We start from the raw sequence: 72089 nt of genomic DNA on the forward strand, positions 1-72089 counted from the left end.
TGAAAATAGCACATGACTTTAGGCCTAATTTTCAAAAGAGACTAATGATTTTGGGGGCCTCAGTTTCTCAGGGCCCAGTCTAAGATGCCTTAAACTGGGCCTGATTTTCAGGGTGCCTAGCACTTTCTGAAAATCAGGCCCCATCACATTATCTTGAGGAACCCCCAATATGGAGGTACCGCAGATCACTGGCCACTTCTGAAAGTCTTGGCCTTAATTTCAAAACAGTAGTACAATGATTTGTTTGGTTTTTGATAATTAGTTTTAAAAAGTTCACTCCTGACCTGACGTAGCATGTGGCAACCTTCAGCAAGACTCAGAGACACTAACCCCCGATATAGATTGTTTATAAAGGATGCAGCGGCAGAGTATTAACCGTAGCAGAACTAGATGGAACTGTTGTGAGACAAGTCTTTGAGACCTGTTAGCAGGTTCCATTTTTTGGCTTTACTTTGTTTTCTGTAAAGTAGATGGAATTTTTTTAAAAAAATCTTTGGTGGAACTTAAACAAAACATTCTAAAGCAATTAGAGTTAGAGCAGATCAGACATTTTTCCAGCAAATCTTTTTGTTGTTGTTTTTGCTGAAAAATGCAATTCCTTAAATCCAAAAGTGTTCATGAAACAGGGTGGATTTTGAAGAATCTCCTGACTTGAAAATGTTTTGGCTAAAAAGGTTAAAAATCATCAAGTCCAGAAGGTGGCGCTCTCTACCATGTTCTGTCAAACAGTCTGGTGATGAGGCTTTTGTTACTAACCTGAAAAAAACCCAACCTGCCGGTGCTGATCTCAAAGCCCTGAATCAGCATTCAGTAACAGATTTAAAAATAGCCATCCTTCAACAAAAAAACTTCAAAAATAGACTTCAAAGAGAAACTGCAGAACTACAATTCCTTTGCAAATTTAACATCATTAATTTTGGCTTCAATAGGGACTGGGAGTGGCTGACTCACTACAAAAGCAATTTTTCCTCTATTGGTATTGACCACCTCATCAGTTACTGGGAGTGGACCACATCCACCCTGACTGAATTGGCCTTAACACTGGTTCTCCACTTGTAAGGTAACTCCCTTCTCTTCACTTGCCAGTATATTTATGCCTGTATCTGTAATTTTCACTCCATGTGTCGGAAGAGGTGGATTTTTACTCACAAAAGCTTATGCCCAAATAAATCTGTTAGTCTTTAAGGCATTACCAGACTCCTTGTTGTTTTTGTGGATACAGACTAACACAGCTACTCCTCTGATACTTGAATCAAGTCAGTCACTCCACACATGGGATGTTTGACAACCAAGCCAAGTGGTAAGGAACAAACAACCATTGAACAAACCAACACAAAGCAGTAAAAATTAAGCTGAGCACATGCAATATAAAAAAACACCACACACACACACAGAAACTCACCAGTTTTAATGGGAATACAAGTATCAAAACAACATTATATAACTGCAAAAACAGAGCTCCTCACATAAAATCCTGCCCCCCTGTAGCCTCAGGTCGATCCATCAGACATGCTGCTACAAAAATTATCTGTTGTCCTCTGATCACATCCAGTCCCTCTTCATATCCCCTCACTGGTTCCCTCAGCCAAGGCCCTGCTCAGTCTCATGCCAGGTCTCGGATACCAACCCTCATTCAAGATGGGCTATGTTACTATGACTGGGTATTACGGTACAACATACAGGCGCCAACTCCTACTAACAGGCAGTTCCTGCCCTGAGGAGCTTACACTCTAAGCAGATAAGACAGACAAATAGTGGCAGGGAAAAGAGAGGAGAAGCAACCCACCCAGCGTGAATCCAGCAGGCCAGTGGCAGAGCTAAGACCACAACCCAGCTCTCCTAACTCCCAGGCCACTGCCCTAGGCATTAGACCACATTGCCACTCAACTAAATAAACGCCCCCTTAATTTCTTCTTCCCAGCTCTGTCCATGCCTTTTTCCCATGCAGCTGTTTCCTTCCTACTCTCCTCCCCGGGCCCTGGATCTCTCTCCTACATTGGGCCCTCCATGCTTCTTCATGCTCGACGCAAGAAAATAAAGATTCCAGAGGAGCCTAGCAAGACAGGTGCTAACCCTTCTCTCTCAGTCACCAGCTTTTTGTTGCATACCCCTGTGCCTACCCCTGTCTGTGCCTTTTAAGAGCTGAGCGTCCCGGGCGGACAGAGTCTGGGTGGGTTGCTGTGAAGCTCTTGTAATGCACAACTAGTTGGGACGGGACACAGAATAAAGCAGGGCGCTGAGTGATCACTGAACACCACATGGTACCAGGAGTCAAAAGGAACCAGGAAATAGCCTGAGTGGAAGAACGGAGTAGTTAAAAGCCCCATCAGAGCTGAAACTCTCTGGAAATATGGAAAACATGTAAACAGTGTGATCACTGGTTTCAGAGTAACAGTCGTGTTAGTCTGTATTCGCAAAAAGAAAAGGAGTACTTGTGGCACCTTAGAGACTAACCAATTTATTTGAGCATAAGCTTTCGTGAGCTACAGCTCACTTCATCGGATGCATACTGTGGAAACTGCAGAAGACATTATATACACAGAGACCATGAAACAATACCTCCTCCCACCCCACTCTCCTGCTGGTAATAGCTTACCTAAAGTGATCACTCATTACCAGCAGGAGAGTGGGGTGGGAGGAGGTATTGTTTCATGGTCTCTGTGTATATAATGTCTTCTGCAGTTTCCACAGTATGCATCCGATGAAGTGAGCTGTAGCTCACGAAAGCTTATGCTCAAATAAATTGGTTAGTCTCTAAGGTGCCACAAGTACTCCTTTTCTTTTAGTGTGATCACTGAACACCACTATTCCCCCTCCCCCAACTTATATCTGATCTCAAAGCACATTACAAAGGAGGAGGTATCATTAACCCCATTTTACAGATGGGGAAACTGAGGCACAGAGGGATGATGTGACTTGCCCAAGGCCACCCAGCAGGCCAGTGGCAGAGACAGGGAGGGACTGCACCTCTGTTGAATCTGAGTCCAGTGAGCTATCCACAAGGCCATACTGGCCCTTCTCTCCATGTGAAGCTGATAGTGGTATTAGGGCCTAGCACTGTAAAATTTTCAGAAACAGAAAGTTGTCTTCAGACCACTTCTCCATCAAGTACCCACCTGACTTAGCGGAGCTATGTCAAATAATCTGTAAAATAGGACACATTATTTATATTACAATAGTGCCCGGAGGCCTGAGTCAGAGATTAAGGCCCCATTATGCTAGGCACTGTACATACATGTAATGACAAGACAGTCCCTGTCCAGAGTGTTTACAATCTAACTGTAAGACAAGAGACGATAGACAGATGGGGGAGTACAAGGTAACAGTGAGACAGTTATAAATAATGTAATAGGAACTAATGGGCTAGAAGCTAATGGGCTAGATCTAATAATAACATCTAGCTCTTATATAGTGCTTTTCATCCATATATTGCAAAGGACATCAGTATGATTATCTCATTTTACAGATGGGAAAACTGAGGCACAGAGTTATTAGGCTTCATTACCTATAATAGAGAAGTTAGATTAAAACATAGAATACTCTTGCTGGCAGGTTGAAATGTAACACTACTTATTTCTTAGAATTCAGAATGATAACCCATGTAAGAACTCAAAAAGAGAGAGAGAGACAAAGCAGGCTGCTCCCTAAAAACTGAGCAGCACAACTCATCCCAGCTTACTCTAGATTGGCTGTCTACTAACTGACCACTTTGAGGCCCAAGCAGGGGCTTGCTTTCCTAAAGAGCCCCCTAGCCTGAGAGCAGGACTAGGAACCCCCCTGAAATTTAAAATGACAACCTCCAATTTTAAAATAGGGAAGCAGATTTTACCCTGGACTTTCTCTGCCCTGTGCTGATTGACTGCTTATGCCAATCCTCGTCCAGAGTCTCTTCTCCTCAGCTTCACTCCGCACCTGCCCCCCTGACCCTTTGCTCCCCAGCCCTGTCCCCTCTACCTCTAAAATAACCCGACCAGAAATATATCTTTAAAGTCATGGCACAACACGCCATTTACTGCCACCACATTGATCACTTCTGCAGGTGTGTTCTACCCCTCTCTCTCCCGTGTGTATGGCTGGTCTATTTAGATTGTAAGCGCTTCAGGGCAAGGATTGTCTATTATTCTGTGTTTGCACAACAGGGCCTCATCCTTGGCTGGCCCTTAGGCATTACAGTAATAAACATGATTAGTAATAACAACATACAATGGGTCTCATTATATTTACCTACCTCATGGGAGCTGAGGAGCTAAGTTTATTAATGTTTATAAAGTGTTTTTTTAGATCCTTGGATAGAAGATACATAGGGATCATTTCTATTGACTTCAGTGGGCTTTGGATCAGGCTCTATAGAAATGTACAAAATGTTATTCTATAGAGTAATAACACACAGAGGAAAGAACTGCTCAGCCTCTCAGTTTGGGTCATCTGTCAGTTTATGTACCCAGTTCTCTGATTTGCACTCACTCACTGGCTCAAGCCTGGTGTCAAAGGTTTCTTTTTCAGCGTACACATTTCTGGGTAATGATTTTCCAGCTCAAAGAATCTTTTGATGATAAATGTGGCAATTCTTGGCCATTATAAACTGCCCTTTGCAAATTCAGTATTCACTGTCCTTATTTAAGCACTGACTTTGTTGTTTGTTGATCTCTCCAGACTGAGAAGAATAAACCCACAGAAAGAACTTCACAGAATGTCATTTATATTTTGGGACCAAGGCCCACAGTGTTCATGATCATATGAGATCCCATCTTGCTTCTTGGAAGAGCAGAGATATTACAATTTACAAATTCTGACTTCAGTTGTTATATTTTGTCTACAGTTCCCCATGTGAGAGCCAACTGGAGAGACCACTGCCCTTCCTAAAAGCCCTCACAATTAGTGGATCATTTCAATTAATTCTTTTTGGGCCCAGCCTACCCATAAGGCCTGGTCATCATTTTGTTTTAGACCTGCAAGAGCAATCTATTCACAAGAGTATTTTGCATCATCAAGAGTGGCTCTTCACTGCTGTGCAAAATCTTTCCAGAGAAGCAACAGACCTTGACGTCTGTTGGGACGACGTTGGGAAAACTGGCTGGTTTGGGGCAGGACCGTTCTTGTCGGGTCTTTACTCTTGCAGTACCACAGGGCAGCTGGAGCGGTGGCAGGCTTTGAAGGCCTTGCAAGACATGCCCACTTTTGAACTCCTGCTTGGCGCACTCTGCTCAAAACTGGGCACGGAACTAACCTGGTGTCTATTCCTGCGACATATAGCAATAAATCCAAGAGAGGGAGATTGCTCCTTTGGGCAGCTCAGCAAGCTAGCTATCAAAGAATCAAAGTGAATTTTAAATGCTGCTTGCTGCAATTTCTAGTTAGTTGCAATTCGGTGAGCTATTAAGAGTTACACAACCAGTGAACCCAGCAGATGGAACTCTGCCCTTGATAAGCTTGAGCAGCTCTGAACAGCCCATCTTCTCTGCTCTCACCCTGGCCTCCCACCCCGACCCTTCCATTTCTCACTCACCCAGCTTCTCTCCTCTAAGCTTCTCACCCTCAAATCTCAACTTCCCCCGACGCTTAGACTATAAGGCCAGAAGGGACCATCGTGATCATCTAGTCTGTCCTCCTGCACATTGCAGACCACAGACCTCACCCACCCACTCCTGCTACAGCCCCTAACCTCTGGCTGAGTTACCGGAGCCCTCAAATCCTGATTTAAAGACTTCAGGTAACAGAGAATCTGCCATTTACTCTGGTTCAAACCAGCAAGTGACCCGTGCCCCACGCTGCAGAGAAAAAACAACACTTGTGTTATTTCTGGAGGCTAGACAAAGAGCAGTTTTCCCAAGTGCCATAGCTTGTCCTTAGCAGATCACTCCCCGCACAAGTACACAGCCGGGCAAGTCTTGTACGCAGACCTGAGAAGAAGGATGGTCGTGTGTGTCATGTATTTCTGTACCACATAAGGACAGTCTACAGAGCTTGCGTACACACACATGATGTGTTCATCATAAGATCTTTTAATGCTCTGCTAGGTACGGCTGAGGTTCAGTTAAATAAGGTATTTTACACACAGTGCCAGTTAGTGGCTGAATGGTACAATACAGTTTAACACTCCCTTACAATGGGTTTAAGACACTAGACTGGGACTCAGGAGATGTGGGTTTAAGTCCTGAGTTAGCCACAAATTTCTTGTGCAGCCGTGGGCGGGTCACTCCATCTCTTTGTGCCTCATGTCCCAATCTGTAAAATGGAGATAATGATATTGATCGCCTTTGTAAAGGAGTTTGAGATATACTGATGAAAAGGGCTATATAAGAGCTGGGTATTATCTGTAAAATGGGGATAATATTTCTTCCTTTTCTCCCACAATCCATCTGTCTTGCCTAGACTGCAAGCTCTTCTGGGCAAGAACTATCTCGTAGAGGATGTGTACACTAGATACGCTACAGCAGTACGGCTACAGTGCGGCAGTTGGGCGCTGCTGTGGAGAGTGCGATTACTCCATGATGGAAGGAAGGGGTTCTTCCGTCACTGAAGTAAATCCACCTCTCTGAGGAATTCTTCCGTCAACCAAGCAGTGTCTATCCTGGGGCATAGGTCGGCTTAATTACATCGCACAGGGCGTGAACCCCAACTTTGTCCTCTATACCAGTCCTTACTATATCTATATATAACACAGAGCACTATAGAGGCTCTGATCCCGAGTGGATCCTTAAGTTGCTACTGTAAACAATGGCCAGCGGTTTATTCCCTCCTCATAATCTTTTTAAGACTCTTTCTTTGCTTTGTATGGCAGAGCAAACATCTGTCACCCTCTGGATCAGCCTGTTCTCGGTGCTCTTGTTCCTCCAATAGTAAGCCACCTCTCCTCCGTATGCAATTCGGTACATAACATGTACCCTAGCCACCAGCCTCTAGAGTGGCTGCGTGTATGACTCTGATGCTCAGACTGATACATGGCTGCAAAATGCTTTAACAAGACAGCATGTTTTGGTGAAAATGTTCCAACCAGCTCTGCTGAAATCTGGATTAGCCCCAGTGTTTTTCTAAGTAAAAGACTTTCTGAGGGGGAAACAGCCTCACAAGGACTGGTGGGAGCCATGCTCCTCTGCTCTTTGATGCCAGCTCTCTGAGTCGTGGTGACCCTGTTCTCACCACTTACTTTTAATATTTAATTGGAGTCCTGCTGGGGGACTTTGCCCACCTAAGTTCCTAGCACCAAAGCGAGTGGACGGGAATAAGGAATCAGCTGCATGGTAGCAAGGAACATCAAGGAACAAATTATATGGCAGAGTCATATCCCGGGCTCAGACCAGCATTCTAGCAAGTAAGTGACTTAATTCTGAATTCTCCCGAGAACTATTATTCTGTGCTGTGATGGACTGCAGAAAGCTGAATGCACTCAGCCTAGAAATTACTGTGTACTCTTGTCAGCTGGGGGGCTGCATTGCTCATATGGGAAATGTTTAGGGTGTTCTAGAAAGGTAAGTAATGGGTTGAAATTAAGAAAAGGGAAATATCAGCTGAATCTCAGGAAACCTTTCCCTAATGGTGGGATCCGGCTGTAGAACGATCTTCTAAAGGACCAGCACTGTGAGTCATTTAAAACTAGACATAATGCACTGCAACAGTATACAGTATGGCCTAACCCCAGACTGGCCCACAGCAGATGGGACTAATGATCTGTTAAGTCTTTTCCTTCTCTAACGGTCTATGATTTTCAATTGAAACATCCTTGCCGGTGAAACGGAAAATGTCGTGGCCAAAGGTTTCAAAAGTGACTAGTGCTTTGGGTGCCCCAGTCCTTGGGGACCCAGTTTGAGGGGCCTTGAAGGGGACAGATTTTCAGAAAGTGCTGCGCCACCAAAATCAGGTCCTTTAACGTGTCTTCAGTTGGGCACCCAAAATCACTAGTTTCTTTCGAAAATCTTGGCCAGGCTATTCTTTTGTAGAATGCAAATGGCTACTGAAATACATTTTGCAAACAAAGTGGGGAGTTTTAACGTGAAAATCTAATGTAGGAATGGTTTCAGTTTCTCCACAGTCTCGTATTGTGAATTTTCATTGTAAATAAATAACTTACACACAAACTGCAGCCAGTTATTGTTTCTGTGAGAGCAATGTCCAGAGGACCCATTCAAAAACCAGGGCCCAGTACATATTGAAATATCAGTTTAATGATCTATAGACCAGTGCCTGATACTTTTGCTATTCTTGGGGCTTGAATACAGCCATATCTAGTTAACAGACATTAAACTAGACAGACATATTTATGGCAGCAGAGGCATACAAATGCTAAATATCACCTCCTCCATTTACCACCTCAGTTAAGGAGAGGAAGTTGGAAGTTCACATAACACTGGGACTAAAGGATCCATTGGTACTAGACCAAATTGTGCCCTCTGATACAGACACAAAACTTCCATTAAAGTAGTTTATTTTTGTAATGATAAAGAACTCTCTGTCTTTGGTATGTCTTCATTAGGGGCTCTCTACCCTACTCTGGCAGAGGGATGGACATGAAGATCCAATAGGGTTCCAGTAGCAAGAGACTGAAATGACCTAGCTCCTGCATCAGACTTAAATTTGACGTAAAGAGCACCTTTGAGCTGGATTTTACTTTTTAAAAATTAATGTCGCAAAGAATGAAAAAAGCGAGCACTGTCCTAGTTTAATCAATGTTGCCTCTAACCCTTGCCGTGCCTAGCACACTAGTAGGTACCGTACAAATACTATATTTTTTATTAGTAGCATTTCCCAAAATTTGAAAAACCTTTCCCACATGGATTCAAGAGAGACAGACATAAAGGGGAAAATCCTGGCTCCACTGAAGTCAATGGAGTTTTGCCACCGACTTCAATCGGGCCAGGGCCAGAATTTCAACCCAAATGTCTCCTGGTGGAGAAAACTCCAAGGGTGAGTTATTTTTACTTTCTCCCTGTAATTTACTTTGTAATTTACAAGCAGGCAGCCTGGATAGAGTATGCACAATATCCCAGCCTTTGCCAGGTCTCTCCCTTCTCTGTCAATTCCCTCTTTCCCTGCTCCCTTTAATCTAATTTAAAGTGTAGCTGTTTCTAGTGTAGCTGTTTCTCTAAACACCAGGGGTTGGATGAGGATTCACACTTTGGGGTGCATAGCCAAGTTAGGCAAAGGAACTTTTGTATTTTCCTCCTCATTTCCATGCATCTATAGCCACCCTCAGGCTGTGCACTGAGGCCCCAGTTCAGAAAATCATCCTTCACCAAGGCAGAATTTAAGCAGGCGGAATTAACTTGAAGCACGTGCTTAAGTCATGCTGACCTGCTTTCCTGAATCAGAACTGTAAGCCTGTGATGGGGTGTACAAACCCCACTCTGGGGAACAGGAGGTTAAGGAGCAGATCTGGTCACAGGAAGCTCCACCCAGCCGCGCCTGGTGGGAATGCTCTCACTGGAGGTGTGTTTAAAAGGCGCAGCACACTCAGTCAGAGTGATCATGCAAGCAAGGAGCTCTGCACCACCCTCCACTCAAAGCCGCTAGCCACTGCAGAAGAGACAGTGGAGTAGCTGCTCGTGAGTGGGGAAGGGAATCTCTTAACCCTCTCCTGGGGGGATGCTGTAAGCCAGGCCTGCAGCGGGCCTCAGGAGAGGCCAAGAGATGGTAGTAGGCTGGGTGATACCTTAGCCCAGGTCACATACCTGAACTGCCTGCCCCCAGACCCTGGGTTGGAACCTGCAGGAGTGAGAGGGCCCAGGTTCCCCTACCATCAACTCCCTGGACTTGAACCACTGAGCACTACTGCCAACTATGGCTAGCCAGTGCTCTGACCACTAGCGGACTGGGTCTAACAAGATGGTCCCCATCACAAGCTGCACATACCGTGGTAGTATCAGAGAGCGCTTCATCTTTCCTATGATGTTTCTGCCCTGTGACTGGGGTCCCGGGGGGAGCCAGCTGAGGTCGCTCAATTAGGGTGAACTGCAAAGAATGGGGCAGACAATCCTCCAAAACTGGTGGATAGTCCAATACTTAGATTTACCAAGCCAGCATTAAACAGATTCTTTATTACCCCACTGGTTACTCAGAAGTTAACAACACAGTTCCTTTAAAGTAACTGAGCCTTATGCCTCCACCTAGTTACCCAAGTCAGATATGATGAGGATTAATGAAAATCTTATTCATCACAGAAAAATGTTCTACCAATCCCAAAGGATCGGACACATTAAACCAGATTAATGAATATTCCAGATCTTACCCAAATACACACTTACAGCCAATTCTTATTAACTAAACTAAAATTTATTAAAAAAGAAAAGAGAGAGAGCATGGTTAAAAGATCAATATACATACAGACATGAGTTCAGTTCTTGAGGTTCAGATTCATAGCAGAGATGGTCAGCTTTGTAGTTGCAAAGAGTTCTTTTAGAATTTAGTCCATAGGTTATAGTCCAATGTCCAATATCATATTAAGGGTGTTCGATCTTAAGACTGGGATCTCAATCCTTATAGTTTAGGCTTCCCCTGCATGAAACCTTAAGCAGATCTGAGATGACAGGATCAGGACCCAAGGATCTCTTTTACAGTTTTGCTTGACCACACAGTCCTAGCTAAACAACAGGCTTTTGATGTAATCTTCTGTTTTCTAAACCTCACCGGTAATTAACTACAAGGATTCACATAAGATAATTTATCCATTAAGCAGTCTATCACAAACTTCAAAGAGACATATAGACAATGACATTATTTCACCCAAGATTCATCTGAATGTTAATATTCCCTTTTGATCTCTGAATCAATAGCTATAGAGACAGACAGGAACTGTCGGTTTACATGGCTAACATTTAACAAGATTAATAAGTAAACACATAATTAGTATCACCTTTAATTTCTAACAATATAGGTTTGCATTTCAAGGTTCTAGCCTATCTAACATTGAATGGCCTAATTACCATTCACATACTTTCTAACATGTCTTTAAAGGTCGGCTTTGGGTTAGTTAGCCCGCAAGCTGTTTAATCCTTTCTGACCGTGTGTTATACTTTGTATACGTTGCAATTATATAACAGTGGTAGCAACAATGGTTTGCATAATTATATTTTAATTAGATAACATTACAGGCTCCATCAAATGCCAGAGTATCTATAGAGCCCCATGTTCGACCTTCCGCTGCCCCCATTCAATCCCTCTGATGTAAGGAGTTTGCAGAGGTGTCATGGAAGATAGAGCTTGGCCAACACAATATACACTGCTGCACGGTATAAATGGACTGGAGAGACTTTCAAAGGCTTTCCACAGACTCACAGTGCATTGATTTTGCTTCTTTTCTCTGCTGCCAGCAGATAGAGAGTTGGAGCAGGTACGGAGAGCATGGAAAGGGATGATAAGCCGAGGCAGCCTCAGTCCTTTCACGCTGCCTTTGGCTCTCCAGAGAGCAGGTCAGCTCACAGAGCAGTGGCTCTAAGAAGAAACTCTGTCTCAGCATTAGTGGCCAGGTGAGCAGCTGACTTCCAAATGCCACTAACCATTCTGTATTATTGATGTATTGAGATCCGGACTAACTGCGGCAAAAAACCTCCAGTCCACCCTCAGAGAGTTCTTGACAAACTCTTAAACACACAGTTCATATGCAGCAGACTCTAACCAACAGGGCCAGTTACAACCTATCAAGCCCTAACTGGACACGAGGGCCTCCTACCTCTCTCCCCTGTCATAGCTAAGGTCAGCGGGGCATGCGAGCTGGGTATCCCTCATGAGGCAGCAGCTAACAGGGCATGTTCTGTGAGGACTCTGGGATTCTGGAACTTGCTCCGCACCGTGATCTAAAATAGCCCAGTTTGGTGACCTTCCAGGCACACTGCAAAAGCCCCTTGGTGGAGAGGGTTTTTGGGGAGGGTTAACCATGCGCTTCCCACAAAGAGGAAGGGTTTCTAGGTGACTGGCGGGCCAAGGTCTGTTAAAGTGATCACCATGATGCTGCTGGGATTGTATTAACAATATGCCAGGCAGCTAGAGCCTTGGAGAGGCATCTGTTTATTATTTCAAAATAACACTTGCCCACTCGGAGCACAACCTCAGCAGCAACACTGCTCAGCAACACAACTCAGCTGTCTGGCCTCTGTTGTATATGAGGTTAGACTAGATGATCACAGTGGCTCCTCCTGCCTGTAAAACCTATGAAATCCCATTTCTCCGTACCTCAAATATCAAAATCTCCATGTCATCCCTGTGATGCTTCCCGGGGTACTCAGGGTAGTGAGGTACCTTGCTACCACCTGCCCTTAGCGTGAGGAAGCCTTGTCTGTGCCTGCCAGGGGTCAGCTCCCTGTCACCACCAGCCTAGAGGTAACACAAGCACTGCCTTCTGAGCCTAAGCAGGTTCCACTGTCCCTCTGCAGGTAAGGCAGACTCCAACCTCCAAGCCCTTCGAGCATCCCCCCCACACCCCTGAGTGTCCAGCCTCTGTTCCGCTGGGCACTCACAGAATTCACAGATCCGCTGTTCCCAAAGAAACAGTGTCTCCCAGCTTACCACGCCACCCAACTCACAGCACTTAGATTTGCTTACAGGGAAAACAAGTCAAAGTTTGTTTAACAAAGTCTAGAGATTCTAGAAGTAGCATGCAAAAGATTTGGAAACAGAGGCTTACATGTAAAGTAAAATTATACCCTGCTTTCTAGAGCCTAAACTTAAGACATCCTCCTGTCTCACAAAAGTTAGCTCACCCGAAGTTTCTCTCACGGGGTTAAACAGCCAGACCAGCTGTGATCATCCATTCATAAGATAAGCCAGCTGGCAGCTTGTCCCCTACCTGAAGAATACCTGGGTGTACCTCTGCACCCTCAGATATAGTTCCAGCAATCCACTGTGTTCACTTGTAAACAGGGTACCCCTTGCTGCTTGTTTTTACTGGAAAGACTCTTCCCTGGAGACTTCACAATCTCATGGTTAGCATCTGCTCAGCCTTTAAATAGGTGTTCCTTGTGAAGTATATAGTACTCAGTTTACATATAGCCAGGCAGGTATATAAGCATCTCCCAACTGAAAGAAACTGGTTTATCACCTTTTGGTACCCAGCCCCAACTTTGACCTTAAGAACATATAGATACATGACTCCTTACGAATTATCTGCACATACATTTCACAGCGATTGTGATGACCAGGGTGACACAAGCTTTCAGTAGAGACTTTACATGATACCCTTTGAGGAATTATGATGTCAATACCAGACCCAGGGGATCCCTGTAACCCTATGCACCGCTCTGACTTTTGGCACCAGGAGGTCGCAATCCCAAATTCAGACCCATCCCTTTATCCAAAATTCATATCAAAGCCAGAATTAGTTTTTCATGAAACCTGAGTTTCAAAGGTTTCAGAGCCCCTCTGCCCCACCAAGCCCTTTGAAAAACAGGGAATTTCCTGTACAAGAAAAAAATGTATGTATTCAATGCAGTGTATAGAAAGGAAGTAATGTGCCACATTCTGTCTTGTGTAGGTATCAGAACATACTGGATTGTGAAAGTGCCTCGTCAAAGCAAGACAACTGCAAGGTGAGCTACAGGCAAACGGGTTAGTATATGAGGGATAGAAGAGAATACAGGCTGACACAGTGTATTGTCCTAATGAATGAAAATCAAGCAGTTCATAGGAGCTGGCTAGTGCCCTTCTCACGAGGGTTCAGTTCAGTCACATCCTTGGTATGCCCACAGAGAACCAGACACAGGAAAGGACACAGTCGGTACATCTACACCTGAAATGCTCCAGCGGCACAATGGCAACACTGTCGTGTTTCTAGTGTAGATGCTTCCTGCAGCGTCACTGTAGTAAATCCTGCTCTCCAAAAAGCAATAGGTAGGTCGATGGAAGAAGTCTTCTGTTGATCTGGTGGTGTCTACCCCCGGGCTTAGATTGGCTTAATTATATCACACCAGTAGTGAAATTTTTCAGTCTTAAGAGATATAGTTAAGTCAACCTAATTTTCTAGTGTAGACCAGCCCCTAGTATTCTCTATCTATAACATTTTTAAAGGTTCCTTTAATAAAATTCAGTTGATTTTTATTTAATATATAACAGGCTTTAGGACCTTGCTGAATCCTAAAACTATTAGCAGAATTTCCCACTGGCTAGACTGCTGCTTATCATGCTGTGATGAGTACGGTCTCATTGTTGACTTGTACTCCTCCATCTGCCTGTATCTACCTACTGTGTCTCATCTTATACTTAGATTGCAAGCTCCTTTGACCTGTGTTTGTACAGCACCTAGCACAGGGGGGCCCTGATCCATGACTGGGGCCTCTAGGAGCCAGGAATACAAATAATAAACCCACACCAGGGAAAACATTCAACTCCCATTGAAGAGAGAGATATTTAACTAACCTATTTTCACATGACTAAATTCAATGTCTGAAGAAGTTAGTTGCTGATCTTGCAAGCTGATCCATGCAGGAAGACCCCATTGAAATCTGTGGGGCTCTGTGCAGGTGCAATGGTTAGCCTACGCAGACCAGCTTGCAGAAATGGATGCCTAGCATCTTAACCCAATACACCAACTTGGCCTATACCTGTGTGTATCTTTATTTGTTTAGTAACATAAAAAGGAACAAGAACTAAGAGCTTCCCTTCCCTGCTCCCATCAGTCAGCACAATGCACTGGTATTTCTGCATTAGGACGCAAGCAAAGTGTATTTGAACTCAATATTAAACAAACATTTCTGAAATTAATTATACTAATTGTTATTATCAAGCATTTAAACAGTACTGTAGATATAGAGTCTGATTCTCTTCTCACATCAGCCTTATAGCTTTGTAATTTGATTGACTTCAGTGCGACATTCTTGATTGACACCAGTGGAAGAAGGAATAGAATGTGGTCCAAACACAGCACTTTACAGAACGCAGAATAAGACAGTCCTTCCCACAAAAAATTACATTCTAGCATAGACAAGACAAAGCATGGAACCACAGTTCAGGAAAGGGTGAGCCATGCGCAGATCAGTGTCGCTAGAGTTTATGGAAGGAGTGGTTTCTAGGGAGGAGTAGTCAGAAGGGCAGGAGGAGAATGATTGATGGAAGACTGTTCCAAGCCTAGTAACATGACAGAAGACATGAAGTTGAGAGTGGGTGATGGGGATCAGGACTGGGAGTAGAGTATTACAACCACAGTGCACTCCCTATGGAGAGAGCTATGTGGGAGGTAGAGTGAGTCTATTTTGATGCAATTTATAGATCATGGTGAGAAATGTTCTACAGCAGGCTTCGGGGGGGGGGAAACTTGCCTCACCTCAAGGCCACGTCAATGATGGGTTGAGGAGCAAATCCATGGAGAACCTCACCTTCCATCAAACCAATAGCACGGCAATGAACTCCAGGAGACTTCAGACCAGCTTCAACACCGGTAAAGCTGCTCCCACTTCACAGCTTACGGCTTTCCCTTTTGCTACACAGCAGACAGCATCTTTCAGTGGCAGTTTTAGGGAGAGTGAAATGGAGTCCAGCATAGTGACAACCACCCAGCCTCTGACCCAGGGAGCTAAACCCTGGACTGAATTGTCCTTCTCGTCATCCCAGAGCAATAGCAGGAGGCAACAATGGAGTGCTGCAACCTCCACAGGGAAGGATTCAGCCAGAAAGGTTGGTGAACTTTCTTCTTCCAAACCTCCCAAGAAATGTATTTCCCTTTGGGATTCAGGACGGAACCCAGCTGCCTTTGAACTAGGTGATGAAATGCCAGTGGTTGTCAATGTGATAGGGAAGCACTACTGTAGAATGGTGAGTGGAACTGAGGAAAGGAGATCAGGTTTCAGGAGGGACAGATATTGGTGTGAGACTAGATGCTCAGAAAAATAGGTCTAGGGCTTGCTCCCGGGTGTGGCTAGGAGACAAAGAGCAGAGCCTAATGCGCGCAACACTGGCTTCTCCGCATGTTCACTTACACCATCTTTCTTATTACTCACAGTGCTTGCTGTGCGAAACAAGCACACTAGCAGCTTCCCAAGCACACACCATGTTTCCTGTGGACCAGTTTTTGCCACCTGTACTTATGTGCTCCATGAGCCGCCCCACTGGGTTCAATGGAACGACTTCTGGAGTAGGGTACTACTTCATGGGAGTAATAGTGGCAGAATCTGGCCCTTCATTAGTAATTGGTGGTGTGTGTAAAGGGAAATGTATTAGATTTTAGCACCAATTCATGTGACCAGTGAATAACACTGAGGAGAGCCAGGAAACAGCCACTGGTGAGAACAAACTCATTTCCACTTGTAGTTTAAACTAAATTTGAACCCTATTCTGCAGAGTGTACAAATTCACTGTGGGACAAAGTCCCCTCCTCCACAGCCTCCTAATCTAAACATGCATCCTTCTGACCCTGAAACACAGCTCAGCCTAGGCCATCCAGGCCTCAGTGATTTCAAACTGGCTGTTACCAGGAACAAGGGGCATGTGGCCCAACGTCTACTAAGTACACTGAAAATCCTTGGGCGATCCAGAAAACACAGTCACACAAACGCACTCAGAGTACCCCCACGACAGTCACAGAATTGAGGCCGTACTGGATCTCGTTGTGCATACTCTTTCTGAGACCAACCAACAAAGACAGGAGAGCTGCTTGCCCTGTTTTCTACAGCTCTTGGCAGCAGAGACAGTGACGGAATCAACTGTAAATCAAAAAGTCTTGGAAGAAGGGAGTTAATGCGCCTTGACACTTTGGAGGAGGGGGTGGAGATGAAGCACAAACCCGTAAGCCCGATGAAGGGAGTCAAACAAGATACTACTGCTAGTCATTAGCATCAAGGTAGATGACTTGCCATAGTACTGCTGGATGAGGCCCTTTTGAGACCCCATCTGGAACAGCATGTAGCACCGCTGTAGTGATCGCGATTCCACAGGGAGGAGAGGATTCAACATGAGGAGGCAACAAAGGACAACAAAGATAATTCCAGGCATGAGAAATCTACATGCTGTAGGGACAGGTTAAAGAAAGGGATGGGCTTACCTCGGTCAGAAAGATAAGACAATGAGGTGATCTTCAAAAAGCTGGCAAAACATTGCCCAGGACTTCGGGTTGATAGGCAAAGAAACCTTTCTGGAAATGGCTAAAAAATAAGGGATATAATTGCCAAGGGCCAGATTTTGATCTCTTTACTTGCATGGAGTAGTACCTTACTCACTATATATGCTATTGAAACCAGTGGGACTACTCCTGGAGTGATTTATTACTTCATGTGAATACGGGGGGCATAACTGAGGCCAAAATTAAGAATAAACCGGGGATTTATTTGGTGACCTGAGTTACCCTGGGGGTTAAGTGGCTCTGGCACATACCTAGATGAAGCTATAACAGTGGAGTGGAATCCTTAGTGCTGGTTAGAAGTGCCTGGAATCAAGACACTGTCAGCTCTCTGGGGCTGGTGCACTCTCCTAATTATAAAACAATTTGGGCTTGACGATGGCACGCCAAAGTGTAATATGCAGTGGGTCTATCAGAACCACAATGGGACAATATACCCTATGGTCTAATGGTCTGATTGCCTTCCATACATGCCAGTGCCTAGCAAGGTTCTTAAAATCTGTTTATGGACGTGTAACTGTTCAGCTAGCACCTCAGACTGTTCTCATTCTCGTACAGGAAGTGAAGCTCTCCGGGAAAAGTAAGACGCCCATCTCTAAAGTGCCAGATACAGCCTATGACTCAGCTGTGGGCAAGCACTGTGAGTCTCTGATTTATTTTGGTTCCTGGGTGATCTCAGCTGTTCTGCTGCCATGTCTCTGATTGCGCCGATCACAAAAGAGGGGTCATCCCCAGCTCTTGTGCAAACCCACTGATATAAGTTAAATCAACCCAGTTTGACCAAGGTCATTCTTGCCAGCATCAGTGGCAGCTTGGATGGCAAGGAGAGGTAGCTTGAGGGTCTGTCTTCCCTAGAGAGATATGAACCCAGTAAAGAGTCACTCTCCAGGAGCCAAAAGAAGAGGGCAAATTATCTAGCAAGTAAGACATACTGCAAGTGACTCAAAGCAAATCAAATGTAAATCTATCATTTCATTGACAGTGAAGTTTTTTTAGCCTGAAAGTGTTAGACATTATTATAGTCCGAGTTTAGAAACTGGGAAACTGAGGCACATTACTGTTAAGTGATTTGCTCATGACCGCACTGAGTCCATGAGAGCAGGGGTTGGAATGCAGGCCAGTGCTCAGTCCACTGGATCATGTTGACTCTCTCTATGCTGGTTAGTCTCGAGGCTAATGGTTAAAAATAGGTGATATCAAATGAGTCCATGTTTAGCCTGGCTGGGTTTGCACTGCATTCAAGATGAAATAATTTTTCCATGCTACTCAGTGAGCTATGCGGTTTATTTTGTACATACCTTATGATTGAACTACAGCACTCTTGGCTTGATTCCATTTCAGACATTGCATAGGTAATTAATCAGACCCAGTCATCATTGGCTTAAGATAGTATATAGAAAGTGATTCCAGTGCTGTGATCTCATTAGAGCCTAGCCATTGCTTTTGTACCATCTTCAGGAATGTACTCAATAGTACAGTTATTTGGGGAAAAAAGCAGCTCAGGAGAACATGGAGGTATCTGGTTCCCACCAGCTTTTTAAACAGAAAGGTGATGGGAATCGTCACCGGACCTTGCTAAATAGGTATTGAGATCTTTGGGATACCATTAAAGTTAGCTACATCATTCATTTTACAATGCCAAGTATAGGAACAAAGCTCATCATCTGGCTGATGAATGATGATACACTATCTATCTTAGGCCCAGTCCAATACTTCTCCTATCAGGAAGCAAATAATGAGTCCTACTTTTGCTCGGTTGATGGTGGGGTAGGACCAGGGGCAGAGCAGAACCAGCAGATGGTATTGGTTAATAAACCCTTGAATTTTTGGCAGTCCCTATTAAAATGTTCTGGGAGGGGTCTGGGTACACAGCTGCAGTGCGTGCCCAGAGAGCAGCATTCTCGTTCTGCAGCCAGGCCACCGCTCTCATAGTATCTGGTTATCTGCAGCGTGCTCCACCAGTGGGGCCTGCAGTGCCATGTTTTCATCATGGAACTGGATGGATTGCCTGCACAGAGCTTGGTTCTCCATTGGGAGCTGTGACACTTGGTCTTGCAGCATGAGGAGCTCCTCCTGGGGGTGGCCAACCATTGAGGCATCTCCAGTATCTTCTGGGGCATGCTGGGCAGGGAACGGCCAGCTGCCTCCATGCTCTCCCAGGGCAGGCCTTAATCACGGGTTAGGGTGGTATGGGCAAACTGTTAAGAACCTGACAAGGGCAGTCAGGACCAAGAGTTAGAGTAGGGCCAAATCTGAGGCTGAGAGTAGCAGAGAAGTTTGTAGTCAAGTTCCAGGCTGTGGTAGATATCAAGAATCAGAGTCCGAGTCAGGTTTCAGGTCCAATTCAAGCCAGGAGTTCAAGAGCAGAGTGCAGGAATGGTCATGGCAGCTGCAGGAGATCCACACAGTTGCCTGGACGCTTCCTGGAATGCCCCTTAGATTTATATAGGATGGGGATCCAATCAGGAGCCATGAGGCTGCTCTCTGTCAGACCCCTTGAGGCGGGACTTCCCATGCTCTGTGTCTATTGTAGGTCATGGGTAGTGGAGCACAAGCTGGTTACTGCTGGGCATTCCACTCCGTGACTGAACAATCCATGTCTGCCTTCTATACCTCAGCTGGGGGTGTTTTCAACATTACCAGTAGGTTGTAATGTGGGCCTCATGCCAAGACTAAGGAGCAGACACATTGGTGAAATACAGCAGTCTAGCTAGGGGAAGACAAAGTCTATTGGATAGTTTGGAGCTGCATGGAGTTAAATTAGCCACTGAATCTGGTACATAATCATCTGGGAGATTTAAATGTTCATGGCATTGTTTGAGATGTTTCCGCTGATCAGCATTTCACTGTCAAATAGATTCACACCCATGCAAACAAACACATACCAAAGGCGAAAAAGGCATCATGCAGGGGGCGGGGGGGGGGGGGGGGGGATAGGATCAGGGGCAGAGCAGATTACAAAGCAAATGCACCAGTTGTTGCATTACTCTGCAGCCCATCTCTTAGTTTTGTCCTAGACCCCAGCAGCGCATTTAGCCCTTGGCGAGATCGTGTAGTAAACCTCAGCATCATGAGATGACCCTGCCATCACTAGCCAGAAACCAGGCGCTCCAAGGGCTGTTGTGAATGCTCTAGGAGCATGAGTATAGCGAAAGGAGTAAGTGCCAAGGAGGAAGAATGATTCAAAAGGGCATAATTAGGAGTAATGGGATTAAACAGAGCAATGGAAAATTTAGACTTACTGTAAAGAAATATTTCCTAACAGTGAAGTCTGCGGGATCATGGAATAGCCTCCTAAAGGAAATGATGGAAAGCCAGTTGCTTGTGTCATTTAAAATTAAAGTGGGCTACGCCCTGGAGACTACGCTGCAGCTGTGGAGATGGAACAATCTAGGTTAAAGAAGGTTTAAGAATTCAGATCTTCTCCCGGTGGAACCTTGACCACTGGAAAGAAGAGACAGAGCAGTCAGCAGAGGCACACGATACATTGGCTTTTGCGTGTCTGTGCGTTTCACTCCTCTAAAGGACAGAATACACGTATATGTATTTTTTACATTATTCAGGTATTTTTTGGGGGGTGGGAGTTAAATGAAAGGCAAAGTAGGATGTGACATCAGTTCAGTGGAACAAAGCTTAAATTGGTGTCTGATGTGACTACAAATTACAGCATGTTCAGAGCAACTGCGATATAGATATAGATATATAATTTCTTCTCTTTTCCACTCCATTTTGTATTCATTTAAGAATGTATCTACAGGGACTTTTCAAAACGCAAAGTGGGGAAAGAGAGAGAGAAAGTGAGAGAGTGTATAGCTAGATTATATATTTCTTTCCCTGGCGTAAGGTTCACACATCCTCAGTATAGTAGGAACGGACCATAAAATATCCAACAATCACTTTATTTTTATATTTGTTAGCTTATGAAAGCATTTCTGTTAAGGTACCTGTCCTTCTGATCAAGTATCAGGGGACAGCCGTGTTAGTCTGTATCCACAGAAACATCTGGTGGCACCTTAAAGACTAACAGATTTATTTGGGCATAAGCTTTCGTGGGTAAAAAACCCACTTCTTCAGATGCATGGAGTGAAAATTACAGATGCAGGCATTATTATACTGACACATGGCCTTCTGATAGTCTCTCTGATGTGAGTGCTTACACTGCCATCTAGTGGTAGTGTGGTTTCTTCCCTGTACTCCAAATCCTTGGACTGGACCTTCACAATTGCACAAATCACCTGGCAGAGATTTCTGTTGTTCAGTAGTGGAGTGCGGGGGGCGGGGGGAGCTGAGGGAAGTAGTTGCTGTTTAGGAGGGAATATCTCATCTCTTACTCCCTTGGCTGTCTGGCAGAACAGAGGAAACTGTTCTCCAACTTGAGGGAGGTGAGCACCGTGTCACTCTGCAGCAAATTAAGGAGCAATATTGCTGCGCTCTGAAGATGTTGCCAAGTCGTCTTTAGCAAGGAGGATAGTGACTGTGATATGAGGCACTGAAGTGTGGGGAGTGAAAAGGAGAGAAAAATAAGAGATTTCTCTGGGCTGTAACAGGTCAGCACCTAGCACATTGGGGTCCTGGTCTAGACTAGGACTCCTAGACTCCAAGGTGGTGTGCCTCAGCAGCACTCCACTGAAATCAGTTGAGCTACATTAATTTACACCTGCTGAGGATAAAAGCAAAGAATCCTTACTTGTATTACAAATGTCTCTTTAAATGTAATACACTTCTGGTACTTGTAATAGCACAGGTTATTAAAATAGAAATCATTTTGAAAAACTCATGTCCCTTTCACCATTTTTCCTGTGTTTTCCCTGTGCACATCTCTTTCCTTGGAGAATGATAAACTGGTTGGTTTTACAAAGGTAGCTGGTCTGTTTCTAGTCAATTTCACACTCTGATTCTCATGCAGGATGCTTCAATGTTAGGATGGCAAACTCTGCTCTTTTGTTTAAACAAAAGCTGTTTTCTTATGCAGTTGAAACAAAAGGCAATCATGAAAACATTTCTATTGCATTTCTGTTTCGGTTTATAAACCTGTTTTTTTGCACAAATGCTGACCTGTATGAGTCTTTTTCAGTCTGAATATTAGCTTTGTGGATGGATAGATTGAAGATTGGCACCATTTCTGTTAAGGAAACTGTTGCATCATTTCTATTGCTTGAAGAAAATATGTATTTTTAAAAGCCATTTCATATACATATAAAGTTGCCTGATCTGATGATCCATTGTGCAAAAATGTCAGAGGTTTTTGTCGATTGAGTCTTATTGGTCTCTTCCCAGTGAAAGTAAATATATGCGCTGAATGTTGCTGTACATGGACTGGGACACTGTACTTAGTAAAGGCCAGATTGTGATACCTTAACTCACTTACTCTACGAATACAACGGGACTACTAATGCTGTGAGGTACTATTTAGTCATGAGTAAGGGTATCAAACTCTGGCCCTAATTTAGCAGGACAGAAACCTTGGCCAGAGCTTTGGAATGCAGGCAGCTAATCAAATGAGAAGTGCAAGCATTTGTGACTCTCCTTTATACAAGTAGGGCTGTGCATGTGTCCCAGCAAACACAATTACTTTCCTAACATGACAACAGACAACTGAATGCAAAGTCTATTGTAACTAGCCAATAGAGCTGGCTTTCAGTGGTTTGTCTCTCTCACTGTGTCCCAGTTAGCCAGGAACCTAGGTGTTTTAAAATAGGGGATCCAGCTACCTAGCTAAGATATAATGCTGTCTTGTGGCAAAGAAGCGAGGGAGAGTGTAACAGGGTCTTCCCTAAACCCAGCAGACCCTGCCTCTTCTTCAGTTTCCCAACTCTCATCTGAGCTGGCAGGAGGCCAACTCCCCAGCCATTTTGTTAATGAAGCTCCCATCACTGCCAGTATTTCATTCTGTTTTCCCAATGATTCCCTCATTGTTCAAACACAAGCATGGATCAGTAGGAGTCAAGGCAGGTAAACCAGGCCCTGCCCCCTGGTTCGCCTGAGGTTTTGGCCACTGCCTACACAGCTGGTATCCCAGTCAGATTTTTTACCTAGCGTTCCCTGACCAGGATCTCCTGTAGGAACCTCCCTACTTCCTGCAGCTCTCCGCTTAAGTGAGCTGCCTGTTGGCTTTGTATCTCACCAGCTGGGAGGCAGCTAACAAGTGACAGGTAAGGGCTATGCCCAACCCCCTGACTCACCAACTCTTATGGCAGCTACTTTGATTTAGACGTCTCTTCAAAGATGAGCAGTTTCAGAACCATTCTGTTAAACTGCCTTGTTTGTTTTGAATTAATGACTTTTTGTTACTGTGTTTGTGTCTATATAAATAACACATGAATTTCAGGTTCTGATTTGCCAACTGAGGATACACACTTTTTTTTTTTTTTTTTAGCAATTTTGTAAGTTGTGTGTTGTTTAAAGTGCTATTGTGACTTTTCGTTTTAAAATTGATGGTGGTATATTATAGTCACCTAGTGATTGTGGTCTATTATTTGAATGCATGAAAATACTCTAAGCAGAGCCGTATGAAGTTAGCTGAAAAACATCAATTTACATTCGACTTTAACTTAAGCTGATCCAGTATTTAAATCCATGTGAAAATCTCTGGATTTTTAAACTGTTTTTATATTACTTGGAATTCTTCTTCTTTCTCAGGGAACAGATGAATATTAGATTCTTTTCCGTGTATTTAAAACTAATTGTATAATAATAGCTCTTAAATTATGCATTGGGCAGGGACTGAATTAACGATTTGGTGATTTGTGCCCCACCTGTCAAAAAAGTCACAAGCTGCCACTGGTAGACACTCTTACGATGGGATCTCAGCCAAGCTGCTACCAGCTGCTGTCTTCTCCGGCAATGTGGTGCTGCCCCACCCACACCCTGTTGTGCTCTGTCCTTGACCTGGTGCCTTTTCAATGCTCACTGCCTTTTCCTCTTCCCCATCCCTACGAAATGAATAGGCTGCAGCTCCGCCGTGTGTCCTCGGCGTTCCCAAGCTAGCCTGTCACTCCGTTTGCTGACTCTTGCTTGTGATAGAGCTTATGAATAATCTAGTTAGCTGAGCTGGTAAACATATGACAGCCCCTGCCATTCCCATTCCTGAGTCAGAACCTGGCTGGTAATCAATGAAAGGTATATTGCATGCTTACTCAGAGCCCTGGCCTTTCCCCTCTCAGTGTTTGAGAGACCCCGTGTGGGGATATTTTATATGAGACTCTACTACTGCGTAACAGTGCCTTACTCAGAGACCACCCCATGCACGGAGTGCAATGTCTTGTTGACATGGGAGATTAATGACTGTGGTCTCTGCACAATAGTTTCTTCAGGGCTTTTTTTTTTTTTTTTTTTTCCCCTTCAGGTAGTTGGATTTCAATCAGTTCTGAGCGATCTCAACTTTCTTCCCTGATTCTAGTCTATCGAGGGAAACCAAAGAGCAGTTCCTGGAGGGGGCTGTTCTTGTGAGACACAGATCTGAACCCAAACCCCTAGATCTCAGCAAGCAGCTAGTAGGTTGTGGCCTAATTGTGTATTTAAGGCGCTGGGGGTGTTGAGGATTTGAGCCACTCCAGGAACCACAATGGGAAAGGAGAAATATACAGTATTGTAGAGCAGAGATACCCAATGATTGTAAAAAGGGATTGAGCAACATGCACTGAAATAGTAGCATTCTCAAGCTATTTGGCCATTGCCACAAGGAAAATAGGGTGCCCACTAGGGACCAAAATCTGCCCTCGCTACAATTCCCACTGAATTCTTATCCTTATTTATGTTATGCTAGTGCCTGCAGGCCCCTACTGATAGCAGGGCCCCACTGTGCAAGGTGCTGTACAAACACAGTCATGGCCGCAAAGACTTTACCATCTAAATAGTGAAGGAAGACTAAAGAAGTCTGGGGAACTGAGGCCCATAGGATTGAAGTGGCTTCCCCAGTGCCACACAGGAAATCTGTGACAGAGCTGGGAATGGCAGCCATCTTGTTTTCCAATCTGCTGTCTTAAGTGCAAGACCTTCGTAGCCTCTATCTCATCCAAACTTGTCCTTCATCTCTAGCTGGTGGTGGCCTTTCTACTTACGTTTCTAGTGGCCACATTATACGAACAGTCTCCTCTAGAGCAAGCCTACACCTTCTTACAATTCCTCAGCGGATAAATTAGACCAACTTAGACGCCTCTAAGAGATCAGCAGAATGGGTGAAACTAGATCAAAAAGGAATCTGAATGTAAAGGGACTAAACTAGTGCAAAATCTAACTTATACATCACCTCTGAAGCTGGCTGACAGGCATAATCTGAAGGTGGACTGAGACTTGAAGGCACTCAGACCTGCACAGGATTAGCTCCTGTATTTTTCACTCAGGCCAACAGTTCAAAAGAAAGCATGAAACCCACACAGAACACCTAGGTGCAATTTTCTAAGGGGGGAAAATTCCCTAGTAATCAGTTGTGCTCTGAGGTATGAAGTCCGTCCACTCTTGTTGTCTAGGCTAATGATAGGTGCTATTGTTGTTTATGTGTAGCACCCTTCTCCACAGTCTAAGAAGAAGAAAGGAAAAACAAAAGGCAAAAAATATAAACTAAATAAAAAGTAATGCTTTTTAATCAGTGGAACTCATTGTCACATGATATTATGTAATGTAGTGGCCTTATATTATGTTCCTCTGCCATATCTCCTCTTGCTGTTCTCTTTTCTAAACTAAAGAGTTCTAGAAAAAATACACATCCATTTAAAAGCTAATTAGGAATCAGCTTGGGTTAATTAATACTTGTTGCCATTACCAGCTTTTAACATAGTAAAAATCTTGTGACAGTCACAAGGTGCCAATGCCGTGGCCCAAGGACCCTTGAAAATGACTCAGGAAAGTGCCTCTTCTCCAATGCACAATATTTGGAAGCTTACACATCCCTTCACTGAATTACAGTGGGGCACTGCTGAATGAATAAGTCTATCGGCATTGCAAGCTGTTAGTGCCAGCGACAACTCAAGACTCCCCCCCGCCATAGCTGCAGGAACTCTTGATTGACTCAGCCTGATGGAACAGCAACTTCCGTATTCCCTAAAAATAAACCATTTGGCTCATCCTCTCAACTTAGCCCAGCACACTGTGATAAAATCAGCTGTCAGAGACCCATCAGAGGCAGAGAACAGGATCAAGGGACACAGATTGACGCAGGGCTTCTCCATAGGATACACTAAGGGCTGCTTTGTTGTGAATTTCAAAAGCAACCAACTTCTACTGGGATTTTCTACCGAAAAGACACGACTGGCTGGAACTCTCTGTAAGTAATCTTTTGCTTGGTGAGATTCTAGTGAAGATTTGCATGTGTTATGTGAACAATGTACCATTGCAAAAGGCCCAGTCCTGAAGTTCAGTGGGTGCTGAGGGCACTCAGCCCCTCACAGTATGAAGCTCCAAGTGAGTTTGCTGCCATTGGAAAGCAATGAATTTTGTCAGCCTGGAATCTAGTAAATCCAGATCTCTGTGGTCTCTTTTCCTAGGAAGGTTATTGTGTCTGTACCATGGGTTCTATTTTCTGTCTAGTGCAGCAAAATGTTGACTTGAGCATTATGGGATGCTTGAAATGGAGAGAGGGCTTTTAACATGGTGACAAAACCATTCCTCCCTTCCCCCATAACGAAGCAGTCAAGGTTGTCACTATTTCTAGCTTCAGTGCAGCCATTTTAAATTCACTGGGCAAGTTTCTCAACTTCAGTTACTTTAATAGAGCTACATCAATTTATACTAAGGGGCTGTCCCATTGTGGCAGTCAGATCAGGTGTACAATCTGTGCAAGGTCTGTGCATTCTGTACATCAGCTAGCCAGATGGCGGTGGTGATAGATAGATTAGATAGATGATGATATTCTAAGAGGTAACACCGCATGTGACTTGCTAATTTGCATCTATGTGGCATTTGAAGACTGTTCAGGATGAAACAGGTCCCACTTCAATTTACGCCCTTCAGGAGCAAGTGGCAGCATAGATTTGGCTAAGGATAGAATCTGATTCCCCCCTCTATGCTCCCACACATCAAACAATGAAGAAAGCATTTGTGTGTCCCTATCCAGGGATCATTCGAGGGGCCCGCTCTTGAGAGGTGCACAGCTCCTGTCTGAAGTCAATGGGAGCAGCGGTTGCTCAGTACCTCTCAGGATCAGGCTTATAGGTTATAACTTTTGGAAATCCTTTTGTCACTTCTATTCACTTGTCCAGCCCAGTAAGCGCCTTTGGACAAGCCCATAGATCTGTCAGATTCTTTGTACCTTCAGTCTCTCTCCTGCACTGCTGCTTCTCTTTGCTTATTTGTTTAATGGGCACCAGAGTTGCAGCTTTAAGGTGCAGGTGTTGTCTAATGGGTGGAGCAGGACCCTGAGAGTCAGGAATCCTAGGGGTTATTCTTGATTCTGCCACTGATTAACTGCATGACCTTGGACAAGTCCCTTAACCTCTTTGCTCCAGACCCTCAGTTGGTGTAAAATGGCATAGCTCCGCAAACGTCAGTGGATTTACATCAGCCAAAGACCTGGCCCTGTGTCTCTCTAAAAGAGGTATACTACCTTTTATCCTGTGGTCAAGCAGGTTTAAATTGTCAGGTGCTACTGACATGCAAAATATGCTCTTCATTTGTTTATTCTCTTATTTCTTTCTGGGATTTACCCACTGGCATTCTGCCAACTCCTGCAAGGACAAAAGGGCTGATCTTTCCCCTCCCAGTCATTGGCTAAAAACAGCTTCAACAGCTTCTTTTTTAGTAGAAAAATGAGAGAGCGCGAGAGAGAGATATTCCATCTGCTATAACAGCTACTTAAAGAGGGGAACAAAATGAGAAGAAGCTCCCCTGGGCCGACACCAGGTGGTAGATGGTTCGCTAGTCTAAGTAAGAGTAAAGAGAACCTTCGGCTGTGGGTGGGAAATGTTATGATGCACATTCAGGCCCATAAGTGCCTTGAACTATTAGTTATTTCTAAGGAAAGGAAACAGACGAAGCTCAAGATGATTCCCTGAGCACATTCCTGAAAAGCTGCGGGCTCATCTACTCACAGAAGTTGTACCCTGTAACTATCCCGGGATAGCTAAAGCAGTAAAACTGCCCCGAGTGCGGGCATAGGCACATCAGTCTAAAGGTGTTTTATATTGGTACAGCTTACTTTCTACGTGGGACTGGGAATAACCTCTACCAGTATTAGGCACCTTTATACCAGTATAACATGTCCACTCGAGGGGTTGTAATGGTATAAATGTAATCAGTAACACATCAACCGCTAACGGACATAGCTATACCAGTACTAAACCTGCGTGCAGACCACATCTGAGAGACACAGAGATGTCTGGAAAGTAACAAAATAGGATTATAATTAAGCACCCAACAATACCCATACGAAATGGGCTAATGTTGATTTCATTCTGCTGATTTTGTCCTTTAGCTCATCCTCTCAAAGATGTCATAGATGAAATCCCCACAGAGAATTCCATAGTGTCAGCTACTAACCACTAACTCATTCAGTGGTGACTCAAGGTTACTAAGTACCACCCCAACACACACTTACTTCCTGGTCTCTCGAGAGCTCATTGCCTGGCACAGCTCAGATCCTCTTTATTCCGTCCCTACCACAAGGAATGGATTTCCCAGAGGAATTTTTCTCTTTTCCAGGCAGGAGCTCTCAAAACTGCACTGAGAGCAGCTGGCTTTTGAGAAAGGAGATACATTCTGGAAGCTATACATTTGTATAGGGAGCAATAGATCTGTGTGTATGCACCTTCAGATCTCTATGCTTGAGCCCTTTGCAACAACTGCTGTGAGGAATTGGCCAGTTCATGATGCCTCGGTTAAAGGGCAGAATTCCCTTCACATCATGTTTAATTGTAAGCTCTGTAGGGCAGGGGCCATGTCTTTGTATAGCGCCTAGCACAATGATGCCCGAAAATGAGTGGTCCTGTGGTGCTACTGTAATATAAATAAATAACAAATAATAACAATCAGATTTTGTCTGTGGACTTGAAATGGTGCCACAAACTTAACGCTGTTATCAGAGCTGGATGCAAACACATCCCCTGAACTGGGGAGAAGTTTGGGCCTGGATCAAAAAATGTGGAGCTATTCTAGAACACCAACATGAAAATAGTAGGATTTCACTCTTCTGCTCTTTTATAGGCAGTCCTCTTCCCCCCTTCTCCATTCACCCTCCTCCCGCCCCCAAATCCTAGCTAACAGTTTGCCTCTCTTGGGAAGAGTGGGAAATGCTAGTGGAATACAAGGGCTATGCTTGCTTGGTTTTTACAGATATTGTTGGGATTTTTTGAAATAGGGTTAGTTTCTTCAGAGCAGACGCAAGTGCTGGATCTAGGGGTGCTGCCACACCCCCTGGCTTGAAGTGGATCCCATTATATACAGGGTTTACAATTTGATTCAATGGCTCTCAGCACCCCCACTATAAAAATTGTTCCGACACCCCTGAGAGCAGAAGATAGATCTTTTGCCCATTACTGACTAAGAACAGTCTATAGTTTCATGGGTGCATATGATAATTTACCACCGCTAAATTAATAGAAAATATGGGAAAGCTTTGAAGCAATTACTTATGACTTAATTGGTGACAGGCATGCAATAGCAGAGCATAAATCTCCACTCAGCTAACCTGTAAGGTCAACAGCATTGCAAACACTGTTTCAAGGCATACAGTCAGACCCCTTTCTATGGGGCACAGATATTTACTTGTCTTTATGTACTGGGATTCCTTCTGCATCCCAGAAACATACAGTACATGCAGCAAAAGGAGACACATACAGTGCTCAGACCTGTCCTGACATTCTCAGGATGTCACTTCATGGTAATTAGAACAGAGCTGCCTTAAAAGGCATGGCATTCCTAGCACTAAAGGCGAGCCTTCTCCGCATTAAAATCTGAAACCAATGGCCAACTCCGTACTACTGTTCCGAGTGCTGTTGTCAGAAGCAAAGATACTGCTACGAGCCTGTCAGCTGTAGTTTGGCCACACACAGGGTGGAAGAACCTTTAGGAATCAACTCTTTGCTCAGCTTCAGGTCACACCAATGAGTCAAAAAGCACCATAGAAGGAGACTATAGGGCTTGTCTACACTTACTGGGGGATCGACGCAAGGCAGTAGATGCATCAGCGGTTGATTTAGCAGGTCTAGTGAAGACCCACTAAATCGCTCCCCCATCGACTCCTGTACTCCACCTGAAGGAGGAGTGCAAGGGGAGTTGATGGGAAAGCATCTCCCATCAACATCGCATTATGTGGACCCCATGGTAAGTAGATCTAAGTACATCAACTTCAGCTAAGTTATTCACGTAGCTGAAGTTGTGTAACTTAGATCGATCTCCCTCCGTAGTATAGACAAGGCCTAAGAGAATAAGTTATCAAAAAAGTCACATCTAAATAAAGATCAGTTTTCCATTGGAAGAATGATCCTGTGTCTGTAGCACTGGATTGGGGCTCAGGAGAGTGAAATTCAGTTCCTAACTCTGTCACAGACTTTCTGCGTGACCTTGGGAACGTCACTTAACCTCTTTTATAACCTGGAGATAATATTCCTTTGTCCGTCTTACTGTTGAGATTGTGAGCTCTTTGGGATGGGAACGGACTCTCCCTGTAGGTAAATACAGCACCTACCACAATGAGGCACTGATCTTGGTTGCAGGGTTTCAGAGCTAAAAACAACAACGATAATAGTTAATAATTGGTAGTTAGATATTAAAGAGATGTGTATGGTAGAAAAGTAGAACAAAAGAGGCAATTTAAATAATAGTCAGAGGATCCATTTGTGATCACATTTTAGACTAAAATTCATAAAGGGTTAAGAGATTATTAATATACGTTACAAGAGTGCTACAGACAAGAGTAGCTCTTGTGGTAGGCTACTAAGCGCATCAGAAGTGTTATAGATGGTTATAAGGCATGGTTATGAGCAACCTATTGACCTGACGGAATCGATAATAATTTATTAAACATTGAATAAAACATCTGCTAATCATTTATTTCAACCCTTTACAAATGGAAGCTGACTACAAAGCGTGACCCCACTGGTAAAACAATTGTGAATCTGCAGCCATAGTTTCATCCATCTAGTCAATTAAATTCAGAATGCCTGGAAGGCTTGCCTGGGCGTGGCTTAAAGCCCTCTCTAAGCATGGATCTTTCTTACCAGTTGCCCCCTTGCCAGCACCCCCCGCCCTTCTCCAGTCAGCAATACCACGAGCAGCTGTTACTTGGGGAAGCGTCTTTGCATTTTTTGCACCCCAGGAATAGTGTCTCTGCATTCCATCGAGCCTGAATTTTTTACAAAGACCAAAAATAACAGCCCAGTGCTTCAAAGTGTCAGTCCAGGGCTGCGTTTTACTGAGTCACCTCGGGACCTCTTTAAATGGCATGAGAGTATTAAATTGTGAGATGCCACCTGCAAAGAACTGTCAGATTCAAGTTATATGGCCAGGATTTTTCAGGAGTGACTAATGACTTGGTTGCCTCAGTTCAAAGGTACCCAACTTGAGACACCTTAAAAGGGACGAGGAGTCCGGTGGCACCTTAAAGACTAACAGATTTATTTGATGTTTTTTATTCACAAAAGCTTATGCCCAGATAAATCTGTTCATCTTTAAGGTGCCACCGGATTCCTCATTGCTTTTGTGACTACAGACTAACACGGCTACCCCTCTGATACCTTAAAAGCGGGCCTGCACGGACAGCACAGGAACTACGGGCTGGGGAGGCTAGCTCCCAGCCCCACCCCTTCTACGCCCCTGGAACCCAGAGCCCCCCCACCATGGCCACCAGCCCCCCCAGCCTGGGAGCACCGGGAGGGAGAGCGTGCAGCGTGGCACCAGCCCCTGGAGCCCAGTGGCAACACAAAGGGGAGCCCAGGGGACGGAGTGTGGGCAGAGCCAAGCCTGGCTGGTTGGGAAGGCACAGCCTCCCCCAGCCTGGCCTCCGCTACCTGCCGCCCAAGGGGCCTGATTTTCAATGGTTGGGGCCTTTCTGAAAGGCAGGCCCATTTAAGGTGCCTCAAACTGAGCACCCAAATTAGTCACTTTTGAAAATCTTGGCCATTTAGAATATATTTAAATCCTAACTTGTTTTGCTCATAACACCTTAGATTATTAAAGCTGAAAGAATTTCCTTTCCACCAGAGCTGCTCTGTATTTACTTGTTTTGCATTTCACTCTGCTCTTTTGTTTATAGTTAGTTTCACTTTCCAGCTGACATGTATTTAGCACAATGTTGCAACAGGATTCTAAGGCACTAATACAAGGTTACTATGCAACAGGTGGGTTGAAACCTCTGCAAGAGGATGTTTAAATCCAAGCTTTTTTTAAAAAAAAGCTGATTTATATTTTATTTTTGGTAAAGATTTGTATTATGATCATTTATTTGCATCTATGACATAAGAACGGCCATACTGGGTCAGACCAAAGGTCCATCAAGCCCAGTATCCTGTCCTCTGACAGTGGCCAATGGCAGGTGCCCCAAAGGGAATGAACAGACAGGTTATCATCAAGTGATCCATGCCCTGTCACCCAATCCCAGCTTCTGGCAAACAGAGGCTAGGGACACCATTCCTGCCCATCCTGGCAAATAGGCATTGATGGACCTATCTTCCATGAATCTATCTAGCTACCTTTTGAACCCTGTTATAATCTTGGCCTTCACAACACCCTCTGGCAAGGAGTTCCAGAGGTTGACAGTGCGTTGCGTGAAAAAATACTTTCTTGTGTTTGTTTTAAACCTGCTACCTATTAATTTCATTTGATGGCCCCTTGTTCTTGTATTATGAGAAGGAGTAAATAACCCTTCCTTATTTACTTTCTCTATAGCACTCATGATTTTATAGACCTCTATCATAGCCCTCCTTAGTCGCCTCTTTTCCAAGCTTTTCCAACCATGACAGAGCTTAGAGACCCAAAAATGGATATCAGAGCCCCATTCTGCTAGTTGCTGTGCACACTCATTATAAAATACAGTCCCTACCCCAAAGAGTTTGCAATCTGAAAACAGCGTTACTAGCTCACTTACTTAGTGTTTTCCTTAAAGCCCCAGTTGCTGGAGTCATGTGAATACATGAGCATCTCAGCTTTCTTTTTTGTTTAAAGGGACATTTCTAGCCCTCATAGCTGTGGAGAAAAGGCTGGAAATGTGACTCAGGTGCACCTGAAGGGTCAAAAACCAGAAAGGAAAAAAAACCCCAAGATATATTTTTTAAAAAAACCACCTCGTGATTTTTAGGCCAATGTCATGATTTTTTGGGAACAGACTCATCATTTTTGACTATTTGTGGTTGGCAATAATGAACTATCCCATGCTTGCCCATCCCTAGAAAGAGCCCAGTTTGAATTTCAGATTCCAACTGTACTTTGCAAAACTGGCAGTTAGAGGGAAACAGGCAGTTTGCAAACCAGCAAAAACCTGATCCAGAAGGCATGGAGCAAGAGAGAATAAATAGGAAGCCTCTGGACATCAGTGTTCCCGATTCTTTCCTGCCAGCAGCCTCACTTTAAGCAGCTGTTTCCTGCCCTCCCCAAATGCTGCCCTTTCTTCTCACATTGGCAAAATCAGCACATGGCCTTTGAATGATTTTTCTCATGTGTCTCCCAAATGCTCAACAGCAAGTTGGAGTTGGGCAGACAAGTCAGAAATAGCTGAAAGGCACTTTTATCCACTGCTGAGCTGCCTGAAGAAAACCTGCCGGTGCCCCCACCTTCACGCCAATAGAAGGTCTATAGCATGTTCCACTTGTTCCAGGGGCGTATCCCCAGGATCACTTCCCCTTCCAGCCCAGCTGTGGAAACTCCTGGTCCTCAGAAAGGGAGAGTGATTTAGTCTGCCTGGTCAGTCCTCTGAGCTTCCCCTGCCCTCCCCCATCTGCTTCCCACATAGTTAGTATTCACCGCATGGATCATTCCATGAGGAATGTGGACCCAGCGCGGGGCTGAACAAGGCCCATCGGCCTTTGCTCAAAGTGATGGGATCAAGGAACTGACAGCAGCACAATGGGCTGTCACAGCACAGAATGGAGGAAGAGATTTGAACTTGTTCCCATTGATTTAACAGGGCCAATGAGCGCCTAGTCTCCCAGATTAAGCTGCCACACTGGCTTCTTCTCCAGCTATTATTAGTGCTTACCCAGCTATGAGGATTCCACAAGACCAGCCACATGAGTGGCGCTCGCATTGAGCGGGCCTTTTGTCAGGGGACTGATTATCTCCCCGTGAAGCAGGGGGAAGGGTGTGATTCAGCACAACTGACTTTCAATGCTAGCGACAGGTACATGATCCATTAAAACTGGGGTGAAGGCAAATTGTGATTCTGATGCACAAACACTGAGGGCTGGGGTCACTGATCGGCGCTGGCTCCATCTCATGGAGGCTGATGGTGAGTTTCCCAGGTTTCACTAACGCACAGGGTGGGTGACCTGGTGAGGTTCGTGGAGATGGAGGTGGGGGCAGTGGCAAAGAACGCTGCAGAACACCCCTCCAGCCGGCCACACAAACACACTGCGGAGGAGTCTGAAGCAGCTCCTTAGTTGGGTGCTCCCCACAGAGGACCTAGCAACTGGGTATCTCCGAGCCCTTCCCATGCAGCAAAGAATAGCTGGGATTCTAGAGATTCTATGCAACAAAACCAGCCAGCTTGGAATAATGCAAAGACCATACAGCCACGTGGGTTACGCTCATTCACTAAACTGCTTAATCCACGGAGTTACCCCACCGCTCGAGGTATTGACAAACAGAGCGGGCAAATGGTAGAAAACATACCATGGAGAACAATCCTGCGTTGGCAGGTAGAGGAAAGAGAGCTCTTTGCCAGCTCTGACTTCCACAGACCTGTGAAAGGGCAGGCTGCTCGTCATAACCACTTCACATTCAGTTTAGTGAGGCACAGTGCATGTCTGCTAGTGACTCATGGTACACTAGTGACTGGCACAAACAGGGCTCCAAAAAGCCCACTGGAAAGAGTAGCCACCTATTTCCCCATGGCTGGGGAAACACCATGCAAGGCGAGGTCTCCAGTGGCTATAATCAGCCACACTTTCAGAGCAAGAAGAGGAAGCTATTTTGCCTGGCATTGCTGGCTTGCGTAGATGTGAGTTTACTGAGCTGAGAGCTCAGTTTCACACTTCACATCACTGGATTTGTAAAAACAAATTGCAAACACATTAGCCCACACGGCAGAGCTCAGATCCCATTACGCCATCCCACTGTACAGTAGCAGGCAGGGAAATACCTGAATCACCACTACTGGGATGGTCAAGGTGGGGTTCAGATGGTGGGACTAAGGGAGTTTGCTTAGCAGCTGTGTTTGTTCAGTGCAGATGATTTCAGGAGCAAAGCTGATGACATGCTGTTAGCCGACCATCTCAGCTAGACTGGGTGCTGAGCTTGCAGCTTCTGGTTTTCACTAGGTGATTCAGTCATTCAGTAATTCACTGGGGACGGTGGTGCTAGCCGGTCTACGAAAAGTCCTACCAAGAAAGATGATGGACACTAACAGGTGGGTGGCATTGTTTCCCTACAGCACATAATGGTTTAATGGCAGGAGAAGCCAATCAGGGTTGCTAGCTTATTTAAAAATAGGTTTTTTTCTCAGTGGCAAAAGAATTTTGTTTTCCTTTACTGGGATTCTGGCTGTTGGAGCTAACATAGTTAAGAAAAAGAAAAAAGAAAAGAGAGAATTTTGAATTGAGTTTTGCATCATCATTACCTTCTTCCTATGTAGCTCTGACGCTTTCTTCATCTTGTAGTGTTACCTTCAATAGAAGGCAGTGTGCTCTGGTGGTTTTAGCTACAGTGTCAAGTGGTTAAATGCCTGTTTGTGTTTACGATTTAGGGCTTATCACTATACCCCCCCCATGAAGTCTAATAACTGATCAATTAATATGAATGAATATGATGCATAATTTCCCAAGCAGGGAAAAGTGTAGGTTTCTCAGGTTCTGTGTTATGCAGCTTTCCAAAATCCTTGTAACATTGGGAGACTCTGAGTCTAGCTTTAGAGACTGAGCACCAGGCTAAAACGTGCTTTAAACACAGGCTTGACAACAGAAATATACAACGCGTCAAACTCTACCCCGGGTGTCATTTAACTGATTTCAGTGGAGTCACACCAGGGATGAATTTGGTCCTCTCTTCTGTACTTTGCGGGGCAGAGTCTCAGCAGCTGTAAATCAGGATCGCTCTGTTAACTTGAATGTGTCTACACTAATTTACACAGCTGAGATTCTGGCCGTAGGCGTGTGTTTTAAGGTAAAGATGAATTAAATAATTGGAAAAGTGACAGACTAATGGCCGCTAGCTGGCGCTGGGCGTAGCTCAGACAGGCACTGTGCAAGCTAACCACTGATACACTTCGCTGATACTCAGCAGGCCTGCAGCACCTCCTGCTATTCCACTGCTGGGCCACTGCAGACTTCTACCCGCTGCATCTCAGCTCATGCCTGCAGCTTTCCTGGGCCTCGATCACTGCTCCAGGCCTCTGTTGAGCTGAGCCCGCCAGCTGGCCCAAGCTGAAGGTTACGGCTAACAGAACTAGATGACTACCCAGAGGTGTTTGCCGGGGTACCGAAACCGTTGCCGCTTCCCAGATTCAATTTTTAAATACTCCACGACATTCCAGCTCCATTGGAGCCAATGGGCATTTTGATGTCATCTACAATGGGAACCAAATCAGAGCTAGATCCTACAATCTTTACTCAGGCAAAATTCCCAGTGAAATCATCAACGGCAGGTTTTCCTAATCAGGACTGACTGCAGGGTGCAGCGGTCACGGAAGCACATTTTAATCAGCCGGCCAGTGAGGGTGGTTGTCGTGATCAGAGTATCAGCTTTTAAATCCCTAGACTCCCTGGGGCCACAGCAGGGTCTGTTTTATTTATGTCAGCATCTGCCCAGTGCTACTGGGATGGCTGTAATAAATAAAACAAACTCTAGAGGTGTCAGCCTGGCCCTTCATCGAGGGAAGGTAGAAAATTGAGTCCCGTACAGTTTACTAGAGCTTTCAGATGAGATGTTGCGATCCAGGGTCTCAAACATTTTAACCAGACCCAAGAGATTCCATGGCAGTTTTTGTGATCAGTAAGGGTTTGCCCCAGAGGTGGCCACGTTGCACTAGGACGATATGTTTATAGTTTGTGAAGCGCTTTGGGATTCCAGTTGCTGTCTGAATGTCAAATAATTAGACCCCGTATAAAATGCTGTTTAATAATTGCAGACAGTTTATAGCCTGGCTTTCTGGTTACCAGGATGAATTGTTGTTCCTCAGCTGTGGGGGCCATTATCTATAATTAGCAATTTAGTGAGTGGCTGCTGTGCCCGAGCTGTCCTGCAAAGCTGTGGGTCATTGCATACTTTCCATGCTTTCAGAGCACACAGCTCATGCTGCTGTTTTTAACTCCCTATATCTAAGGCATGTGATTTTCGGGACGGTGATAAGCAAAGAGCAGGTTTGCAAATCCCAAGCACCGTAGAAGAAAAAGAAAGAAAATGACAGGAAGAGACTTGACTGAAAGTCTTATATCTAACTGTGTCCATCATCCAAAGAGCAGCCCTTTGGTCTTTCATTCAGTGGATCCAAATGCTTGCGGCACTCAGAAAAAGAATTTTGCCACATGCTAGCAATGGAGTCATTCATTTCTGCTAGGCATATGATTTAATCTACTATAAATCTCAGTTAGGTGCTTAAAAAAAAGTTATATCCATAAATTCTCTGGGACAAGGACTATCACTTTGTTCCGTGTTTACACAGCACCTAGCACAATGCTGTCTTGGTCCATTTCTGTGGCTCATAGGCACTCTGGGAATACACATAACAAACAGTACTCTGCAGTACCACCAAAATACAAACCTAGGAGCAGGTCTGCTGAAACAATTTGTGTACTGGGGATACTGAAAGCCATTGAACCAAACTGTAAACGCTGCGTATGATGGAGACCACTTCAAGCCAGGGAATGTAGCTGCACCCCCAGAACCCTTAGTTCCAGCACCTATGTCTAGGGTAACTAATGCAGACAGCACATCCCTGGATGGCTTCAGTATATAGAATATTTATGCAGCTCCATAATATTAATTTCTAAAGTGCCTGGACCCACTAGCTATAGGCCGTATATCTGAATTTCAGGCGGCATTATCAATCCCGCTATTTTTATCTTTTTATCAGTCTGTTTGAATTTATCATTTTCAACTCAGAGATTTCATACATATGTAACTCACTCACCTCCTGGGTGTGGTGTTCTGTTCCATCTAGTGGCACCAAGAACACTTAGAGAGAGATTAATGAGTCTGCTCTACAGCCTGAGCTAAGGGCCACGTGGCTTTACGCTCATGCAGTAGAGGCTCATGCACTAAGCTTCAGAGGTCCCAGGTTCAATCCCACCCACCGACAAACAGTATGTTGGTGTTACACATACATAGACTGTGTTTCTTTGCAAGGGGAGGGGCTGGAGGGAGTGATGAAAATTAAGCTCCACCCCCAGTCCTAAACCCTGCTTGCATACCTAGGTCAGGTCTACATTCCAGAGTTAGGTCAATGCAAGGCAGCTTACATCGACTTAACTCTGTAAGCGTCCACACTACAGCATTGCTCCTGCCTACGTAAGTCCCCCACTACACCAACCTAATAACTCCACCTCCACAAGAGGTGTAGTGCGTAGGTCAATGTAATTAGGATGATGCAGTGTCTATGCAGACACTGCATTGCCTGTGAGCCCCGCTGCCAGGCTGTGGGCTCCTCTGTGGTGCCTTCCCTTTGTTGCGCTAAATGGAGATTGAGCTCCTTGAGTCTATCACTGTAAGACACGTTTTCTAATCCTTTAAGTATTCTTCTGGATCTTCTCTGAACCCTCTCCAATTTGTTGATCCTCCCCTTCCCATTCTCAAATACGGATGTGGTATTGCATAGAAAAGCAATAATTAGATAGATCCCCGTATTTGGAATGTTCTGCTGGTGGTATCTATTTCCTCTCCTCCTCTTATGCGCCAGTGACCCCAGCAGATCCAACTAGGCTCATTCCTCATTGTTTCCAGCTGCTTCCCAGGTACCCAACCTCCTTTCTGCATTGAAAGGCCTGGGCATTTGTAGAAGCAACTGGAAGCAAGGAGGAACACCCGGCACCATGTGACCTACCACCTTCCAATGGACTGCCAAGAAAGGTCACCAATAATCGCAGGGTGAGACACACCATTCGTGTGTGTGTGTATCATTGTCACCAGGTCTCACGATTTTATTGTTAGTCTCATGCTACTTGATGTATTACCTAAAGCCCAATCCCTTGGGGTCATATTATTGTGTGAGATTCTCAGCGTTCCATTGGTTTTGAAAAGTGCATTTTTCGCACTGATGTGAGCAGAGAAAAGCTTGACAATGTGAAATCTGAGGATCAAAATCAAGAAGGCAAAAAAAAAATGACCCTCCAATTTATTATTTTCAATGTGTCGTTATTTTAAGCCAATTGTGTGGTTCTTGGGGACCTGACTCAATGCGTGGGGCTGGCAATGCTGCATAATGAACCAAAAGGATTATTATTATTACTTATTCAGCACCGTCAATATGCATACAGTGGTCATCCTGTAAAAACCAAAGCAACCTTTACTGCACTGCAGAAGTTGGATTTATTGTGGTGTTTCCTATACAGTAGTTCAAGTAGAAAACACTGTAAATACTGCAGTAAATTCCAGTGCCACAAACACTGGGTTTTTTTTCCAGAGGCATGCAGCATCCAGCAAGGTGCTATGGTCCTCTCTTGTACTGAGAGGGGAAATAAAATCTTGACTAGCAAGGAGAGAAAACACATATATCCATATGCATTCATATGTGGACATAGCTGTACATATACAAGTGATGGGCTGTGGCATTTGTGATATTTTGGCGCGCATTTGGGATATCTGCCTTCCTTACTCATGACAAAGCAAAATAGAAATACATTGGCTGGACTAGGGAGTGCTGGATCTCTTTTGGCATGGTCCAATCGGCCACAATAGGTGTATTCATTTCAATATCCATCTGTCTATTAGGGTCTCACCCTGATCTCATCTCAGTCAGTGGCAAAGCTCTCAATGACTTCAGGATCAGGCCCTTAGCTACAAACGCATGCACTGGTTGGGTAACAGTGAGCAGGGGAGAACTAGCTGGAAAAGGAAAGTGGACAAGCGGGCAAGCAACAGACTGTGGCCTTCTCCATAAGGCAATGTTGGAATTATGTTAGCAAATGCTTGGGATGGGTCCGGGCAGCTCAAGGAGAAGAGCAGATATATATCATAAGGGAGGAAGGATGGTCTTGTGGTTAGGGCATTAGGCCACGATCCAAATTCAATTCCCAGCTGTGCCACTGACTTCCCACATGACCTTGGGAAAATCAATTAACCACTCTGTGCCTCAATTCCCCATCTGTAAAATGGGGATTATAATATTTCCCTACCTCACAGGGGAGTTGTGAAGCTAACTACTTGTGAGGGGCACAGGTAGCATAGTGATGGGGCCATAAGAAGGGGGTGTTGATTAAAGTTTCAAGTAAATAAGAGTTTCATTTCCCCTCACCCTCTCATTTCTGGCAGTTGCATTCCAACATCAAGGTGGCATTGCCTTAGCTCTATGAGGTCTGAGGCCGAGCCTTACAGAAATGCAGCTTTGCTGATAAGACAACAGAATGAGGAGACTGTTTGAAAATATGTCTTTTGCTGCTCACAGGTGGCAGCCAGGATGTGGTCTTTTCTTCCAGCACATGGTATGGAACAGGCAGGACCTGGGACTAGATGGCCCAATGCTCCAGTCCAGTATGGCGGTTCCAGCGTCCCCTAGTTTCCGTCTGATCTCTTAGTTCTCCCCAACCCACATCTCAAGTTAATTTTCGTCCCCTTGAGAGTTTGGAAAGTTTCAATGTCTCTTTCATAACCCAGAGGAATCACAGTTAAGAAGGAACCTTGTGATCAGCAGGGCTCCCCATCTGCCACACATTTCACCCTGGGCTGCTTCCCTATCCAGTCCCAGAACATGCAAACAGATCAACGACTTGTCCTTGGAGCAGGGTCCCCTTGCCTCAGTGACTGACCACCCAGTTCCCCCCGCCACTCGAGACCTGAGCAATTGGGACAGGAGTTGCTGAAGCTCCTGTCAGGACCCCATGCAGTCACTTGTCTCACTTGTGCATAAGGCCAGCCCTCTTTGCTGCCTCGGCACTCTGGCGTATATCTAACATACACCTTTGTCCCTGTTTCAGTTGAGAGGACACAGTCAGTTTTAGACAACACTAGACGCATACTGCACCAAGGACACGGGAAACCATCCTCTCCCTCCGTGAAGGAGCGGTCAGCTCTCTATCTGTCTGAGACAGCTGCTCACGCAGTCAGCCTCCCAAAGTCTGTAAGTATCTCATGCTTTTCATTCCTGGCCCTCGTATGAGTCACCAAAAGCATCTCAGCAATGTCTGTTCCCAGCAACTGGCCATAACGAGGGGAAAGAATATGTTTGTTTTATATAGATTTGGAAGAATATGGAATTAATCCTCCAAAAATCGCCATCTTTCTCTTGCCAAGGAGCTGTAAAACATATTAATTTACCATAGATATATATATACATAAGCCCCTGGTAGAAGGGGTGTGTGTTATATTATACATGCATGTACACACACATATATTGTATATACATTATATACACGCAGACACTCATGTGTGTGTGTATACACACACACAATTCTATATCCTGTATATTTAATAACCATCTTCAAGTACAGTGCCTATGTTAAGCATCTACAGTATTCTTGCAGCTTCAGCGGCCTGTGATTTTGTTCACTCCCATCCCTACATTCTTGAGCAGTGTTGCTGCGTGCTGTTAAATTGCTCCTGTATTACACCCCAGAGGTGACTACATTTCAGCAACAAATAAAGTCATCCTCAGCCTTGCTGGTCCGATCCCACTTGCACTGCAGTAAATAGCAAAAGTCCAATAGACTTCAAAAGGGCAGGATCAGGCCCTGTAGGAAACACATAGTAATTTGTAATATGCATTGGGGCTTTCAAAAGGTGCCAGACCCTAGGGTCTGATCCTAACTGAGGCTGAGCACCCGCAGTTCCCGTTGACCTCAAGGGATGTTGTGGATGCTCGGCACCTTTCAGGATCAGGCCCTAGCTAAATCCTAATGGATAAATCAATTTCAGACTGGAAGGGAAAGATTTTCTATGACATTTACTTGGATCTTCTTTCCATGAAGCACCTATATAAAACCACGTCAAGTCATCCTGTGCCGGCAGGGCAGCAGCACGCACAAAGTTGGTGCACTCTAACCCAGTGCGAGGGGAAGTTATCCAGTCAGGCTTCGTCTACATCCGAGCTGGGAGGTGACACGCCTGGCTCATGCAGCTAATCCTCTGCTGGCTCTGCTCAAGCTAGCACCTAAAGTAGCAATGTAGCTGGGATGGCACGGGCAGCTTCTCGAACTCGCCACCTGAATCCAAACCCACCCAGGCCCCCTGGAACCTCAGGGGCGGCTAGCCCAAGCTGCTGTCTCTGCTACCACAGCTCTGCTACGACGGTACATCTACCAAAGCTGGGAATCCCAGCTCCCAGCTCAGATGGGGATGTATCCACAGCCGCGTTAAGCCCTAGGGCAATCGTCCGTACCAAGCGGCATGAAGTCTGAAGCTCTATTCACGTCCAGTTCCCTTATTCACAAATGGGCGGGGTACCAAAAAGGGGCAGGTAAAGAATGGATACAGCTGAGAACAATGGTTTAAATATGAGCTCTCTCAAGTAGCTTAGCTATCTGGTCCACGCTTAGGGCTCACTCCTGCTCCTAAATCAGAGGACAGTATCATTGTAGCCCCACCACAATGCTCTCATCCATGCAGGTTCCAATTCCCATATGCTCCCCGTCCTTTGTACTTATGTATGTAACACTCCATGCCTCTCCTGTGAATCAACCTGTCCACAATGCACTTACCGGTCCACTAGGGCATTCTTGGTTTTCAATTATAACGCCTTCTTCTGGGTTTTGTGTTGGAAAACATAATTCTGAAATAATAAAAAGGTCTAATGTAAGAACTAGTAAGTTACACAGACACACACGCACACAGAGCACATGTGAATGTGTGCAGTTCTATATAATTATGTTTTATTTCTCTTTCAGAATACCACAAAGGAGAGCACTGCTCATCGTCTTGACAGCCAGAAAGCAAGCAAGGTAGGAAATGCTAAGAATACGTGTGGTTGTCTAACCAAGTCTTTGTGGACTGGTGTCTAGTGTGATTTAACTAGCTGTGCTTGACAATGAGGAGCGCTCTCATGCAGAATATGGAGGTCTGACATCTCAACTACCCAGCCGTATTTAGAGCTTGTTTATGGGGTTCAAAAACACCTTACATAAAAAAGGTCCAGGAATTTAGAAATATATCAGCTCATATGAAGTTGCAGTGTTTTGCAACTTGCCATGAAATATACTCATTTTGGTATTTTGTTACTAAGGTTCAATGCATTTTTTTAAAATGGAAGTATTTGTGTGCTTAACCAAGTGACATAACATTGCACATATCCGATCTTGAGTGAAAAAATACACAAAGTTTAATGGCATGCAAAGGTTTCTGCTTGTGTTGAAAGATGGACTGCTAGAATTAGGGTCTCTCCTAGGTAATGATTATTAGCATCAGCTACCTCCCATTGGTAAAATCTCCTATAGATTATAGTAGATATAGTAAATCTCCTATAGAATAGATGCTGTGCATTCAACATAGCATTATGCCATACCACAATCAAACTTCACAAGCTAAAATACTAGGGAGCAAAGTCAGTGTATAAGCAGACAAAATTCTAATGTCACAGAGATGCAACTCCCATTCACTTCAATATCAATGTTTCCATGTAACCAAGAGCAGAATTTGGCCCAATAGGTCTGGAGGGAATCTAGTGGTGTAACTTACACCTTCTCCTGGCCCCTCAAAGTGTGTATGTTACACCTGCTTAGATTTCCTTTCCCCTCCTTATGTATCACCTCTGAATTTGGCCCACCAAGTCTAATTGCATCTTAACTGGTTTAATTCTCATGCTGAGGAGCCAGAAGAGAGGTGAGGACTCATAAGGAAATGCAACGAGGAGAAGGGTTTAAGGCAGTGGAAGTTAAAGGGGACCACACACTACTTTATTGTACACCTTTGTACATTTTCTTCTGGCTCCATGCTGTGTAAGTTACTCTCCCTTACCGATCACAAGTGGGCATGAGGGGCTCTCACTTACACCAACTCTCATCTTGGCCCAATACCTATGTCATTCCAAGTTAAACGTCACTCATCTTAGGTCTCTGATCTGCATTATGTTTTCCAAGCATATTAACTATCGTTGTTTCACCTGGAGCTATGGGACACCTGGTAGAGCCACAACAGAGGAAATCATTAATGCAGTGAAGTTTTTCTTCGTTCTGGAGCTGTAGGTTTGCACAGGTTGTAAGAAAAGGCTTTGGCATAGATAGAGAAAGGCTAGCTCTGATTAAGACGCATCATTCTGACTACTTCATGCAGCGTTCCAGCCACCCAAATATATAGATGGTCTTCACTCATCATCCTAGCCACTGAGTTCTGCCTCCTCACTGGGTCTTCTCCCATCTGATTACCAGGAGGCGGTAGGTCCACCGGCTTCCTTCTGAATCCCTAACTGGGTCTTCATTCCCCAGACCCACTGCAGTACCGTACACCTGGGAGAGATCTAAGCAGGGCATTAGCTCCCTGCTATTCAGACGTGCCCCCGTTAATATTATTCTGATGCTCATCCTCTCTTGCTAACACTATCCAGATCAGGTCTCTTTGTTGCTCTCTAGCTGACTTTAGACGTGGAGATTCCAGACTATAACTGCTAGAAATGTGTGAATTAGAGACCTTGATTTAAACTGCCTGGCTGTGGACACAGATTTAACACCCTAACCCCAAGCCTGGAGAGAGTTTGCTGTGGCGTGATGCTTTTGGGTGCTGTGTGCCGCTGAATCCAAGGTATGGAATTCATATTTGCTAGGTGCATGGGTTTTCCTCACTTGTTTGCTGTACTCACTACTAACCGGGCTAGTGGGGAAAGATAATGCTGATGTTTAAAACTGTTTCCCCAAAGATGGCAGAGCTTCAGAACCAGACGTCATCTAAAGTGAATGGCAAGAAAATGGAAGAGGACTTACCTCCACCTCCCCCTCCCCTGCAAGACTCCTTCCAGGCCTCTACTTCCCTGGTTGGGAGCCAGGATTCAAACCCACGGCCGCCCCCAAAGGGATCCTTCTCAAAGTTCTACCAGCAGCGCCAGGTGAATGAGCTGAAGAGGCTCTATAGGCACATGCACCCTGAGCTGAGGAAGAACCTGGAGGAAGCTGTGACCGAGGACCTGGCGGAAATGCTCAGCACGGAAGATCCCAGTGCCCAGGCCTCAGTGAATCTGGATGCCGTGCTCCCGGGGGAGGTTCAGTCCATGCGCTGGATCTTTGAAAACTGGACGCTAGACTCTATTGGGGAGCATCAACCGACCAAGACGTTGGCGGAGGAGGAACCCATCCCAAGCGGGGATGTGAAAAGCACCTCCCGGAGGTTTGAAAGCCAGTCGTTAAACGGAGACAGGCTGTCTGCGTTGACCAAAGTGCCCACGACAGTCCACACCAAAGGGGACGTGCATACAGCCCGGTGGCTATTCGAAACCCAGCCGCTGGACTCATTAAACAAAATGTACTCAGATGAAACAGACGTGCAGGAGGCAGTTCTCAAGGAGCCTGTTCAAAAAGGGGACGTGAAAGGTGCCAAGCAACTCTTTGAAACCTACTCCCTGGAAGCGCTGGGCCACTACAGCTCAGTGGAGGAGCAAAGTATCCTGCAGCTCAAATCAGAAATCCAGGAGCTAAAGGGCAATGTCAAGAAAACCATCAAGCTGTTCCAGACAGAGCCACTCTGTGCCATCAGAGACAAAACTGGCAACATCCACGAGATCAAATCCGTCTGCAGAGAAGAAATACAGAGCAATGCGGTCAGGACCGCTCGCTGGTTGTTTGAGACTCAGCCACTGGATACCATCAACAAGGACACGTCCAAAGTGAAAATTATCCGGGGGATTTCATTAGAAGAGGCAGGAAGGGGGAATGTCAGTGGAGCAAGATGGATGTTTGAAACTCAGCCACTTGATGTGATCAAAGAATTGACAGTGGAAGAAAAGGATTTCAGGGCTTCCATGGATTTCGTTGATGGGGCAGATGTCAGTAAGCAGCGTCTACTTTTTGAGACCCAACCTCTTGACTCTCTGAAAGGAGAAGTCTCAGACAGCAGCCCAGCCAAGGAAGAAGTCATCGGCGGTGACGTGAAATCTACACTCTGGCTGTTTGAAACCCAACCAATGGAAACCCTAAAAGATAATTTTGAAGTGGGTCATTTAAAGAGAGTGGGGATTTTGGAAGAGGAGAGGGGGGATGTGAAACAAAGAAAGCACGTCTTTGAGACCTGTCCCCTCAGCAGCATCTCAAAGGCATCCTCTGAAGACCCCCTCTCAGCCTCTAATGTACAAGAGGTGATGAAGGGGGATGTTAAATCTTTCAAAAACCTCTTTGAGACTCTCCCATTAGACAGCATTAAGCAGTCTGATGCTGAGCCCATCACCAAACAAGAAGAGGAGATACCAGCTGGGAACGTCAAAGCCAACCAGGTCCTGTTTGAGACAATACCTTTGTATGCCATCAAAGACAGCTTCGGAAACTTCCACAAGGTCACCTCTGTAAGCAGAGAGCAGGTCATGAGCGGCGATGTCAAGAACTACAAATGGATGTTTGAAACCAAACCTTTGGACCAGTTTGATGACAGCACCAAGAAGGTGGATATAATCAGAGGGATCACAAAGCAGGAAGTGATAGCTGGTGATGTCAGAACAGCAAAATGGCTCTTTGAAACCCAGCCCATTGATGTCATCCATCACCAAGCCAACCAAGGAGAAGAGCACTCCTCGGTGAAGAGAGAGGTTACCCAGCAGGGTGATGTGAAGACCTGCAGGTGGCTGTTTGAGACACAGCCAATTGACACCCTGTATGAGAAGGTGGAGAAAAAGCAGGAAGGGGAAAGTTCTGTACCACAGGCTGATGTTAAGTCGTACACATGGATGTTTGAGACCCAGCCCCTGGACTCCCTGAAAGGCCAGGAGGAGCAGTTTTTGCAGGTTGGCAAAGCATACTGCCAAGATGACTTACAAGGAGTCAACGTCAAAACTGTCAGACATCTGTTTGAGACTGAACCACTGGTTACCAATGCCTCCAGCGAGACTGACTCAAAGAAAATGGTCAGGTACTCCAGCCACGTGGAAATACAGTCCGGTGAAGTGTCTCGGGTGAAGGAGTTCTTTGAAACCAAACCCTTGGATGTACTGGGTAAATTGGCTGCAGCCACAAAAGAGAATGGTGTCCCTGCAGATGGGAACATTGAAGCTGGATCAGTGCACAAGTTCACCTGGCTCTTTGAGAACTTCCCCATGGATACTTTAAAGAACAACACTGAGGGCATACAAGAAATCCCCCCAGAGAAGGATATCGAGGGGGGGGACATCGGAGGCAAGAGGTTCATTTTTGAGACCTACTCCCTAGACCAGATTCATGACAAGGTGGATGAGACGGAGATCAAGAGGATCCAGGAGGAGACAATGAGCAAAGCCAGCATCAAGTCCTGCACCATGCTCTTTGAGAGCCAGCCCCTATATGCCATCCAGGACAAGGAGGGGGAATACCATGAGGTCACCTCACTGAAGAAGGAAGAAATAATGAAAGGTGACTTGAAAGGTGCCCGGTGGCTCTTCGAAACCAAACCTCTGGATCAGATCAAGAAGGAGGAGGAGGTGTTCGTGATCAGGGCTGTCACCCAAGAGGACATCAAGAAAGGGGATATCCAGTCTGCCCGATGGAGGTTTGAGACGGAGCCTCTCGATTCCTTCTCTGGGGGGAAGAGGTGTGTGGCCAGGACAGTGGATGATGTACAGAAAGGGGATGTCCAGACCAACAAGCAGCTTTTCGAGTCTCAGCCGGTGAGCCAGAAGAAATACGTGAGGATGGTCAGCGTCAGCGATGTCCAGCAGGGCAATGTGAGGACGTCCACCTGGCTTTTTGAGAACCAGCCCATCGATTCCCTGAAGGGAGAGTCTGAAGCGAGCTCCAGCATGACCACTGTGCAGAGAGAAGACAGCCAGAAAGGGGATGTGAAGCGCTGCACATGGCTGTTTGAAACTCAGCCCATGGATAGTCTCAAAGACCCCAAGGGGTCTGCCAGCACCAATGCCCCGGAGGTGGTCCCTCATGCTGATGTGAAGAGCACAACATGGCTGTTTGAAACCACCCCTCTGGATAAACTCAGCTCTTCTAAACACAGAACCGAAACTGAGGTGAAAGAGAGGACAGTGAGGGAGACTTTGGAAGGCCTCTGCGCCTGCCAGGCCATCCAGCATGACGGGATCCTCATAGAAGCCAATGACGTAGGGAGCGTGAGGATGGTGAAGTACCAGTTCAGCAGGCAAACTACTCCAGAGATCCAAAAGGAAGAGATTGTGGGAGGCAATTTGCAAAGGATCATGCTGCAACTACTGCACAGGACCAATGTGGAGGCCCAGGGGATGCTGGTGGAGGAGGACGAGGAGGGCAAGATCAAAGTCAGCCCACTGCAGCTACTGGACCCAAGCGAAGCCGATAAAAGCAAAGAGGAGTTGAGGGATGACGTTGCTAAGGCTCTCCAAAGTCTCCTTAGCCAAGATGCCTCCATCAAAAAGGGAATGGTCATGCAAGAGACAGAGGTGGGGTCGGTGAAGATGACTATCTACTCCCTCCTGCACCACTCCATCCAGCAGGAAGTTGTCAAGGGAGATGTGAAGTCAACCATAGGGAACCTGCTGGCTTCCTCGCAAGAGCAGAGGATGATGGCAACCATCAGACGGGAGGACAACGAGAAGGGGAATGTCCAGCTGTACACCAGCTGCATCGAGAAGGGAGACCTGGACTACCTAAAGAACCTTCAGCGGGAGTCTGAGATAGAGTCCCTCATCTCCTCTCAAGCAGACCAGGAGCCAGCAGAATTCATCCAGCAGGATGTGCAAGGGGCTAATATGCATGCCTTGCAACAGGAAGAGCCAGCAGATAAAGTGACTGAAGATGTGGGGCAAGGGGGCATTAAGGGGACTAAGAGAGTGCTCATGTGTGAAGGTGTAAGCAAAGAGAACATGTTAGAAAGAAAGGCAGTGCATGCAGGTGACACAGACTCCACTGTGCAGTGTCTTGGGCAAAACCTGAGCCGGCCCACAGGGGTGGGAAAGGAAGATATTGTGTGTGGGGATATTCAGGCAACCACACAATCACTGAAAAAGGCTAAGAATGTCAACAAGAAGGCAGAGAGAGAGGAGAGAGTCTCTAGAGATGTGAAGGAAGTGAAGATTGCACCACAGGGAGCAGCCTCCACTAAAGTGGTGGCTCAGAAAGATGACATGGCCAGAAGCCAGCGTTCAGTGGCAGGGGAAACCAGCCAGATGACAAAAAACATGGAGGAGGCGGCCCTTGGAAGTGATCTTCAAGCCGCAATGCAGAGTCTAAGGCTGGCCACAGCTGAGGCAAAAAGCATTCAGCACCAAGTCCAGAGCAAGCTCCACAAGAGCACGGAGCAAATCCATCTCGCCTCTAAGCAGCAGGCACCCAGCATTTCGGGGACAATGACCATGCAATCAACTGTTTGCCAACAGGAATGTGCACCCCCCAAGCAGCATCAAGCCAGCGCCACCATCAGAGACCAGGAGTCATCCAAGTCCCACGCAAGTGCGTCTCAGAAGAGCATGACGTCACACAAAAAGGTCAGTACTTCCGAGGAAGTACAGGGAGGACAGCATTTGTGCCAGGAAAGCCAAGGTGTGCCTAGTGCAGATGTTAGCGTTAAGGATGGTCTGTTTACTGCCAAGCCAGTGAAACCCTATGTAAGCCCTTTTATTGAGTCTGATTACAAAGAGCAATCAGTGCAAGAAGAAAGAGAGCAAGATGTTATGCTCAGAGGGGATGTAAAGACAGCTATCAGAGCACTGCAAAGTGCTGCAACAGAACAGAGACAAGTAGAGAAGGAGGATGTTGTTCGAGGTAACTTAAAGGCCACTCTTCAGTCGCTGGAGAAGTCTAATGTTAATGTCTCCAAAGGGGATTTTAAAGCCGCTATGATATACAGAAATGCAGGGCAGTCATATTCCATATGTAAAAAGGAAAACGATACTCAATCAATTAGTAACCAGACAGCTGTAGTGACTTCAGGGTCCCAGTCTGATAATGACTTTCCTCCTCCTCCCCCAGTTGCTGTGATGAAAACTAAGTGTTGTCCACCCATGACACAAGCAAGAGAATCTGCCCCTTCCCAACCAAGCAAAAAAGATGAAGCCCTGGGATGTTCTGCACCGATGCACAACGCTATCCCTAAGACCCTCACTCTCGCCTCCACCAAAGCCAATGATCAGAGGCCTTCAGAGAAACCAGCGATTCTCCCCAAACCAGAAATTACTGCCCCACCAAGGAGGAAACCCATTCCACCTCCAAAACCTGAGCGCTTCCTGCAGGAGAAACCTTCACGCCCTGCTAGCAACAGTAAAGGGAGGTTGACAAAGCTAGTCCCACCCCCACTGCCTCCTAAACCTTCAGGCCTGAGCGAGCTAAGCAGAGCAAAAACCCCACCCATGAATCAGGCAAAGGACTCGTGTTGCTCTGATGCCTTAGCACAAATGGGATGTGGGGACTGTCAGTCAAAGTGTTGTACCCCTCAATCACCAGTGGCCAATGCTGTTACTGTAAAGAACCAGAACTCTGAGAAGAAAGCACCAAAAGACATCATCAAAACACCTCTTCAGATAGCAGAGGAAAGGTACAAGGCAACCAAGGAAGAACAGGGCAAGCAAGAGTCAGTAGACTCTAAGACGTCAAAGCCACTTAAAAATCGAGTGGCTGTCTCTGAAACAGAACAGGTGATGACCAAAGAGAAGGCAACAGCTCCAAGGAACTGCTGTCCAGCTGAGGAAATTCCGGGACACAGACTTTCATCTGGCCAAGAGAACAGCTGCACATTAACATCAAAACAAGAATGGCTGGATGGGTATCTGATAGGTCTTACTAACCCCGAGAGTGAGAATAAGCCAAGTACCTCTCCTAAGAATCAAGCTACCCTTCTGAGAAAAGGATCTGATACAGCACTAAATGCCTCACCTAAGACAGAAAGTGCAAGCATGTCTAGTACCGATGGGTCATGGGATAATCAGAGCACCACCCAGAAAACAAATCAGAGAAGACAAGAAGAGCCTTCAGCATCTTCCCATCAGCTTTCCAGGGACCTCTTTAAGGAGCAGCAGCAGGTGAACAGTAGACAAGGGGGCAGTCTTGAAGCGAAGAGGGAGCAGTTTGCTCAGAAGCCAGTGGTGGTCATGCGAGAAAAGCCCTGCAGAGAAACGGAGGATGAACGTCTCAAGAGGCTGTCTTTCCACAAGGAGGAGATCATGAAGGGCAGCGTCAAGGAGGCTATGGAGATCTTTGAGAATCTGCGAAGGCAGGAGGAGCTGCAAGAGATCCTGACCCGAGTGAAGGAGTTTGAGGAGGAGACATTTAAGGTGGATGTGAAAGCCCTGAAGAGCTTCTTTGAGAATGTCCCAGAATGGGTGGTGCATCAGAAGGCTCACCAAGTGACGCAGCAGCACAAGGCTGAGAAGGCCGAGCAAACGACGAAGGAAGACTCTGACAGCGTCTCCTCTGTGGAGCTGGCTTTTGAAGACCTGGAGAGGGCAAGTGCTGAGATCATCCACCTGAAGGAGCAGACGTTAGCTAGGTTGCTGGACATTGAGGAGGCCATTAGGAAAGCTCTCTATTCTGTTTCTAATCTAAAGTCAGAATCAGACATAGCTGGGCTCTCTGGGCTCTTCAAGGAGTCTCTGGGGAACGCCCAGAGCCCTACAACCAGCAACAATATCCGTAAGATCAGCATAGTCTCCAGCAAAGCCAAGCAAGAGAAAGCAGCACAAGGGATGCAGAACGCAGCATCTGTGGAAAGTGCAAATGGGTCCGAAAAGACGGAGATGCTCAAAGGAGAGTTAGAGGTCCCCTGCATCATTGAGCAGCGAGTAAATTCTCCATCGTCTCCTTCTTATATCTCCATTGAGTCTGCAGCCAGAAAGCCTGCTGAATCACCCAAGATGGCATATTCCCCCTGGGATGCCCCCTTACAAGATTATCCCGACATGCCAGGAAAAAGGGACACATTCACTCAGAACATCTTTAACTCATTAACTCGCAAATCAGTGGGGTCCGGTGAATGCAATCCAGCTCCCTTGCAGATTGAACAGGAGCCCATCCAGATGAAGATAGGATCAAACTCAATTAGGCAACACTATGTCAGCAACCCCGAGTGTCCGCTTAGTGGCAACAGTGGCAAAGAGGGCTGCGCACTGAACTCATCCAAAGGCAGCTGCCATGGTGCAATCAAAGGAGGCTTTTCTGACTACAAAGCTCCCCTGAACATTTCTAGCCCACAGAATCCAAGGAGGCAGAAAAGCATATTAGAACTGCAGACAGGTCCGGATGGATCCAAGCTTTACGGAGCCACCAGAACTGTGACCGAGCAGTACGAGGAGGTGGATGAGTTCGGAAACAAGATCATCACTTCATCCACCACCGTCACCAAACAATCAGAGACCCAAACCTCCTCCACGTGCAATGTGGTCTCTCCTCCCCGGTATGAGATAACCGCCTCGCCCCTCCTTCGGAGGTACCTAAACAGTCCTGGTGAAGACTTCCACTCCAACGGCAGCTTCCAGGAAACAGGGGTGGTCTTTGTCACTTTTGGCAACTCCAAGCCAAAGAAATAGAAGGCTTTGAATAGTGGGGGATGCTAACCAGGTAAAGAAGAAACAATGAATTCATCGATTTAGCCATGTGACATACAGGAACTCCGCCAAGCCTTGTGATGCTTTTAGAATGTTCTCCTAGAGTTTGGTATACAAATACAATTCAGGGCCAGCACTTGTGGTAAACAACATCCTTCACCTCACTAACCCAACAGACTTGGAGTTACCCCACATCCGAAGATCTGAGTCTTGGATAGCAGCATAAGCAAGAAAATAAACAAATGGGTGTTTTAGATGGTTTCTTCACCTCTGAATAGTGCTTGTGGGTGTGTCCAGGACATCTCTGAACACAGGCAGGAAAAAAGGACAACTAGAGCCAGCCAAAAGAACTAGCCTGTCTGGGTATTTTGGAAACAGACTCATTTATCCTACCTTGTCCATCTCTTTCTGATATCAGCGCAGACCTCATCTCTCTCTCTCTCTCACTCTCACACACACACACACACACACACACACACTCATGGGTGTGTTGAGTAGTTTTCACTTAGCTATTAAAAGAAAGAACATCTTCAAATTGGGGCGGGGGAGAAGGGGGGAGGAGAGATACTTAGCAGAAACCAGTACATAGCAAGTATTCGGTACTACCTAAAATGGTATAAATCAGGATTTCCAGAATATTTGTCAGTGTCATTCTCCCTAAGGTGGACATGAAGAAAGATGCTCTAGTTAAGATTGTATCAAGTTCAACTAAAGAAATAGATGGCTATTGCTTTCCTTTCTTTCTTTGACCTGTAATTTATTATTCATTATATACAAAATATTTTATTTTACTGTCCATGTATTCTTATGTTTAATGTTTAAATCCACTTTGAAACTTTGTAAAGAAATTCTTTTTATTATGAACTTGTTTTGTACATTCTCAATTCAAGATATTAGATATTTTGTGCCCCCTCCCCCTTTTTTTTAATTTTTATTGCTGCATTTTGAAGGTAAACATTACCTCTGAAAATAGACTGGTCTGGTTCTTTTGTTTTGCCACGTGTTTGATTGAGTTCAAAGTATTTAGAATGCCTCTGCTGATGAAGTAGTTGAGTCTTTCAGTGTCACCACCAAGCTTTATCAATGGAAGCTAAAAAGAAAACAGAGCTAGAACTGGTAGAAAAAAACCTGAATTTTCCAACACAAATGTATTTCCAACCAAAAAAAATCCACTCCACATTTTCGCTCTTTTACGGCCATATTTTTTTGAAAATTCAGAATTAAAAGAAAAATTCTATGTATTTTGACCAGCTATAAAAACATGAGCAAAGAATGTGTCTAACGTTTGATTAGTTGATTGGAGTTACTTAGGGCTACCTTGTGATTTGGTCATACAAGAGAACAAGAACACCTCTTGGCTGTCGAGTTCATTTGGGTGATATGCATCCGGTTCTGAGCCAAGCCTGGCAGGAGCAGTCACACTACAAAGCCACATCCCCATCGGTGTGTCCTTACTGATGCTGCGCTCACTCACATGCCTCACTAGGACTTCTGGGGGCATAGCCCGTGGCTTTCAGAGCTACAGTGAATTGAGCTGCTCTGTGATTCTTTTCCAGCGACTTATGGGTGAACTTGTCTGTTTTTCTGGGCACAATTGTGGGAAGGCGTTGGAGGACTATCAGCACTGGAGTGGTTTAGCCTGTGTCCTCACTGCAAAATATGTGGGTTATCTGCCTGAGTGTAAGCAGCATTTGGGTTTTACCCTCTATCCCAGATGAGCCAGCTAGCCCAAGTGTAAAGCACCACCAAACTCAGGCCAGAGGGGTTTGCGTGTGGATTGCAGCTGGATTAGGCACAACACCTATGTAAGAACCTTCTGTTCAGGCTGGTCAAACCTTGAGTTAACAGGCCTTCTCTGGAGTGGCAGGCTCCAGCCCCATTACTCGTTGGCCAACACCAAGGTGTAGCAGTTCACTGCTAGTACAGGCCAGGAGCAAATTACTCCCTCTCCGCCAGAGCATGGAGGAAGCAAAGCTGTTGTGACTCAGCAGGGTGTCTGTGCCCCTCAGGGCTACATATGGGGCAGTGCAGCTGATGACCTCTGCTCGGGCTCTGCCTAAAGTCACAATCTAGCCCTTCCTCTGGAAAGGAGAAGAGTTAGTGGGGATTTTTCTCAAGCTGTGTGAGATCATGGAGGATCTATTAAAAAAAACTAACCCAGCAGTGCGGCGTAGTGGTTAGGGCCCTCTGGATTCTTTTCCCAGCAATGTGAGTGGGCATGTTGGGTGACCTTGGGCAAGTCACTTTGCTGCTCAGTGCCTCTGTTTCCCCTTCTGTAAAATGGAGCTAATGACACTGATTTATTTTGCAAAGCACTTTGAGATCTACTCATGAAAAGCACAGTATAACAGCTGGGAATTATTAATTATTATTGTTATTATTCTTTCTACCAATTCCCCTTTGAGATAGAAGGGGTTCTGACACTTACACTGATGATTAACAAGAAGAAAAAAAAATGAAAGAAAATATCTATTCCTGCCACTTGTAGTTAATATATGGAACCTGCTGCCTCAAGATACCCAAGGGAGTTAAAGTGGGTAGATTCAAAGGGCAGGGTTATTCTATACTTGCCTAGCACTAGGTGAACTCAGATAAGGAGAAAGGTAATCAGACTTCATACTTCAGGACATAAGCTGATCAACTGTGGGGAAGCCAGGAAGAAATCTTGTCTCCCATATACGGTTTTGCATGCATTGGTCAGCTATGTTATGGCTGGTTTATTCCTTCCTTTGAAACATATGGCATTGGTCCCTGCAGAAGGTAGGATGTCACATTGGGTGGACCAAACGATCAGATGCAGAATGGAAACTCGTGGAAGATACATTAAGAAGGAACACAGGAGCTCATCCAGTGAGCTGATATGGTCATGTGGTGGGGATCTGAGTTCACTCCTCACAGAGCAGGGTCTGAGATGGCAAAGCTCTGGAAGGAAGGAGCACCTCACATATAACTCTAGGATGACTCTTCCAGATGACATATGTAGTAGCCCTGATAGGCTCCAGCCAGAGCCCTGATGAGCCTTTCTTGGAGCATAAGAGGACCCTTTGAAATGGAAAAACAAGTATAAGCCAAGAAGAAACAGCTCGACCCCTTAGAAAGAACACACACACACCCAAGAGTGATTTTTAACTGAATGCATCCAATGAACTGAGCTGTAGCTCACGAAAGCTTATGCTCAAATAAATTTGTTAGTCTCTAAGGTGCCACAAGTACTCCTTTTCTTTTTAACAGTGGGAAGATAAGGGATTTGGCTTTGGGCCATGTTAAATTGAAGTTGATGGTGAAACATCCAGGAGGCAAAGTCAGAAAGACAAGAGGCAATAGGGAAGTTTCAATTCTGGCCAGAACCCAGAAGAACAGAGATGCACAAAACAATAAAGAAATGGGCAAAAGCACCTAGGGTCCAGGCAAGACACCATCCATTGAGTGTACTTGATCTTGGGGGATAAAAAGATATCCAAGCATTTTAGCTCCTCCAGCATTGTTTTGTTCAGGATCAATTCTGTAAACAGGACTAAGGGGGTTTATTTTGATTTTTTGGAGTTGCTGTAGAAAATGTTTCCACACTGCTTTACTTATTCCTCCTTGACACCAATATTAATTTGTTTCAAGTTCCCTATGCATCTGCTTTATTTAATTTTAAAGACAGCTGCAAAGCTGCTTTAGCAAACTGCATATTGCTTGCATGGGCTGTGTATTCTGGTTCCACAGGAACTCAGATAAACCCAAATATCTTGCCTGCCAGCACTTAATAAATAATAATCTTATTGTTTGTGTTGCTGTTTTTTATGGGCTTTTCCAGTGCCTCAGTGAGCCATTTATGGCTGAAGTAATTTGAGAGGTCTTCCTTTCACGCTATTTCCATCACCCAGGAAAGGAAATATCATGATAAGATAGATGTTGCATTATTTCAGCTCTGTATGTGGCCTCTTGAAGTGTGAAAAGAGCCAAAGTAAAACAAATGCAAACACCTGCAACACAAATACAAGTTGAAAAATCAACACATTCTCACTGCCTCACCACCATTTGAGACCCTACAACAAACCAGTAGAGGGTTTTTCCTCTCAAATTCCAAGCAAGTTTGTATACTGCTTTCGGGGGGTCTTTGGAGACAATACATTGTATTGTTCAGAACATAGGCACCGACTTCTGCAGGTGCCGGTGGGTGATCGACCTGCCTCTGCCCCCAGCCCCGCCCTGACTCCACTCCTGCCCTGCCCCTCCTGTCCCTGCCCCGCTCCCATTCCAACCCCTTCCCCAAAGTCCCCACCCCAACTCCGCCCCCTCCCTGCCCCATTAGACTCCTTCCCCAAATCCCCACCCCTACCTCCTCCCATGAGTGTGCCGCGTTCCCACTCCTCCCCCCTCCCTCCCGGAGCTTGTTATACCACAAAACAGCTGTTTTGTGGCGGCAAGCACTGGGAGGTATGCGGAGGAGCGGGGACACGGCACACTCAGGGGAGGAGGCAGAGGTGAGATGAGGTGGGGCAGGGAGAGGAGCTTGGCTGCCAGTGGGTGCAGAGCACCTACTAATTTTTCCCCTGTGGGTGCTCCAGCCCCGGAGCACCCAAGGAGTCGGTGCCTATGGTTCAGAATATTTGCCCTGCTGTGTGTCTCTGCAGAGAACGGGGATCATTGTAAACGCATACTTGCAAGAGGAAATTTGAAAAAGACAAGTGCAAATTACTACACTTAGAAAAGAAAAATAAAATGCACAAATACAAAACCATCTTGGCAGTAGTACTGTGAAAAAGGTGTGGGGGTTATAGTGGATCACAAATTGAATATGAGCCAACAATGTGATACAATTACAAAAAAGACTAACAACACTCTGAGGTATATTAACAGGAGTGTCATATGTAAGACACGGGAGGTAATTGTCCCACTCTCCACAGGCAAGGAGGCCTCAGCTGGAGAATTGTATCCAGTTTTGGGCATCACACATTTAAGAAAGATGTGATCAGATAGGAGACAGTCCAGAAGATAGCAACAAAAACGATGAAAGGTTTAGAAAACCTGACCTATAAGGAAAGGTTAAAGAAAACTGGACATGTTTAGTACTGAGAAAGAAGACTGAGAGGGGAATCTGATCACAGTCTTCAGGTATGTTAAGGGGTGTTATAAAGAGGATGGTGATCAGTTGTGCTCCACTGAAAGTAGGGCAAGAAGTAATCAGCTTAATCTGCTGCAAGAGAGATTTAGGTTGGCTATTATGGGGAAAATGTTCTAACTATAAGTGTAGTTAAGCTCTGGAATAAGTTTCCGAAAGGAGGGTGTGGAACCCCCATCATTGGAGGTTTTTAAGAATAGGTTGGACAAACACCTGTCACATATCGACTAGGTTTATTAGGTCCTGCCTCAGCACAGGGGACTGGACTAGAGGACCTCCCAAGGTTCCAGCCCTCCATTTCTATGATTCTATGAAAGCAGATGGGTGGATTGACTGGGGCAGAGGAGGGTATGTATCACACTTATTATGCAGACCCAAAATTTCCAATCATGGCTCTGTCCCTTTAAATAATATCACAGCAATGAAACAACAAAAGGAGAGAGGAATGGACTGAAGTGTCACCCTTTACTCAGCTAGTTAGGCCTACAATGTCTGTAGCAACATGTAGAGTGCATGTCCCATCAACCATTGTTAGGATACTCCTGTCACATTAGGAAACAATAATGTATAGCAGAGGTGGAGCCTTTGCCTGAAATTTGAACCTCCCAATGGTTACCAAGTTGCATCACCACCTCAACTTGAGTTGGCTGGAGTTTGTCATCAGTGAAATAGGCTTGGGGAAAGGAAGGGGGCTTTGAATCAGGCTCTGGCCCCCAAACTCAGGTCTTTCTACTTTGCTCTTCATTACTCAGCCCTTAAGGAAGCCAGGCAGCTTTCACATGTCACTAAGAATGGACATGGCCCCAATCAGAAGCCTCTAGACAAGCTCAATTAAAGAAACATTCTGCATACCTCCCAAATTATTAAAATTACTTCCCAACTCCATTATCCCACCCCCAGACCTTCACCTCTAGCCCAACTAAATATATTTGCTTCAGCCCAAGGGAAAGAGTTGAACATGAGGAGCCTTTCACACTGCAATCAAGTCCATGGGCATTCAGGATTGGGAGGTTCTAAGCGATGGTTCTGTTTCTCACATTCATACCCAGGGGCATTTGTGATTAACTGGGGAGGCCAGTAACTAGTAGAAATACTGGATGGATAATCACAGAATCATAGTAGCTGGAGATGGAAACAACTTACTACTCATTGACTCTGTGCCCTACAAAGAATGGATCTAATCCCCCAATAAAGGAGGTATCAAATAGTAAAGTTATACCACGCTTGAGCTTAGCCAAAAGGCCAAGGCACCTGCAGTGCCGAAGACCATAAAAGCTTTGGGCAATTGCTTTCCTGCTCAGAGCACCTGGTGACAACAAATACTAACGGCAGACTGTAGACTTGAACTAACTGCCCAAACACTTTGATAGCGCAGAATAAAGTTTGCCCAGGACTGCCTTGTGCCCTTTCAGAATGTGGAAAGTGGCTCAACTTAAACCTCTGAAAACCAGGAAATACAAAGTTATGATACATGCCAGCCTCTGACATTTCCTTCAGACCCCTTTTTCCACAAAGACACAGCACTTTGAGGAGTGACATTGATAGGTGAGATCCCTTGGCTCATGTAGATTGGATGAATTATTGTCGAAAGTTGACATTTGTTTTCTGTGTTCATTTTTCAGGATAAACGTAAGTTACTGTGTTGACTGAGGACAATATCCTGGTATCCTGTTAGTCAATGTTGACCATAGGCCAGTTCTAAGGCCATGTCTATGCTACAGACACAACAGCCTAGCGATAGCACTGTAGCTATACCGCTGTAACCCCGTAGTGTAGGCTCAAACTATACCAACAGCAAGGGCTTTTCCATCACTGTAGGAACTCCACCTTGCCGAGCAATGGTAGCTAGGTTGACAGAAGCATTCTTCCATTGACCTATCTGTGTCTACACTGGGGGTTAGGTCAACATAGCTAAAGTGCTCAAGGGTCTACATTTTTCACATCCATGAGCATCTCAGCTATATCAACCTAAATTTTAAGAGTAGACCAAGCCTTAGAAGGCTGTCAGGGTTCCTTCCCCACTCTGAACTCTAGGGTACAGATGTGGGGACCCGCATGAAAGACTCCCTAAGCTTATTCTTACCAGCTTAGGTTAAAAACTTCCCCAAGGTACAAACTTTGCCTTGTCCTTGAACTGCATGCTGCCACCACCAAACGTTTTAAACAAAGAACAGGAAAAGAGACCACTTGGAGACATCTTCCCGCAAAATACCCTCCCCAAGCCCTACACACCCCCTTTCCTGGGGAGGCTTGAGAATAATATCCTAACCAATTGGTTACAAAATCATCAAAGACCTAAACCCCTGGATCTTGGTACAATGGAAAAATCAGTCAGGTTCTTAAAAGAAGGATTTTATTAACAAAAAAGAAAAGGTAAAAATCATCTCTGTAAAATCAGGATGGAAAATACTTTACAGGGTATTCAGATTCAAAACACAGAGGATCCCCCTCTGGGCAAAACCTTAAAGTTACAGAAAACAGGAATAAACCTCCCTCTTAAAGGGAAAATTCACATAAAACAAAAGATAAACTAATCCACCTTGCCTGGCTTACCTATGCTGGTTGCAATATTGGAGACTTGGATTAGGATAGGTTGGAGAATATGGATCTCTGTTTGGCCTCTCAGTGCTAAGAGAGAACCACCACATAAACAAAGAGCACAAACAAAAGCCTTCCTCTCCCCCACCAAGATTTGAAAGTACCTTGTCTCCTTATTGCTCCTTTGGGTCAGGTCTCAGCCAGGTTAGCTGAGCTTAAAAGCCCTTTACAGGTAACAGGATGATGCCTCTGGCCCGGAGGGATTTTATAGCACTGTATACAGAAAGGTGATTATCCTTCCCTTTGTATTTATGACAAGGGCTCTCTAGTATGGGCACCTTTCCTAATGTCCAGCAATCCCTTTGATTATACAGCCATGGACAGTCTCTGCTACTTGCTTTTCTTTGATGACACTCAGTCCCATTGTTCAAGAAATGGGTCAGGAGCATGAGTCGTGATTACATTACCCTTACCACATTACCCTTATCACATAGTGTCTTTCATCTTCCCTCTATTTAATTAATGCTATTTTCCTTGACAATTCTTCTAAAGTAAAACTGGAGTCTGTGTGGATTTTAGAGCACTTTGAAATATCAGCTCTTAGGCCAGAAGCAAAGTCTCAGGGCACCTCTACATTTAAAACGCTGCATCAGCACAGCTGCACCATGCAGCTGCGCCACTGTAGCACTTTAATGAAGACACTATGCCGACAGAGAGAGCACTCCCATTGGTGTAGTTAATCCACTACCCAAGATGTGGTAGCTATGTCAACGGGAGAAGCTCTCCTGCTGACATAGTGCTGTCTACATTGGGAGCTAGGTCGGTATAACTGTGTTGTTTGGGGTGTGGATTTTTCACATCCCTGAGCAATGTAGTTATACCAACATAGGTCTGTAGTTTAGACCAGACTTTAGGGAAAAGGCTGCCAGAGAACCCTTGGAACAATTGCTCTCCAGGGCGTGAGAGGACTTCCCTGCCTCCAGTAGCCTTTGATTAAAATTATTCACCCCTTTACCTCCAAACTCTAGGGATGACTTAGCCCTTATGCTCATGAAAATACTTCTGATGAACAATTGTTTGTCCTTTGAAATGCACCAGGTGGCAGGCCCTTAAATTAAGTCCCCTGGGGAAAGATATCCCTGCCCCCCCCAAAACATTCACCCCACTTTATACACATACGATGTGCCCCACTATCCATGTCATTCTGCAGAATTATGTACATACATTTCCAGCAAAAGTCAGATCAAATGTAAGTTTGCTCGCTAAGTGGCATTGCCTCCTTCCTAAGTCATAATTAAGAGAAAGCATTTTGGTTTATATGGGAAAACAAATTAATAGATACCCCTCTTCTCTGCAAGAACGCACACACCCTTCTGATATATGAGGGTTCAGCACCTTTGCGGGAGCACCTTTGCGGGTGTCTAGATGTCACTGTGTTCAGTGTAGAAAAAATAGATCTGTAGCTTAAAAGTACATCTAAGAACATAAGAATGGCCATACTGTGTCAGACCAATGGTCCATCATCCAACAGTGGCCAATACCAGATACTTGAGAGAATGAATAGAATAGACCAACCAGGAATTTGAGAGCTTAAGAAAAAATTAACATCATTTGTAATATGATGAGAAAGTTCAACAAGAGAAGCCAAATCAGCAAAATGATGTTGCATGTTTAATTGCAGGAGTTGGGGTCACAGAGCTATTTAACTTTGGGTTTGTCATTTCAGTCGATGATGAAGGAGGTATGTTCCTCATGCCTCCAGCCTGTCTCTTCTATGGAGTGTGTGGCAGCCAACAAGGTCCTTCTACACCACTCATGCTTCTGCTGCACGCTCTGCAAGAGGAAGCTAAGGTAAGTAGTGGGAGTAGGTGCCATTTACTCCTGAGGGATCTCAAAGTGGTTTACAAAGCATGGGCCCAGCAGTCCCTTTCAGTAACTCTGGTAGGGAAAAGTTCTGCAGTGGTCACAGAAAGGGGAGCAGTGTTTCTGTGATATAATCTCTCTCCCCTTCCCTGGAGCTTGAAGACTGCCCTTCTCAAACCCATGGTGCTAGGGTTCTGTGGATCAGGAATCCTGCTGAAGGCAGTTGGGGCTACAAGCAGAAAGCAGCTGCAACCCCCAGGCATGCTCCCCGCAGACATCTCTGTAAGAATTAATGACATTTCAAGCAGCACGGACTCATACCGGGTCTCCTGAGTACAGCACAGCCATGTGGCGAGGCAATCAGTGATAGTGAGCACTCCCTGCAGCTGCCCTGGGGCGAGGCAGCCAGTGACAGCGTGACTCCCACAGCCGCCATGGGGCGAGGCAGCCAGTGACAGCGTGACTCCCACAGCTGCCATGGGGCGAGGCGGGCAATGATAGCGCGGCCCCCCCAGCAGTCATGCTACCAGGGAGAAGAGACATGCCAACAGGTCAGCACAGAGAGGCACCTATTCCCTGCTGAGGCTGTGGGAACTATGGGGCTTGAAGCAGCGTTCCCAGTGGATCCTAGGCCCTGCAAACATTCCCCCTGCCTTCTTTAAGGCTCCCCAAACTCCTCATCCCTGATGGGAGTATTAGGAGGAAACTGAAGGGCGAACCATGGCATTTCCTGGGCCCTCGCACTCCTGCAGCTGGCTTTATCACAGGAGGACCCTCTGCACTGTTATAATAATACTCAGAATAAAGGAATTATTTTACTTTTGACATGCAGCCACCTCTGGAGTGGAGACTGGCAACCAACCAGCACACAGTGTATTGCACAACAATGGCAAAAAGGGGAAAGGACAACAAGGTGAAACCTTGCAAAAATGTCCTGAGATCTTTAAGAGGTGACAGAGCATCAGCTTTCAATATCTTTCACACACAGTACATTGCTTGTGGCACCTTAGATGCCTGTGGCATCATCAGATGAAGTGAGCTGTAGCTCACAAAAGCTTATGCTCAAATAAATTTGTTAGTCTCTAAGGTGCCACAAGTCCTCCTTTTCTTTTTGCAGATACAGACTAACACGGCTACTACTCTGAAAACAGTACATTGCTTGCCACTCAGTTTATTGACCTAGATTCGTAGATATTAATGCCAGCAGGGGCCATTCTGATAATCTAGTCTGACCTCCTCCACAGGCCACTGAATTTCACCCAGTGATTCCTGCATCAAACCCATATCCTGTGGTTGAGCTAGAACACGTATTTTAGAAAGACACCCGATCTTAATTTAAAGATTTCAAATGAGGGAGAATGCACCACATCCCTCGGTAAACTCCATCCAGCTTACTGTGTGCAAGAGGCCTTCAAAATGGACACCCTCATCAGAAGGGTGAAGGACTTAGCTAAACCAATTGGGATTTGAACCAGTGTTGTCAGGGTGCCATGATATTTCGAAGGCCACTATTTTAGTCCCTCCATCTGGACTTGTTTTCAAGGAACCTGAAGAGCCACTGTGGAGTTAGCTCTGAGATTCCCCAGCCTTAACTCCCATAATAAAAAGTTGCGATAGGAAGAATGAACACTTGGTAGGCGGTATCCTCTCCCAGGCACGTTTTGAAATGACACCTGCTATTTGATGCAACAGGGTCATTCCAAAGGTAAATATACACACATCACTCTTGATGTGTATCGTTAAGCTCTCGGGGCAAGTGTCAATCACAGGTTAGGGTTACCAACTTTCTAATTTCTGAAAACCGGACGCTACAGCAGGAGAGTAGGACCCTCCCACCGCCCATACTCTGCCTCATCATCTGTGGTCCTGCCCCCTGCCCCGTCTCTTCCCCAGGCCCTGCCCCCCTGCTCATTCTTCTCCCCCCCGCCATCACTAGCTGCTCTCCCCCCTCCTCATTCCTTGTTGCTCAATCCTCTACACCTGCTCCCTGCCACCGCAAGCTGACTCCCTCTGCTCCAGAGCTGGGACAGGAACTGCAGCCCCTGGTGCGGAGCCTGCCTGCCCATGAGAGGCACCCCTGGCTGAGCAGGGGCTGGCATGAGTTGATGACCCAGCGCCTCCCTCCCCCCTCTCCCATGGTGACTGGACACTGCACAGGTCCCTTTCGAAAATCAGATACCTGGCAACCCTAGCCACAGTAGGATTGATCTAGCAGTATACAGAGGGGAGGGAGATCACAAACCAGTTTGAACCTCAAGATGGGGATCTGTGGGCCACCTGGGAAATCTCACAGCCATCCAAGAGAGCTGGAGACACCAGTTTGAGAACCTTGTTGACATGGTTAGTGTTTAACACATACACAGTGACAAGAGATTCATAGGTTTCAGAGTAGCAGCCGTGTTAGTCTGTATTCGCAAAAAGAAAAGGTGTACTTGTGGCACCTTAGAGACTAACCAATTTATTTGAGCATAAGCTTTCGTGAGCTACAGCTCACTTCATCGGATGCATCCGATGAAGTGAGCCATAGCTCATGAAAGCTTATGCTCAAATAAATTGGTTAGTCTCTAAGGTGCCACAAGTATTCCTTTTCTTTTTGCGAATAGATTCATAGATATTAAGAATCAGAGTTAGTTGGAAAATGGGCTTTTTTCTGTGGAAAATTCGACAAGAATAAAAATCATGTGTTTTCCTCAGAATTTTCCATAGAAAAATTTGGCTTTCTGGTGAAAAATTGAAAAGAGAAATATTTCAATTTGAAAATGCTGCTGTGGCATCTCATGGGAGTTGTTGTTTGGATGCCTCTTGCTCCCATTCTCCTTTGTAGCTGGGCTTCCTGGTCAGACTACAATCTCTCATGATACACCGTGGTCTCCCCTCATGGAGAGGTGAGACATTTGTGTCATGGGAGTCCCCTCTCATGGTGCATCAAGGGAGATTAAGTCTGTCTGGAGAGCCTGACTCTCAGAGGAGAATGGGGACATGAGGAAATGGAACTACGACTCCCATGGTGCACTGCAGCAAGATAGCCAAATAGAAATATTTCGGTTTGCAGGCGTTTGGTTTTTTGACCCCACTACCCCCACAAAAATCCATAGAAACCAGAAACTTCTAGTGAAAATTTTCATTTAATCAAAAACCAAAAATGTCCATCATAAAAGTATTTTGATGCAAACTTTTCAACTAGCACTAATGATAATTCTTTCCCTCACACATAGTACTCAACTGTTATCCTGATGTGTGTTTTACAGCTTGCATAACTCCACTGCCCTCCATGGGGTATTTTACTGCAAAGTCCATTATAAGCAGCTTGCCAAAGCCAGGGGAGGAAGCGAGGAAGAAAAGATTGAATGCAAACAAGACCAGCAGCTACACGCAATGCTAACACCAGGCCAAGGATCAGAGCCTAGGAATAGATATAACAGGGCAGAAAAAAAAATTGTGCAGAGAGAGAAACTGCAACCCAGATCCTTTAATTCACATCCATGTCGCAGCTTGGCGCCACCTGATGGAAGTAGGCAACTAAGCAGTGAGTTTGTCTCGAGAAACCAGCTCAGAACTAGCTGGCCGCCTTTGAAGAAAAGCTCTGCAGAGGCAGCCAGGAACCCGGACAAACCTGGAAAGGGCGAGGGGCGAGACACTGCATTGAGCTTAGAAACCTGTCAGGCCGCAGGCAGCAGAGCCGATGGGGTTATGCTCAGGACGCATGATGGAAAATCAATAGCAGAAATGGCTGTGAAAAAGAAACCGAGCCTGTTACCTGGGGTCACCTTTCTAAAGGAGGAAGGGCAAGGTTTTCCCTGGGTTAAAGCAGCGGGTGGGAAAGGAGAGCTCAGAGATGGTAAAAAGAAACTGGGGTTCATGGAGGGAAAGGTGGCGACAGCGCTGAAAGGAAAGCAAAGGATCGGAGTATCTGAGAAAGTTGCTGGATTCCAGCAGAGTAAATCCAGACCGGAGAGTAAGAGTCTTCCTGCCATCTCACCATTAGCATTGGTGCCTGTGAAACCTCCTGCCCATGGTTCCTTCGTCTCCCATTCAAAAGCACGAAGAGCTACTAATTGGACATCTACAACAGCTGTTCAGGCTGGTGCTCTCCGTACTGCAAAACTCCTGCCCAAGGATAACAAGCTTAGTGTAACTCCCTCCACCGAGGCCCTGTTTAAGGAAGGAAACATAAACCTTAGCATAGAGAGAGCTGGATCTGTTCCCAAAATTACAGTTAATTTGCCTGAACTGACTCTATCCATGAGTTCAAATACACAGGACCAGCAGCATCCTCAGGATCCTGGGTGTGGCCCATTGGCCTCTCACGACCTAGGAGAAGCTGAGATGCACAGCATTCCAAACATGGTACCAGAATGCGGAGCGGGGGGTTACATTTCTTCCCTGCATAAGCCTGAAGCTCAGATGCATCCAGCTGAACATGATGCTCTCAAAGGCAATGAAACAACTTGCCTCCCCAGTGCGTCAATGACATCTTACACAGTGGCTGGCTCACCAGAGCTGGGAGTTTTGGTGCCATTACTCCAGACAGCTGAGCAGGTGAATGAGAATTCAAAGACAGACAGCCAAGAGTTCTCTGGAAACCTAATGCCACTAACTTATGAGGCAAATGTGCAGGGATGTGGAAAAGACCTCAAAAGCAATGGGGCAGAGGTTGAGAAAGTGAAAATAATGCAGCCAGAGAGCAAAGACTGTTATGAATTTGTGGAGCATACTTCTGGACATCTCTCTCAGGAAAGCAAGTCAGAAGGAAGAGCCATCTCTTCAGCTGGACAGGCAGGGAGAACAGATGATCAAACTGGGTCCTACTTACCAGAAATAGAATCTCAAAACATGTATGATCCCCTAGTAACTATCCCACAAGGGGATATTTTGGTAGATAATGTTAAACTATCTACTAAGGACATTTCAGGATCAATGGAGACACATTTGAATACAGCCAGCACTACTGGGATCTCACATGATAAGTCCAGCAGCTCAGAAGATACTAAACTGAAGTCAATGGGTCAAGATGACACTTTGGGACAGAGCAGCCTTCATATTTCTGAACCACTGGGCAGAAAGTTAGAAGCTTTCAGATCTAATGAATTAGCAGACAAACCTGAAACTCACCTAGCAGGAAATGGGAATGTGGATGTGAAACCCCAACATGAAAGTGAGTCACATGGAACTGCTAGTGCTCCTCAAGGCAAAGGGACTAGAAATGATCATGCCAGGAAAGATACACTCGCAAAAGCTTCCAGTCTTGGGAAAAATCCCTTTGCTAGGCTTTTTGCTTCCGAAAATAAAGGCAGCACCTCAAAGAAAGACCTTGCAGGGAAAAAGAAACCCACGAAGCCCCAATCTGCCTTGGTGACATTATTTGGCTATTCCTCAAATAAAGACAGGAATCCAAAGGAAAGTCTTACAAAACCTTCATCAAAACTTTCAGAGCAAACAAACAATGGAGATCAGCAGGAACCTTCCCAGACTGGAAGCTCCTCAAGCCAGGCAGAGCAACAGGCCAACAAGAAAATGACAGCATCAGATGCTGTTACTCAGATCGGAAGAGCAGAGGCAACCCCACAAGATTCACCGCCGACTTCTGGGTACCACTTGGGAGATGGACAAAGTGAACGTTTTCCACATTTAGACAGCACTGAAGTCTTAGGGTCCAATGTGCTTTTGTTGACTCCTGGTGCAGACAGTTTGAGCAATGCTCGACATTTACATGAGGCACCTAGTCTTGAATTTCATGACCAACCTGATTTAAATGTGCAAACTGCACAACAGGGTGATGCCAATTGCTCATCTTTGATTCCATCAAGGGACTCTCAGGAAGAATCTCCAGCAACCACAGAAGGCAGACAGCCTCCTATGGGACCAACAGCTGCAACAGACACTAGTGTGAGTCTGACCAATGAAGGAAAGCATTATGACACATGTCTACATAAAATGGAAACCCTGGCTGGTTTGGATGATCAAGATTCAAAGATCAAGACTGGAACCTTTTCCACACTAAGTCATTTAGGAGCGTCACACAAAGAAATTGACCTTCCTTTAGAAGACAGAGATCTTTTAGAGTCCAGTACACTTTTGTTGTCTGCAGGGGCCAGTAATTTAAAAAGCACAAGCAAAAACTTTCCTGGCATCAGTGGCACAGATATACAATGCCCAGCTGATTCAGACATGCAAAATTCGCAAGTGAAGGATCAACCTTCCTCCAATTTAAATTCCTCAGAATTATACAATACAAGTCCATGGCGGAGAAATGACCCTCAGCTGTTATTAAAATCCAGCTCCCTTCTCCTGATGGAAGATGACCTTTTAGATATTGATGATACTCATGGAATTTGGAACTCTGAGTTGTTACAGCAGTTTGAGCTAGACTCCCACTCTCAGGTGGACACAGATGATCCTTTTGGACTGGGTCTCGACACTAGACAACCAACTACTGATCATCTGTATACTTTGAGAGACAACTTTCAACCAATGTCCACATCTATTCCCCACGTTGCTAAGCCCCTTAATGATATCCTGGATACCTTGAATACTGAGGCAACAGCAGCACTCCAGCAAGCACTGATGATAGTGGAAAAGAGTGTACAAGCACCAGATCTTCCATAGTATTGCATGATGTCCAGCTCCACGCAAACCTGGCTTTGCTTAATGATGATTTTAAAACCCAAGACTGTTTTTATCGATGTGATTAATGGCTAAAAGCACAAGCACACACACATGCACGTACTATAATTTAGCCAACACTGAATTTGAATGTCTGTGATAATTTTTGAACGGCATGGAGATCAGAGTTGGAGATCACAGCCCAGGTCCTGGTGGATAAGTGCCCGTATCACAAAATCCATGATCACAGCTGGAGACTGCTGACAAGGATCCTCAGAGAATTGGCCACAAGGACTAACCTACCTTTTCTCACCCCTTGAACAGGGCCTCTTCATGTTGGAGCTGAAGCATGACATCAGGACAGCACGGAGAAAGCTTGAACTGCTGTTTTCTATGTTATAGTGGATTCATAGAGGCCTTCAAGCTCCAAAGATGTCACTCTAGTAAGCTTTCATGGGCAACAGATTCAATCAGAAACCAAAAGGGAATAGCACTGTCATTTGAGAATCTACCTCTCCTTAATAAAAATGACAGCAGTGGAGATGCAAACTCTGCAAAGCAACAATTTCCCATCGCTTTTCACCATGTTGTTTGTATAGCACCTAACAATAATCCTTGACTTCCTCCTGCCTTCAACACTGGTGATCTCGCTCCTTCTCCTCCACATCCTGCCCTCCCATTGGCTTTCCTAGCACCTTCCTCCCATAGTTTCCCCTTGTCAGTCTCGCAGCTTTCTCAGCAGTCTTTGGCAGTTCCTCTCCTTTTGGCCCATCTCCCCTTCTCAGAGGGAGTCCCACAAGATTCTTCCTGTGTGCATGCATGCCTGTATATGCATGTATTGCTCCCCTCTACTCAATACTCCGTTCTGTGCAATGGGTCCTATATACTGCTAATAGTGATCTTCCCTTTTCTAAAGTGTGGGGGTATGCGGGGGGGGGGGGGGTCCTGTGCTTCTTGAGAGAAGTTCTATCCCCTGCTGCTGCTGTGACGTTGAGCAGGGCCACACTGTGCAACTTAACAATAAATGTCACATCTTTGATATCCATTGATTTGTTTCAGGTGTAACCTGCCTCCCTCCCCTTATGGAGTTTGCCAGCTCCTGGAGCTCTGGACTGAGCCTTTAGAAGATAGCTGTCAAAGCCCACGGACCTCACTCCCAGCATATGTGGAGTCAGGGTTGAAACAGACAAAACTAGAAGCTGCTGCTGGGATCAGTGAGCTTTTATGCAGGGGGTGATTTGGACAAGCAGTCCACTAGACAATGACAACCCAGGGCTTCACAGCCCTCGGCAAGTTAACAGAGGAAGGGCCAACCTGACAAAGAAGGTGTCCCTCCTAACTACGCAGGAGGCTAAAGCGGGATGGGTGGGGAGCCCAGGTGCTGCCCCGGGGGAGTTGTAGACCAAGCTCACCCTGCACTCAACCCTGAGCAGAAGCTGTCCTGCAGGTCTGGCTGGGCTTGCCATTGCAACCCCGGCGCTCGGGGTGGCAGCACTGCTCAGGTTTGGCCCAGCGCCCCCTGATGGCGGGGTTCACAGGCCCACATCTGAGTGAGTGTCGTGTCACAGTGCCACTCACTGACATTTGGCCTTGAGACCCTCTGTCAGACCAAACCTGAGCAGTGCTGCGACCTGGTGCACCGGGAGCTGGGTTACAACACGCAGAGCAGGGAGCCAAGCCCAGCCAGCCCTGTGGGAAGAGGAGCTACGTGAACTGGGACAGGGGATTGTGTGGTTCAAAACAGGCTAGTCCTGCAAAACATGGGGCTGCTGGGAGGTCGGAGAAAGCGAGTTTAAGTTGGGAAGCTGGGAGAGAGAGAGAGAGCAGCTCAGGGCATCCCTGCCACATTCCCACTGCCCCCAAAGGAGTTGGCGCTGCTCTGAAATCTAGTTGCCCGGATCCAGTGGCTCCAGCGATCGGAGACGAACAGTAACTCTTGATGGGGGAGGCACAATTTAAAGGTTTGGGAGGCGCACGGTGACTGCCCCACGCGTCTCCTCTGGCCCCTTTCCCACTTCCCCTGCGCCTCCCACACCCAGCACCACCTCCCCCCCACTCCCCACACAGCTCCTTCCTCACTTACTTCTCCCATCGCCTCCTACTGTGAGCGCAGCACGGGCCAGAGCAGGCTCCAGCCAGCTACTGCCGAGCAGGTAACTGGCTGCGGGTGAGGAAGGGACGAGACTCAGCGGGCTTCCTTGCACCCTCTCTGGCAGAGCTGCACTGCCAGCCCCATCTCTCATCCCAACTCTGGACGCCTTCTAGTAGGGGGTCAGTGGGAGCGCTAGGTGTTGGTGCCTTTCCCAGGCACATCCCCCTCCAGCATGTTCAGCCCAACTCCCACCCTGGCAGAAATCTGGGCGGGCATGTGACCCCAAGTGGCCCCCACACATCTTCTCTGGCAGTGACCAGCATTGAGGGAGAGATCCAACCTGCCACCAGCTATTGAGGGCCAGCCAAGAGCCCAGAATTGCAGACCAGGGAAACCAGCAAGCCCAGCTCCAAGGTACTAAAATCAACAAAGGAATAAAAATTGACAGTTCTACCTCCAGCAAAATGGAATGAATCAGCCATTGCAATTTTATTAGATGTTCCTTTCTGTTGTTTCAATAGAAGGTCCTGGGTCCTTTGATATCACACATGCATGGTTTGGCTGGTGACCATGGTGTTCAACATGGCCAGCCATGAATTTTTTGCCAAGTGCAATGGAAGGTACTTGCAAGTTTCAATTACTTTACTCCTGGGGCAATTCTGCATCACTGTGCAATGCAGAATTTTGCACAGAATTAATGTTCTGCTCAGAATTTCATTTTCCCACCACAACTGATGCTGCAGAGCTGTTGGCTACCCAAGGGGCGGCTGGACCCAAAAGAGTCTGGCTCTCCAGCTCGCAAATACAGGGCGCTGGGGGAGGGGAGGGGCGAGGGGAAGGAGTAACTGGATGGTTCCGGGAAGCTGCAGTTCCCAGCATGTCCTGAAGGAAGGAGGTAGGATGCAGGAAACTCTGTACTCTCTGGATCCCTGGCGGGAAGGGATGGGGGTGTCTGGGCTGGAGGGCGTTCTGCGGCTGGGCTCTGGAGTGTAGGGGGTGTGGG

General features: G+C 45.7%; 1 protein-coding gene across 14 annotated transcripts; it reads left to right on the forward strand.

The window, feature by feature from the left end:
* Positions 1-7012: 7012 nt before the first annotated feature.
* XIRP1 (xin actin binding repeat containing 1) lies at positions 7013-53810 on the forward strand. 14 transcript variants are annotated; one of them, XM_073334692.1, is made up of 9 exons: positions 7223-7312; positions 11304-11459; positions 13460-13514; positions 15409-15594; positions 17591-17672; positions 41239-41381; positions 43144-43197; positions 45105-49829; positions 50314-50406. In XM_073334692.1, exons 2-9 carry the CDS (start codon positions 11335-11337, stop codon positions 50320-50322), a joined length of 5379 nt encoding a protein of 1792 aa, XP_073190793.1. In that variant the 5' UTR covers positions 7223-7312; positions 11304-11334; the 3' UTR covers positions 50323-50406. The 14 variants fall into 14 exon arrangements, with proteins under 14 accessions (XP_073190779.1, XP_073190784.1, XP_073190787.1 ...); XM_073334679.1 differs by having other exon boundaries at positions 45105-53808; XM_073334682.1 differs by having other exon boundaries at positions 15412-15594; positions 45105-53808.
* Positions 53811-72089: the final 18279 nt, after the last annotated feature.

The sequence above is a fragment of the Lepidochelys kempii genome, chromosome 2, assembly GCF_965140265.1.
Source record: "Lepidochelys kempii isolate rLepKem1 chromosome 2, rLepKem1.hap2, whole genome shotgun sequence".
NCBI classification, from domain to species: domain Eukaryota; kingdom Metazoa; phylum Chordata; order Testudines; family Cheloniidae; genus Lepidochelys; species Lepidochelys kempii.

Coding starts and splice junctions, on each gene's coding strand:
- XIRP1 (XM_073334678.1), top strand. CDS start 7,239: ATGGTAGCAAGGAACATCAAGGAACAAATTATATGGCAGAGTCATATC. Junction 13,515..15,189: donor CAAAGCAAGACAACTGCAAG/GTGAGCTACAGG, acceptor TGCAATTTATAG/ATCATGGTGAGAAATGTTCT. Junction 43,198..45,104: donor ACAGCCAGAAAGCAAGCAAG/GTAGGAAATGCT, acceptor GTTTCCCCAAAG/ATGGCAGAGCTTCAGAACCA.